Source organism: Odocoileus virginianus, chromosome 30 (genome assembly GCF_023699985.2).
Source record: "Odocoileus virginianus isolate 20LAN1187 ecotype Illinois chromosome 30, Ovbor_1.2, whole genome shotgun sequence".
Taxonomy (NCBI): domain Eukaryota; kingdom Metazoa; phylum Chordata; class Mammalia; order Artiodactyla; family Cervidae; genus Odocoileus; species Odocoileus virginianus.
This window is the reverse complement of record NC_069703.1, coordinates 23034863-23093559: the sequence shown is the minus strand read 5'-3', so window position 1 is coordinate 23093559 and position 58697 is coordinate 23034863. Positions and strand designations below refer to the sequence as shown.

The window sequence follows — 58697 nt, the reverse complement described above, 5'->3', positions numbered from 1 at the left end:
CCAGGTTTCCTACATCCCTCTGAGGCTGTGGAGTGCTTTAAACAGAGCCTGAGCAAGCTGGCAATGACCTCACGGGGCCACTATGCACAGTTGCTATCTATAGCCTTATAGGATCATCCTCCTCTTCCTCCAGCCAGCTGAGTCACAGTCAGCTTGGGGTCCACTCAGACCCCAGGGTCTTCTTGTCACTCCCAACCACAGCCCATTACAGCACCCTGAGCTGTTCTCACTGCTGGGTCAGATGCTTATTCTCCAAATTTTCCAAGGACACAATGAAAGTGAGTCTTGGGTTCCAGAAAATGGCCATTTTAAAAAACTAACTAATTAATTGGGGGAGGGGTGCACCACACGAGGCATGCAGGATTAGTTTCCCGACCAGGCATCAAACCTGAGCCCCTTGAGTGGAAAGGCAGAGCCTTAACCACTGGACCACCAGAGAAGTCCCAGAAGATACCCATTCTTGAACCTTCAGTGTTTTTATAGCCCCAGATAGAAATCTTCTCACACCCATCCAGACAGCCAGCCAATGGCCTAAGTTCCATTCGACTTTGCAGGGATATGGGACAAAGGGAGGAATTTGGGGAGCAGCTCCTGGGCCACTGCTTGGGTTCAAATTGGATCTACCACTCTTGGGTGAGTTGCTTCACCCCTCTGAGCCTCAGTTTCTTCATCTGTAAAATGATTATAATAACATAGGGTTTGGGGAAGACTGAATGAGAAACGGACTATAAAGCACTTAGCACTTAGCCTAGCACACACTGAGTGTTCAGTAAGTGCCAGCCATTACTAATATCTTATCCCGTTTGGACCGATAGGAAATAGATTCCTGGAGGTCCAGGTCTGGCTTGAGTTCTTGCTTTAGGACAGCAGGTAAAGGCCAAGATTCATAGCCAAGACTGCCTAACTCCAAAGCTCTCTATCACAGGCTATGCTGCCTCTGATAATAGCATTGCTACCACTTACTGAGGGCTTCCCATGTGGTTCAGTGGTAAAGAATCCACCTGTCAATGCAGAAGACTCGGGGTTCGATCCCTGGGTCAGGGAGATTTCCTGGAGGAGAAAAGGGAAACCTGCTCCAATATTCTTCCCTGGAAAATTCCATGGACAGAGGAGCCTGGTGGGCTACTGTCCACAGGGTTCCAAAGAGTCAAACAGGACTGAACAACTGAACACACACCACTTATTGAGCGCCTACTGTATACTTCAGAGGAATATGATGGAGTAGAAGGATGTGCACACATCTTCTCCTGTGAGAACTCCAAAATTACAACTGCCTGCTGAACAACCATCAACAGGAGAATGTTGGATTCCCACCAAACAAAGATACCCCACGTCCAAGGGCAAAGGAGAAGCCCCAGGAAGATGGTAGGAGGGGCGAAATTGCTTTTAGAATCAAAACCCATACCCATACTCGGAGGGCTCAAACAAACCTTGTGCACCCCACAGCCCAGAGACCCCACAGAGACTGAGCCAGAACTGTGTTTGAGTGTCTCCTGCAGAGGTTTGGGTCAGCAGTGGCCTGCTGCAGGGACAAGGGCTCTGGGTGCAACAGACCTGGGTATGGCATAAGCTCTCTTGGAAGAGGTCACCATTAACTCCACCATAGAGCCACCAGAACTTACACAGGACTAGGGAAACAGACTATTTAAGGGCACAAACAAGACCTTGTGTGCACCAGGATCCAGGAGAAAGGAGCAGAGACCCCAAAAGAGACTGATCCAGACTTCCCTGTGAGTTCCCAGGAGTCTCCAGCAGAGGCGTGGGTGGGCAGTAGCCTGCTGCAGGGTCGGGGGCTCTCAGTGCAGCAGCACATGCATGGGACCTTTTGAAGGAGGTTGCCATTATCTTCATTACCTCCACCATAGTTTGGCCTCAAGTCAAACAACAGGGAAGGAACACAGCCCTGCCCATCAACAGAAAACTGGATTAAAGATTTACTCAACTGTGGTGTTGGAGAAGACTCTTGAGAGCCCCTTGGACTGTAAGGAGATCCAACCAATCAATCCTAAATGAAATCAGTCCTGAATATTCATTGGAAAGACTGATGCTGAAGCTGAAGTTCCAATATTTTGGCCACTTGATGCAAAGAACTGACTCATTGGAAAAGACCTTGATGCTGGGAAAGACTGAAGGCAGGAGGAGAAGGGGAAGACAGAGGATGAGATGGTTGAATGGCATCACCGACTCGATGGACGTGAGTTTGAGTAAGTTCCAGGACTTGGTGATGGACAGGGAAGCCTGGCATGCTGTAGTCCATGGGGTTGCAAAGAGTCAGACACGACTGAGTGACTGAACTGAACTGAACTGAGCATTGCCCCACTCATCAGAACAAGGCCCAGTTTCCCCCTCAGTCAGTCTCTCCCATCAGGAAGTTTCCATAAGCTTCTTATCCTTACCCACCAGAGGGCCAACAAAATGAAAACCACAATCACAGAAAACTAATCAAACTGATCACATGGACCACAGCCTTGTCTAACTCGATGAAATTATGAGCCATGCCATGTAGGCCCACCCAAGATGGATGGGTCAGGTGGAGAGTTCTGACAAAATGTGGTGCACTGGAGAAGGGACTGGCACACCACTTCAGTATTCTTGCCTTGAGAACCCCATGAATAGTATGAAAAGGCAAAATGATAGGGTACTGAAAGAGGAGCTCCCCAGGTCGGTAGGTGCCCAATATGCTACTGGAGATCAGTGGAGAAATAACTCCAGAAAGAATGAAGAGACAGAAGCAAAGCAAAAACAACACCCAGTTGTGGATGTGACCAGTGATGGAAGTAAAATCAACGCTGTAAAGAGCAATATTGCACAGGAACCTGGAATGTTAGGTCCATGAATCAAGGCAAATTGGAAGTGGTCAAACAGGAGATGGCAAGAGTGAACATCAACATTTTAGAAATCAGTGAACTAAAATGGACTGGAATGTGTGAATTTAACTCAGATGACCATTACATCTATTCCTGTGGGCAAAGATCCCTTAGAAGAAATGGAGTAGCCATCATAGTCAACAAAAGAATCCAAAATGCAGTACTTGGATGCAATGTCAAAAACGACAGAATGATCTCTGTTCATTTTCAAGGCAAACCATTCAACATCACAGTAATCCAAGTCTATGCCCTGACCTGTAATGCTGAAGAAGCTGAAGTTGAATGGTTCTATGAAGACCTACAAGATCTTCTAGAACACACACCCAAAAAAGATGTCCTTTTTATTATAGGGGACTGGAATGCAAAAGTAGGAAGTCAAGAAACACCTGGAGTAACAGGTAAATTTGGCCTTGGAGTACAAAACGAAGCAGGTCAAAGGCTAACAGAGTTTTGCCAAGAGAACACACTGGTCATAGCAAACACCCTCTTCCAACAACATAAGAGAAGACTCTACACACGGACATCACCAGATGGTTAATACTGAAATCAGATTGATTATATTCATTACAGCCGAAGATGGAGAAGCTCTATCTATACAGTCAGCAAAAACAAGACCGGGAGCTGACTGTGGCTCAGATCATGAACTCCTTATTGCCAAATTCAGACTTAAACTGAAGAAAGTAGGGAAAGCCATTAGACCATTATCAAATCCCTTACAATTATACAGTGGAAGTGACAAATAGATTCAAGGGATTAGATCTGATAGACAGAGTGCCAGAAGAACTATGGACAGAGGTTCGTGACATTGTACAGGAGGCAGTGATCAAGACCATTTCCAAGAAAAAGAAATGCAAAAAGGCAAAATGGTTGTCTGAGGAGACCTTACAAATAGCCATAAAAAGAAGAGAAGCTAAAGGCAAAGGAGAAAAGGAAAGATATACTCATGTGAATGCAGAATTCCAAAGAATAGCATGGAGACACAAGAAAGTCTTCCTCAGTGTTCATTGCAAAGAAATAGAGGGAAATAATAGAATGGGAAAGACTAGAGGTCTCTTCAAGAAAATCAGAGATACCAAGGGAACATTTCATGCAAAGATGAGCATAATAAAGGACAGAAATTGTATGGACCTAACAGAAGCAGAAGATATTAAGAAGAGGTGGCAGAATACACAGAACTATACAAAAAAAGATCTTCATGACCCAGATAACCACAATGGTGTGTTCACTCACCTAGAGCCAGACATCCTGGAATGTGAAGTCAAGTGGGCCTTAGGAAGCATCACTGTGAATAAAGCTAGTGGAAGTGATGGAATTCCAGTTGAGCTGTTTCAAATCCTGAAAGATGATGCTGTGAAAATGCTGCACTCAATATGCCAGCGAATTTGGAAAACTCAGCAGTGGTCACAGGACTGGAAAAGGTCAGTTTTCATCCCAATCCCAAAGAAATGCAACGCCAAAGAATGCTTAAACTACCGCACAATTGCACTCATCTCACACACTAGCCAAGTAATGCTCAAAATTCTCCAAGCCAGGCTTCAACAGTATGTGAACCGTGAACTTCCAGATGTCCAAGCTGGTTTTAGAAAAGGCAGAGGAACCAGAGATCAAATTGCCAACATCCATTAGATCATTGAAAATGTATAATTCCAGAAAAACATCTACTTCTGCTTTATTGACTATGCCAAAGTCTTTGACTGTGTGGATCACAATAAACTGTGGAAAATTCTTCAAAAGATGGGAATACCAGACCACCTGACCTGCCTCTTGAGATGTCTGTATGCAGGTCAAGAAGCAACAGTTAGAACTGGACATGGAACAACAGACTGTTTCCAAATTGGGATAGGAGTACGTCAAGGCTGTATATTGTCACCCTGCTTATTTAACTTATATGCAGAGTACATCATGCAAAATTCCAGGCTGAATGAAGCACAAGCTGAAATCAAGATTGCCGGGAGAAATATCAATAACCTCAGATACGCAGATGATACCACCCTTATGGAAGAAAGTGAAAAAGAACTAAAGAGCCTCTTGATGAAAGTGAAAGAGGAGGGTGAAAAAGTTGACTTAAAATTCAACATTCAGAACAGTAAAATCATGGCATCTGGTCCCATCACTTCATGGCAAATCGACGGGGAAATGCTGGAAACAGTGAGAGACTTTATTTTGGGGGGCTCCAAAATCACTGCAGATGGTGATTGCAGCCATGAAATTAAAAGACACTTGCTCCTTGGAAGAAAAGCTATGACCAACCTAGACAGCATATTAAAAAGCAGAGACATTACTTTACCAACAAAAGCCTGTCTAGTCAAAGGTATGGTTTTTCCAGTAGTCGTGTATGGATATCAGAGATAAAGAAAGACGAGCGCTGAAGAATTGATGCTTTTGAACTGTGGTGTTGGAGAAGACTCTTGAGAGTCCCTTGGACTGCAAGGAGATCCAACCAATCAATCTTAAAGGAAATCAGTCCTAAATATTCATTGGAAGGACTGATGCTGAAGCTGAAACTCCAGTACTTTGGCCACCTGGGTGAAGACCTGACTCACTGGAAAAGATCCTGATCCTGGCAAAGATTGAAGGTGGGAGGAGAAGGGGATGACAGAGGATGAGATGGTTGAATGGTGTCACCGACTCAATGGACGTGAGTTTGAGTAAGCTCCAGGAGTTGGTGATGGACAGGGAAGCCTGGAGTGTTGCAGTCCATGGGGTCACAAAGAGTCAGACACAACTGAGCAACTGAACTGAACTGTATACTTGGTATATTCTGGATACCTGCTATGTAAAATCACTATCTCTAATCTTCATGACACTGGGAAGTAATTAAACCTCATTTTGCAGTTACAGACATTATGCTCAGAGAGGTTGGGTTAGTTCCCTAAGGTTGCACAGGAAGTAAAATCAAAGTCTGGATTTGAACTAAGGTTCAAATCTTAGCCCATGGTTCCTAGAAACCCAGCTCATTTCTCTGTGTGGTCACTAAGGCCTTGCCATAAACCGAGTTGGCAGGCTCAGCTCTAGGTCCTTCCCCTTTTAACTTGGCCCTAGCTGGGGATCTCCACTGAAAAGTCCCTTGTCCAGTTGACAAGTGTGCCTCGACATTCTGCCCTGCTCCTCTCCTCAACCTCACTGCCCTCAGATAGGGGGCTGGGCTTCGAAAGAGCAGCAGAGGACTCTGGCCTTCATCACACAGGAGTTGGGGAGGGGGGCACTAAAGATTTCCTATCTGGGAAATATAGGGGCCACTCTGCCCTGTGCCACCCTGCGGCCCATCAGACACTGGGGCTCCCCCTTGGGCTGGAGAGGCTCCCCTGAGTGCACCCTGGCCCCAGACTGCCCCCCACTGGCCTGGAAGGAGGCTTGGGACAACAGCACCCACAATTCTCTAGGAGAGGCCTGGAAGACTGGGACTGGGGGCTGGGTTTGGGTCCTGTGTCCTCAAAGTTCTAAAGAAAGTCTGGGGTCCACTGTCAGCTGCTGGGGATTCCCATTGCCCCAGCTCTCAGGACGCGCATACACTCTGCTTTCCAATTTTAAAGGGCCCGAGAGATACAATTTGTTGAAAACAGAGCACTCCAATTTTTTTTCTCCCCAGCCAGCAGTGGTCAGAAATCTACCTCCCCTGCTGTCCCAAAGAGCCCTCCCCATTGCCCCCTTCCATCTAGCCTCGAAAAGAAGGGCCAGCACACCCTCCTCACCCCCGACCCCAACCCCTCCGCCCTTCTCCAGGCTCCCCAGCCACCCTGGGTACCAGAATAGACCACTGACCACCTGCCCTGGGGGCTAGGAGGGGCCACAGCCGGTGCTGCCACTCAGGCTGGGATAGAGGATGGAAAAGGTGGGGCGAGGACGGCAGGGGGGCGCTCTGGGGGCCCCAGGCCATGGCCAGCTGCTTCTCTGGGGAGTGCAGCGGGCTCCCCACCAACTCTGGACAGGCAACCTGTGCCCCCTGCTTGCCAGCCAGACAAGCTGGAATCGCTAGAAGCCCCCTCAGCTCAGGCTGTCTTCGCTCCCCCCGCCCCCGCCCCGGCTCGGCCCCATCTCTAGTCTCAGCTCGCCTCCCCTCCCCTCCAAGTCACTCCTCTTTCTCTCCCCGCCTCCACGACCTCTAGGTCAGTGTCCACATCCCCCAGGGGTTCAGCCCGCCAGCTCTGTCCCCGGTTCTCCGGTCTCTGCCCCTCCCCTCCCCCAGCTCCATCTAAGCGAGAAGGCCCTGGCTTGGTGATCCCACATTCCAGCCTCACTGGGGTCAAGAGGGCTTCCGGCCCGAAGTGGGATCCCTGCCCCCACCCCGAGCTCCCGGCCGCCTCTCCCGGTCGTCCAGCCGCTGGCCCTTCGCAGCTCCCTTCTCCGACACCTCCCCCAGCCCCAAGCCCAATTTAGCTCCTTTAATCTTCCCTGTAATCCAATCCGACCGTTTCCTGAGCACACGCCGCACTTCCCAAACTGTTAGTCCCTGGAGAGGGGTGGGGTGGGGGCAGGGCGGCTCGGCTCGTCCCTGCACCGGAGCACCCCTGTCCTGGCCCCGTCCCAGGTACTCCTGCTGTACCCCTCTTCTTTTCCCCACGCTTAGGAGGCCCCAGGGAGCTCTGGCTGAGCAAGCCTCACCATCTGGCCTCCGTAGCCCAGGCCTGAGACGGTCCTGACTGCTGACAGCCTGTTTCCCCAGCTAGTCGGAGCTTTCGCATGGTGCTAATTCCCTCGGCCCGAAACACCCTCCCCTCCACAGCGCACTTCCTGGGAAACTCCTACCCTCTCCTCTCTCAAGGGCCAGCTCCAGCCTGGTTTCCCAAATTCATTCCAGAGACTGCCTGGGCCGCTGACCCCAGGTCTGGCTGGAACCAGCCATGTGGCCCTCTCCAGGTCTCCATTTCCTCATCTGTAAATGGGGATCATAATAATGCATCCCTCACAGAGTGGCTATGAGTTACTTGACACAAGGTGGTTAGAACAGTTCCCAGTGAATGGTAAGTGCTGTTTAAGTGTTTGATGAAAATAGCTTTAACTGCCTTGTATTACAATGACTTCATTTCCTCCAAGTTAAGACATCATAAATTGTGAAACACTTCATTTATTTAATAACATCATTTCCAGCAGGGGTGGGGGTGGGGGGAACAATACCATGTAAAATGTACAAAGTATCCATAAGCCATCTTCCAACTTCATGAATGTGTAAATTGTTCAGTGACAATATTTGTGTAGCAGACTCTCTGCTTCTGTTGAGCCTCCTTTTCAGCTTCATGTATATTCATTGTTTATGATGGGTGTCCAGGGGCTTGGGTTCAAGTTCTTATTCCCAAATTGCATTTAGCTAGGGGGTTTTAGGTAAATTCTTTGGCTCCTTTAAGACTCGATTTTTACTAAATAGCTAATTAACAATAATCGTAGTGAATATTAAACGAGATGGTATATGTTTAAGGCATTGAGGCCCTCATTGGATATCGAGCCGGGAGAGCTATCATTATTGTGATCATTTTAAAATGTTTGTTCAATCTGGGCTCTCCGAAGATTCGAGGCGGACAACTGCTATTTTAAGGTCGAAGTGCCCTCCAGTGGCCGTGTGGAAAAACTGCAGGCTTCAGGTGTGCTTGGGGGGTCCTTCCTTTGCTGGCCCAGGAACTAGCTCAAGCCAGCCCTACCTCCAGATCAGGCTTATTCAGCCCTCCCGGATTTCTTCACATTATCTTTCCTTTTACAGAGGCCTTAAGAGACTAGGAGCAGAGCTTTATCCCAGGAAGGTTACGGCCTGGACAGACACTGTCTCTCAAAGCTTGGAGGCCCAAGGCCCTGTGCCTGGTAGGGTGGTGGAGAGCACCTGTTCCTCTCTGACCTGGACACCTGGGATCTGGCCCGTGAGACCCCTCATGCTGCCCACATCCAAAACTCTAAGGGAGAACAAGTGTACCCCTTCCAACTATCTACTTCTGTGCTGTGTCAGATGCGTGTTTTATCTTTCCTTCCTCCCTCACCCTCTCCCCACTCCCTACCTTGTTTTCTTCCTTCCTTCCTCCATCCATCAATATTTATTGAACACTGGCTGTGTAGCAAGCCCCACATCCTAGGTGCTGGGGGTTAAAAAGATCAATCTTAACAGAGACAGAAACACAGCCACCAAGAGTTGTTCACAATGTCCCAGACACCACACGCAGAGTTAATCCTTGCATTTGAGTGTTTATAGCTTCTCTGTGTGGCTGAGTGGGAGGGCAGACACAGGAACATCAGATCCAGGCTGCCTGATTTCCTCTGATGAAATGGGTCCACACTGGAAGTTTTGTCTGGCCAGATTTGAGGGCTGACTTCCTCCTCCCAGGCCACACTGCTTCCCATAGCAAACACTGACCGCATTCCCAGGATCACCAGCATGGGGATACCCAAGCTCCCTTACCTTCCCCCCACCACTGCCCTTTTCCCCAGGGCTGGGAGTCAGCCAATACTCAGCATCTAAACCCAGTTCACAGGCCAGCTCCCCATTGTCCAGGATGGAGAGAAAGGAGCCTTCTGGAGTCACTGCATTGGAGGGTGGCTGGAGGAACCACCATGTTTTTGGAAGATGTCAGGGACGGAAGGAAGAGAGGGGTCCGTGATGTGTGCATTGTTCATGGACCTTTGTTGCCTCCTTGAGCTGCCATCCTCCCTCCTTCATGATCAGACTTCTCAAATGTCTTCCCACACCCATCCTCAGTGTCCTGTTGCTTGCTCCGTGTTGTTGCATTTCCTCAGAATTCTTCTCAAATCTAGTTGCACAGGGCACTGGTCCCTCGCTGGGTCCCCTCAACTCCTAGACCAGTGCCGTCCACAGAAATTTAATGGGAGCCACATGTGTCATTTCAAATGTTCTAGTAACCACATCTTAAGATGGTAAAAGAAACCAATGAGATTAATTTTGATAATAGATTTAACCCAACGTATCCAAAACATTGGGCTTCCCAGATGGTGAGTGGTAAAGAACCTACCTGCCAATGAAGGAAATGTGGGTTGGATCCCTGGGTCAGGAAGATCCCCTGGAGGAGAAAATGGCAACCTACCCCATTATTCTTGCCTGGAAAATTCCATAGACAGAGGAGCCTGGAGGGCTGCAGTCCATGGGGTCACAAAGAGTCGGACACAACTAAGCATGCACATACGTCCAAAACATTATTTCAAACATGTAAGCAGTGTTCAAAAATTGAGATATATATTTTGTCATAATCCAATGTATACATTATTTATATGTATAGCACCTCTCAATTCGAACTGGCCACATTTCAAGGTGCTCAGGTGGCTAGTGGCTACTGTGTTGCAGTTCTAGAACCTTCATCCACGTCTCGGCATACATTCTTTCACTTGGTGTGGTTCATCACCTCATTTCCATGTGTCCTGTCTCCCCAGAGAGATTCGAAGCCTCCTGGGTCAGGATCCTCACTTTTTCATCCCTGTATCTCCCATGGCTCCTTAAAGCTGTGCACCACATTCGCGAAGCCCTGCAAGCATGTTTGTTGATGGGAGTGAGCGCTGGGAATTGATTTTTGTGGTTTCGTTATGGCTGTAAATGGTGTATTATAGATTGCCTCTATAGATGCACCCTGCTGCAATATTAGCAGAAACAAGCAGCCTGGTTGTCAACACAGACGGGGGTCTGGGGCAGATGGGGCTCTCAGACTCAGGCAGGGGAAATCCTGCCAGACCACATACCATTTTTCTGTCTTCAGGACCTGTCGTTGCCACTGTGTGTGCTCCTCCCTACAACCCCATCTCCCTTAGATCTCAGATAGAGCCCTTGTCAGGGAACATTACACAAAGGATGTGTCTCCAGTATCCTCCCAGCGGGCTGGGAGCTCGTCTGGGCAGGAAAGGAGTTTTATTCAGATGGACAAGAGCCTGACCTCCAACAGATGCCACAGAACATGCTTGTCGAGTGAATAAATGAGTGGAAGGCTGAAGCCAGCCAAACCTCTCATTTATATAGTCTTGTACCCAGAAAAATCTTTGAGTGCTTACTATGTGTCAGCAGATACTAAGGACTCAGCCTGAACAAAGTGGATGTGGACTGTGCCCTCCTGGAGCTCACATTCTGCAGGTAGGGGGGGTGGATACAGAAAAACCTATGGAGCCCCCTGGAATACAGGACAGCCTCCCCCAGGTCAAGGGTTATCCTTTAGACCCTGGACCACAGTAGGCTACCCCCTGAAGCCCGGGTGCTATGAGGCCCTTCCTATTTCAGATTGCATTGATGATGTCATAATGGGCCCTGTGGGATGGACTGAGGACCCTGCAGGTCGGAGCAGAGGAGCCAAGGCAGGAGAAGGAGCTGGTGGTGTCCATTCAACCTCCGACAGACCTAGCTTCAGCTCCAGAGGAGGCAGCAGGTGACCATGGCACTCAGCCTCTCTGCCACGTCCATTCCCAGCAACTGGCTCCCAGGCCACCCTGAGGTAACCAGGCCTGTGTTCTAGGGCTCTGTTGGTGGGAGCGCCCCAGCCAGTGCAGAGTGCCAAGCTGTGAGCCATGCACTGCCCCGGGGGATAAAAAGATGACCAGGACTTCGGACAGGGACCCTCAAGTTGCTGACACGCTAGACCTTGAGCAAGTGGCTTACCAGAACATAATCACTGTCCTCTTGGCTAACCTGGGCACAGCAGTGTGCTAAGTGATGATGAAAATCACTCCAGTCCAGTGGTTAGGCTCAGCGCTTTCACTGCTGAGGGTGTGGGTTCAATCCCTGGTTGGGAAACTAAGGTCCCAAAAGCCTCATAGCATGGCCAAAAAAAAAATGGAAATAACTCCATACATCCCGATCTGGTTCCCTGGCTTCTCCCATGTCATCCCTGAGCATGGCACTGCAGTCGAGGGCTGCCCTTGACACTCTTGGCTTGGAGAATCTAGTGTTTCTCAGAATCGTCTAAAGATAGAATTATTTGTAGCATGGTTAAAAATGCATATCACTGGGCCTTCGTGTAAATCTTCCAAAGCAGAATTTTCAAGGGTAGGGCTCATGGATCTGCATTTTAAAAAACACTCTCAGTAATTCTTACCTTAAGCACTGTCCTTAGGTGGAAATAGCTACCAGAGTCCCCGAGTCCCATATCTGACTGACCAGGGTTGGCTAGTTTCTCTGTCCAGAATGGGTGTCGGCTTTTGATATTGTATTACTGATGAAAAGCCATGATTCAGAGGCTACTGGCGGCCAGCCGTCACTTGGAAGGAATCAGCAGCCACTGAGAACAGAATTCTGTATCTTTTCGACTCATCTATAAAATGCTTACCTGAGCAGACACTGTTTAAAGGCCATTAAAATACCAGACACAGAATAAGCCAGTCCCTGGGACTTTATAGACATATTTACTCAAACCCAAGTGCTTGCATAAGAGTAAATAATAGGGAAGCAAAATGAGCAGCACCCCTAGAAATACGAACTGAAAGTAAACAGCCCTGTTCACTAAAATAAACAGGACAAATCCAGCAAGGATTAAATGACCTCTAGTCAGAGAGGCTCAGAGCCAGCAATGCTCACTCCATCTTGGCTCCTAGAAGAAGGGGAGCTAAGGGCCTGTCCCCGCCACCTGGGGGCATCAGCTGGGGCAGTGGGGGGCAGGGTGGGACATTAGGAGGTCAGGGCCAGGTCTCCAAGGGCAGACAGTAGTCTTGGGGGGTGTGAGCGCTTCCCAGAACTCCCTGGCAGCCTGCCACAGGGCCTGAAACCTCCAAGATTAAAGGCCTCTGGTAAAATGTACATTTTCTGGAGGTATAGCACCTCAAGTCACTACTATTTGTGGTTTGTTCATTAATTTTCCAAACATTTGTTTAACACTTACTGTGTTTCAGGCCCTGTGCCAGTCACTAAAGATATCAAGGTGAGTAAGGCATAAACCTGCTCTCAAGTTGCTCACAGTTTAATATGAGAGATAAGACTGAGGAAATAATAACAGCTAACTTTTTCTGGGGATTCCTAGTTGGTCCTAGTGTTAAAGAACCTGCCTGCCAATGCATGAGACATAAGAGATGCGGGTTCGATCCCCAGGTTGGGAAGATTCCCAGAGGAGGGCATGGCGGCCCACTCCAGTATTCTTGCCTGGAGAATCCCATGGACAGAGGAGCCTGGTGGGCTACAGTCCATAGGGTCACAAAGAGTTGGGCACAACTGAAGTGACTTAGCATGCATGCAACTTTTTCTTAATCTTTTTTCTATTGAAATATAATTAATTTACAATGCTGTGTTAGTTTCAGGAGTATAGCAAAATGATTCAGTTATATATATATAGTATATATAATATATGGACTGTATATATTCCATGGACTGAATTCCCTATGGACTATAGCCCACCAGGCTCCTCTGTCCATGGGATTCTCCAGGCAAGAATACTGGAGTGGGCCACCATGCCCTCCTCTGGGAATCTTCCCAACCTGGGGATCGAACCCGCATCTCTTATGTCTCCTGCATTGGCAGGCAGGCATATAAAAGGAATATATATATTCCTTTTCGGATTCTTTTCCATTATAGGTTATTACAAGATATTGAATATAGCTCCCTGTGCTGTACACTAGGTCCTTATTATTACCTACTTTCCATATAGTAGGGTAAGGAAATGGCAACCCACTCCAGTATTCTTGCCTGTAAAATCCCATGGATGGAGGAGCCTGGTAGGCTATAGTTCACGGGGTCGCAAAGAGTTGGACACGACTGAGTGACTTTCACTTTCACTTTCCCCCATTTTACAGATGAGGAAATTGAGGTTCAACATCTGTTGATGTTGGTATGATGGTAAATGTTTAACAGCTTGCTTTCTGGAGGAAAAAACAAAGCCCTGATTTGTAGGATGTGCCAATCACTGTAGTGTGGATACTCCTAGGCCAGTCTCAAGCCATCAGCCTGCTGTCATTGAATGTGGAGTTGGAAGGGGTGGGAGCGTGAGCTGCCTCCAGCACAGCCCTGCAAATGGCCAGTCGACCAGGAGCCAGAACTTGAACCTAGGGGTGTCTGATCCTGAGCCCTCACACATAACCACTGTTATACTGTCAATAACTACACAAGATCACTGATATTTGAGAGGGAAACACCTTAAGACCTTTGTGAAGTTCTGGTTTTACAGTGCCCCATAAATCTCCCAAGGTTAATAAGCAGCACTTCCCTATATCTCTTTGTTTTAATCACCAACAGAAACAGTTGGATTTCTTTGGAGGGTCATGAAAAAAACTTTTTATCTTGAAATAATTATACATTCACAGAAATAGTCAGAGAGGCCCCATGTACCCTTCACCAGATATCCCCCAGTGGTTCCATGTTACACAACTGCAGTACAACACCACAGCTGGGCCAGTGACGTTGGTGAAGTGTGTGTGTATATTTCTATGCCATGTTATCTAGGATTACCAGATATAGCAAATACAAATACAGGACACTCAGTTAAAAATTTGGTTTTGGTGAAAATATGAAAATGCAAGTGTCAGTTGCTTGATTGTGTCCGACTCTTTGTGACCCAATGGACTGTAGCCCACCAGGCTCCTCTGTCCATAGAATTCTCCAGGCAAGAATACTAGAGTGGGTTGCCATGCCCTCCCCCAGGGGATCTGCCCAACCCAGGGATGAACCCAGCTCTCCTGAATTGCAGGCAGATTCTTTACTATCTGAGCCACCAGGGGAGCCCATGCACTCTTTGGGACGCACTTAGATTAAGAAGTTATCCTCTGTTTATCTGGAATTCAAACTTCACTGGGTGTCCTGTGTTTTAACAGGTATCTCTCTAACTTTATCACATGTGTAATCTTGCAGCCACCGTCATAATCAAGGTGTGGAACCATTCCACCACCATCAAGCTGTTCCTTGTGGTGCTCTGTGAGAGTCACGCCCATCCCTTTCTCCACCTTCCCTGGCCCTTGGCAACCACTCCTCTGTTCTCCGAGTCTATAGTTTTGTCATTTTCTTTGCTTAGTATTGCCTGTGAGATCCATCCAAGTTGCTGTGGTTAGCAGTAGTTTGTTCCTTTTTATTGCTGGGGATTATTCTATGAGGACCATTTCTTGTTAGTACTTTTTGACTGCGCTGGGTCTTAGTTGCAGGCTGTGGGTGCTTCATTGGGGTGCAAAGGCTTACTCTAGCTGTGGCCCAAGGACTTCTCCTTGTGGTGGGGTGAGAGGCACCTCTCGCAAATAACAAAAATGTTATTCCCCAACAGTCCAGTGGTTAAGGGGCTTTCCAGGTGGTGCAGTTAGTAAAGAATCCACCAGCCATTGCAGGAGACGCAAGAGACAAGGGTTTGATCCCTGGGTCAGGAAGATTCCCTGGAGAAGGGAATGGCTACCCACTCCAGTGTCTTTGCCTGGGAAATCCCAAGGACAGAGGAGCCTGGCGGATTATAGTTCATGTGGTTGCAAAAGTGTTGGACACAACTGAGTGACTAAACAACAACAATAATTAAAAGACTGAGGAATATTTTCTCACATGGCTATATAATAATTTTGCCAGTCATTTGTAGTTGGACACTTAAGTTATTTCAGTTGTTCACTATTCTGAATGACACCACGCTGAAAAAGCAGTTTACATCTGAATTTGTGTACCTCCATTTCAATCCTGAAGATAAATGTTAAGGATTGAGTTGCTATATAACAGGATAGAGGCCCTGGTGGCTAAGACAGTAAAGAATCTGCCCTAAATGCAGGAGGCCTGGGTTAGATCCCCAGGTCAGGACGATCCCCTGGAGAAGGGCATGGCAAACCACACCAGTATTCTTGCCTGGAGAATTCCACAGACAGAGGAGCCTGGCAGGCTACAGCCCATGGGGTTGAAGAGAGTCAGACACGACTGAGCATGCACACTGTCATCAGTATCCAGTGGTTAAGACTCCACACTTTCACTCCTGGCACCGGGGTTCAATCCCTGGTCAGGGAACTAAGATCCCACAAGCCACATAGTGCAGAGAAAAAAAAAATTAATTCACCTAATAAATATTCATTATTCATCTACTATGTGCCAGGTACAGACATGAGGCATGGGGAACTGGCTGAGTCAGAGTTTTCACCAGGCAAGTAAGCAAACCTAGAGTGAGCCAAGGACTGGAGGCGTGTGCAAGGGAGTGATTACAATGATGGAGCAGATGAGTTGTGCTGAGTTGGAGGGGAGTGAAGAGGAGGGGAGTGAGGAAAAGGGAAGAGGTAGGATCAATAGCTTTTAGCTCCTGTGCAGGTGAGGAATTGACTGAGTTGAGTACATTTTTCTGAAGGTTTTCCTGTCTCATTCCCAATTTATTTTTTGTTTAAAATATCAGTATCAAAAGACAACCATTTCCATATCAGAGGGTAATACAGCTTTGGGGGGGCTTTTTTATTTTTAAAAATATTTATTTATTTATTACACTGTGCCAGGTCTTAGTTGCACCGTGTGGAACCTTCAATCTCTGTTGTGGCATGCAGGATCTTTAGTTGGGACCTGGGAACTCTTAATTGTGACATGTGAGATCTAGTTCCCTGATCAGGGATCGAATCCAGGCCCCTTGCATTGAGAGTGCAGAGTCTTGGCCACTGGATCACCAGGGAAGCCCCAAGTGGGGCTTTTTTAAACTGAAAGGTGTAGGGTTAAACCCCAACCAACAAATGCTTACCTACTCAATCACGGTGCAGAAGACAACAAAAATTTAGCCACAGAAAGTATTCAAAGATTATTTTGCCACCTGTTACTTCTTAGTTTCAGCTTTAGTTTTTTAAAACACTTTTTCTTATTTACTTTTTAAAAGCTTTACTATGTACACACATAGAAAAAAATTCAAAAAGTGCAAAAGGATTTATAGGAATCCTTTTTATAGGATAAAGGAAGTGTCCCTCTACCCTCAACTCTCAGCTATCACTTTTCTCCTTCCCAGAGTCAGTTACCATTTTTTGTGTTTCTTGACATGTATTAAACACATAAGGATATGTAGTCATATATTTATACACATGCATGACAGCATACCATAACTGCTATTCTGCACCACTTTTTTTTTCACTTAATAATTTATCTTGGAAATTGTACCTGTACAGGCACTTCATTCTTTTTAACTAAATAAAATGCTTTTTCAAACCTCCCTCCTGCAACCTTGGTTGAAAATTATAATCTTGCCTGAGCAACTCTCCTCCAGACAGTCTGGGATTTGTAGTTCTTACACAGCTGAGTCTTGCTCAGAAAACAGGACTTGAGCAGAAAACACGTGTTGGAAACTTAAGTGCCCGTCCAACAACAACATGAGAGAACAAATTGTACCGTGTTATGCAAGACCTAGAAGTGAATTATTTACTTAAACAACCAAGATATCTACCAGCTATGAGATACCCAGAGCTGTCTTAGCATCAGGAAATCAAGATCTTCTGATTTAGCTTCTCACTGCATCCATTTTAGCAGATAGGGTGGGACACACACACACACACACACACACACACACACACGCGCGCGCGCGCGCTGAATGCCTTCTCCTCCCTACAGCATTGCTTTGGTCTTTTCTATCCCAAATGCATTATGTGACAAATTACGACTTAGGAACCGTCTCTCATAAACTGCTCAGAAAGGACACACATTTCAAATCAACTCACACTGAAATGTGTAATAGATTGCTGTGTTAACACACAGGCACTTGCACTTTAACAGTTGTTCAACCAAAAAGATAAATAATAAATGGTAGCATTGTAAACACCAGATAAAGGCTGGTGGAGAAGATTTTCTTGAGGAGGCTGAAGGCAAGAATGATTCCCAGAGACATTTTTTGGATAGATGAGGTCCCTTCTTGACTCTTCACTTCACAGCCATTGCCATTTCCTTATCCAGAGATGGCCACTGTCCTTCCAAACACATTGCCATGAATTTACATACATATTTATTTAAAATCTAGAAATTTAGCTCATTGTGTGAGTTTTACCAAAATATTCTTGTCCTATAAACATTATTCTGGAAATTGCTCTTTTCCTCCCTCAACAGTATATTTGGCACCTTTTTTCCTATCATAATACATAAAGATTGACCTTACATTATTTCTTAATGCCACATGGTACTCTGAAACATTGTGTCTCAAACTTTAATGTGAATACAAATCATCAAGAGGTCTTGTTAACATGCAGCTCTGATTCGGTAGATCTGGGGTAAGCCCTGAGATTCTGAATTTCCGAAAAATTCCCAAGTCAACCAATCACACCTTGCAGAACAGAGGTGTAAAATATGGGTGAAGTGGTGTGTTAGAATTGGCTTGGACCAGCTCATGAGAAGTGGTCATCAAATTTCTAGGAATTTTGTGATCATATTATTAAACACAGCAGTCATTAAAAATGAAATTGTATAAAGTTACAACCAAATAAATTATATTAAAACAGAGGTTATAAATACTCAAAAATCATCACTTTCTTAATTATTTTACTACAAATCTATGTTCCTGAGGTTATTTGTGTCTACTTGCATCCATTTGGTAGAAATCTACACAGTGGTTTGCTTTTCCAAATTCCTTCTCAACTCTACTTTCAGTTCATGTTGGCAGTCTAGAATCAGCCATAGGGAGTGTTTATACCACAAAAATTGGGTAGAAAGACATACATGACCCCAGGCTTTCTCCTGCATTTGATATTACCAGTCTTTTTCATTTTTGCTAATCTGACAAATCAAAAATGCTATTTCACTTATTACATGCATTTCCCTGGCTACTTGAGATTGGGTCACACAGATGCTCGTTCCTAGTAATTTAACAGTTTCTCTTGTTCTGGTAAATAGGACCTTTCTATGATTATATTTTCTGGTTGATTATTGTACAGGAAAGCCGATGATTTTTCAAATCAGGCCACCCCTTCTTCCAGTTCTAACAGTTCTAAGTTTATTGTCTTGGTAATTGTGAAAGTGGAAGTTGCTCAGTCCTGTCCGACTTTTGCAACCCCATATAGTCCATGGAATTCTCCAGGCCAGAACACTGGAATGGGTAGCCATTCCCTTCTCCAGGGGATCTTCCCAACCCAGGGATCAAAGCAAGATCCTCCCGTGTTGCAGACGGATTCTTTACCAGCTGAGTCACAAGGGAAGGCCTTGATAATTATATAACCTACAAATAGGGACAGATTGTGCTTTTACATATAAAATTGTTTTCTGGCACTGGCTCTGACTTCAGACCCACATTGATTACCAGTGATAACAGCTAATCAGCTTCTGATTTGAACAGGGATACTTCTATATTTTCCCACTGAAGTCTGCTATAGATTTCTGCTACATATATATAGATTTTCAATAGATAGAGAGATAGATAGAGAGATAGATCCTTTCTCTTCTCGTTTCTTAAGAAGATTTTGGTTTTGTTTTTTGTTTGGTTTTTTGGTGGTTCCTTTTTTTTTTTTTTTTGGCTGTGCTTGAAACTGCACTCTTGGCAGTGAAAGTGTGGAGTCCTAACCACTGGACTGCTAGGGAATTCCCTGGTTTTGTTTTTATTAAGACTGGATGTTCAATTTTTCAAACATTTACTTTCACTTTTTAAGTCTTGCATTTTATTGATGTTTGAATTGCTCACATTAACATGTACTTTTTTAAAAAACATGATACATTTTACTTTTTATTTGAATTGTTTCATTTATTTATTTTTATTCAAGTATAGTTGATTTGCAGTTGTGACCCAGTACTCTTTTTTGTGATCAGAACATTAAAGAGTTTTGAGCTAAGCCTCCCTCCCTGACCCTGTTTGTATCCCTGATTTTGCTCTTGTCACTGTCCTTGAATGTGTTCCTTCACCAGTAGCCAGCCTCTGGCTCCTCAGAGAGCAAGCATGTTCTCTTCATGTCCCACTCAGCAGTGAATCTTTATACATAATGGCATTCCAGGGAATGAAGAGGGAACGCCATGAATTTAACCCATCACCTCGTGTGTATATTCCTGAATGTGCTTAGTCGCTCTGTTGGGTCTGACTCTTTGCAACCCCATGGACTGTAGCCCGCCAGGCTCCTCTGTCCATGGGGATTCTCCAGGCAAGAATACTGGAGTGGGTTGCCATACCCTGCTCCAGGGGATCTTCCCGACCCATGAATTGAACCATGGTCTCCTGCATTGCAGGTGGATTCTTTACCACCTGAGCTACCAGGAAAGCCCATATTCCTGAATACGACATTATAATATCTATTCCTTTGAATTGAGGGCCGCAGGATCTTTCCAACTACTCCTCACTCCCTGGACATTCCTACTCCAGTACATAAACAGCAGATTGCTCCATCAACCTGTAATCCCTGGAATGTTTATAACACCCCTGGTAATTGGGCCCTGTGTTGAACCTAGGGGCCACCAAGAGTCCTGATCAGAATCAATGGCTAAGCAAGCACCTGGATTTTTGTTTTGTTTTTAAATATTAACTATACTTCAATAAAAATTGTAGTACAGTTTACAATGTTGTGTTACTTTCTGCTGTAGAGCAAAGTCAATCAGTTATACATATACATATATACACTCCTTTTTAAGATTCTTTTCCCATATAGATCACTGCAGAGTACTGAATAGAGTTCCCTGTGCTACACAGTAGGTGCCTGTTATCTATTTTATATACAGTAGTGTTTACATGTCAATCCCAGTCTCCAAACTTCCCCTTCCCCTCCTTCCCCCTTGGGAACCATAACATTGCTTTCTACATTTGTGACTCTAGTTCTGTTTTGTAAGTAAGTTGATTTGTAGCATATTTTTAGATTCCACATATAAGTGATATCATATATTTGTCTTTCTCTGTCTTACCTCACTAAATATGACAATCTCTGGGTCCATCCTTTTCATTGCAAATGGTATTATAGTATTGGTTTTTTTTAATGACTGGGTAATATTCCATTGTATATATGTACCACATCTTCTTTATCCATTTTGTTTATCCATCGATGGACATTTAGGTAGCATCCATGTCCCAGCTATTGGAAACAGGGCTGCAGTGAACATTGGGGTGCATGTATCTTTTCTCTCTCTCTCTCTTTTAAATACTGATTTGGCTGTGCTGGGTCTTAGTTGCAGCCTGTGGAATCTTTTTGTTGCTGAGTAGTGGCACAGGCTTAGTTGTTTGCAACATGTGGGATCTTAGTTCCCACCAGGGATCAAAACCACATCCGCTGCATTGGAAGGCTGAGTCTGGTTAAGCACTGAAGCACCAGGGAAGTCCCATGTACCTTTTGAAATATGATTTTCACCAGATATATGCCCAGGAGTGGGATTGCTGGGCATATACCATATGTTAGCTCTACTTTTAGTTTTCTAAGGAACCTCCATACTGTTCTCCCTAGTGGATAGACCAATTTACATTCCCACCAACAGCGTAAGAGGATTCCCTTTTCTCCACACCCTCTGCAGCACTGATTGTAGATTTTAAAATGATGGCCATTATGACCAAATGTGTTCCTGGGTTTTAAAAATTACTACTTACTTACTCTTGACATAGGAATATTGGAATTGCCTCCAATACAACATATGGAGTTTGTCTTTTGACGTCTTTTTTTTTTTTCTTCACAGCTGCTTTCGAGATCTAGTTCCCTGACCAGGGACAGTAAAGATATAAAGTTGAAAGGGCAATGAAGATTAAACTACCTAGCGCATTAAGCTTTATTATAAAGCTAAAACTTATCATGAACATTAACCATGTTGCTTTTATTATCACCAGAGTGCCTGTGGAGAGAGAGAGCACTTTGTACAACACCCAGGTGACCAGGTGAGCTGGCGGAGGCGTTTTCTCTTGGACTCCCTAACTTGGGGGTGAGGGTGAAAGTATCGGGGCAGGCGGTTCCAGGGTGTCCTAGCACCTCCGGGTCGGCAGAGGGCGTCCGCCACCCCCGTGGAAGGGGAGGAGGGCGGGGCGGGGCGAGCCGCAGGGCCGGGGCGGGGCTACAGCGGCGGGAGTAGGGGTGGGCTGTGCGCAGGGGCCGGACACCGGGACGCAGGCCCACGCCTACGGCCATGCAGGTAGGTGGCCTCTGTTCGTCCCGGACGAACTTCGATCTTAGACCCGGCCAGGTGCCCGCTCGGCTCCAAGCTCAGCAGCGCGCTTGCTGACGTGGGGGGCTCCCCTCGACCCTAAACGAAACCGAAAGTCTGATCTCAAGTGACTTTACCTTCCCGGGTTGTTCAGGGGTGAGACCCAGGTGGGGTGTTCCCTAGGGGACAGGGCTTTGGTTCCGGGGTGGGGTCGCGGACGTGGTGTACGGGCCGGCTCAGAGTTTGGGAACTGACCGGGATTTCCAGCTGGTCAGTCACGTGGGGATGGACTTGGTGGGGCCGGACTGAAACTCGGATTAGGGGGCGGGCCGTCTGGGACCAGCTGGGCCGGGATCGCAGCGGGAGGGTTGTGATACTTCCCGGTGGGTTGGAGCCCGGTCTTTTGCGTCTCTTGGTGGGGGGAAAGGGGCGGAAGCCGAGATCTGAGCCCGCGGTCCCTCACTCGGTGGGGATTGGCTGGGGAGGTTCCCGAAGCCGAGATGGGTCAGGCGTCCTAGACCTCGTATGCATATGAGCGTCCCCCGTCCCCTAGGTGGCCATGAGCGGCAGGGCCCGCAAAGAGGCGGTGCAGGCCGCGGCCCGGGAACTGCTCAAGTTCGTCAACCGGAGCCCCTCTCCTTTTCACGGTGAGTGACCAGGGCAGGGGGCGGGTAGGGAGCGGGTGTGCCTCCTCCCGGCTTCCATCAGCCGTGAGAGGGCTCTTTCCCTACAGCGGTGGCAGAGTGCCGCAGCCGCCTCCTCCAGGCCGGCTTCCATGAACTCAAGGAGACCGAGAGCTGGGATATCAAGCCGGAGAGCAAGGTACTGGGGTTGGGGTGGGGGCGGAGAGGTAGGAACCTGGGCTGGGGCTTGAAGTCCTGTGCTCTGGCTTAATCCAGCTCTAAACCCCCACCCCAGTACTTCCTGACCAGGAACTCCTCCACCATCATCGCATTTGCTGTGGGGGGCCAGTATGTTCCCGGCAATGGTTTCAGCCTCATTGGGGCCCACACGGACAGCCCCTGCCTCCGGGTAAGGAAATGGGGCTGCCTGGGAGAGGGGAGGCATCAGGGGGTGTGCAGAGAAGAAGACTTGTCAGCTCCTTCCTCCACACTTGGGGCCCTTCTGTGTCACACTACCCGCCCTCTCAGCGCCAAATCCTGCCGCCTGGCCTTTTCTGAATGCTTGTTCCCCGCTGTCTCTCTCAGGTGAAGCGGCGGTCTCGCCGCAGCCAAGTGGGCTTCCAGCAGGTTGGTGTGGAGACCTATGGTGGTGGCATCTGGAGCACCTGGTTTGACCGTGACCTGACCTTGGCTGGACGTGTCATTGTCAAGGTGGGGCCTGGGGTTGGATCTGGGAGGCCCTGAGCTTTCAGCTGCCTGAAGGCTGACTGTCACCTCCCTTCAGGGAACCTGGAGAGCCCCCCAGGGAAGGGGGGAAGGGGCAGCCCAGGTCAGAGGCCCACCTTGGTTAGTCTGGGCGAAGTGGGGGATTTAACCAGCTGCGGATGCAGGGCCCCCCGGCTTGGGCTGACCCTGTCTGTTTGGCCACAGTGCCCTACTTCAGGCCGGCTGGAGCAGCGGCTGGTGCATGTGGACAGGCCCATTCTTCGCATTCCGCACCTGGCCATCCATCTGCAGAGAAATGTCAATGAGAACTTTGGGCCCAACATGGAGATGCACTTGTGAGATGGGGATGAAGGCGGTGGTGACCTGGAGCTGGGGAGGGTGTGGCATGGATGATGGGGGGGCCCTGCTTGGATCTGGGAGACCACTCCCTAACGGCGGCCACAGTCAGGTTCTACCCCAGGGACCCAGCGGATGTCCAGAGGCCCTAAGAGCTTTGCTTTTTGCAGAGGGAGCTGGGAATTGAGGGACCGGGGCAGTTCCCCATCAGGGGATGCCTGAGCGCACGGTCCTGATGTAGGGTGTCCCACCTGGCTGTGCCCTCCAGCCCTCCCCCCATGCCCCCTTCACGTGTCTCCCCACAGGGTCCCCATTCTTGCCACATCCATCCAGGAGGAGCTGGAGAAGGGGACTCCGGAGCCAGGCCCCCTCAATGCTGCAGTAAGAGCCACCTGCTCGTGGGGAGGGGTGCGCAGGGGGGAAGAGACTGGTTCCTGGAGAAGGGGAGAGAGCGGGGAGTGGACCGGCCTCTCAGCACCCCCCTGCCCTGCAGGATGAGCGGCACCACTCGGTCCTCATGTCCCTTCTCTGTGCCCATCTGGGGCTGAGCCCTGAGGACATCTTGGAGATGGAACTGTGTCTCGCCGACACTCAACCTGCGGTGAGGAACTCATGGGTGGGGACCCTGGGATCCCAGCTGGCCCCAACATATTTTCCCTCATAGCTCAGTTGGTAAAGAATCTGCCTGCAATTCAGGAGACCCCAGTACAATTCCTGGGTCAGGGAAATGTGCTGGAGAAGGGATCAGCAACCCACGTCAGTATTCTTGGGCTTCCCTGTGGCTCAGCTAGTAAAGAATCTGCCTGCAGTGCGGGATACCTGGGTTCGATTCCTGGGTTGGGAAGATCCCCAGGAGAAGGGAATGGCTACCCACTCCAGTATTCTGGCCTAGAGAATACCATGGACTGTATAGTCCATGGGGTTGCAAAGAGTTGGACACGACTGAGCGGCTTTCATTTTCACTTCACTGTTTTCCCAGTACACACCACCCCACTCTGCTTCTAGGGCAGTGGTTCTCAAAAATGGCAGGTTTCCCATGCCAGGTCTGCCTGCTCGGGCTGTCTGGGTTGGGGGTGTAAGCTTTCCACAATTTCAGGAGGAGTTTCCGCTACTGGGGTCCCTGTCCACTTTGACCTGTGCTGGCTCCAAACCTCCGAGGACAGGAGGCCTGGATGTGCCCCACCCCGCCTTCCTGGAGCCTGTCCTTGCATCTCTCCCAGTTGCTGACTGTAGGAGATGGCCATGTCTTTGGATGCTCGCCCATGTTTGAACATGTGCTAAGTTTCTATTTCTCACCTAGTCTCCTCTGTTTAGTTCCTCGGCTTTCTTCTTTTCTTGTTTGGTCTCTGCCTTGTCCTGCTCCATAGGAACTGATCAGGAACCGCAGGCCTGCACCCTCCTGTCCCTCAGCTCCAGCCTGGCCCTTCTCCGTTCTCCGCTCAGCTCAGCATAGCGGGCTGAGTGCTCTAGGCCAGAGGCTGGGAGAGGTTGGGCAAGGAACCAAGGAGGTGTGTTCAAACGCAGCCCCTAGGGAGCAGGGAGAAGAGGCTGAGTCCCGGGGAGGGGATGAAGATCAGGATGACCGTCCTGTCTTTCTAGGTCCTGGGTGGTGCCTACGAGGAGTTCATCTTTGCCCCTCGGCTGGACAACCTGCACAGCTGCTTCTGTGCCCTGCAGGTGAGGAGCCGGGGCACTCCCAGGAGCACGGGGCGGGAGGACTGCCTGGAGTCCTACGGGTCATGAGAAGACCCCTGATGCGGGTGGACTATGGGGAGAGGCCTAAATGCTGCAGCCTCAGCATCACTCCTCTGGGCCCCATCTTTGCACTGGCTGGGCCGGGGCGGGGGATGAGGTCGGCAGAAGGCCGAGAAGTTGTTCAGGGCCTCACAGAGTCTTGTCCTGCTTCTCCTTTAAGTTAAGCTATGCTTTAAAGGAAAGACCCTATCATCCTGTATAGCAGTATCATCCCCCTCCTCTAGCCTTCCCCCTCCAAGCCCTGGCTTAAGCTCACCCAGCTGCCTTTGAGCCTTGGCATCTCATTGGGTGGTTGCATTGATATTCCCCACCTTCTTTCTACCCTGGTCACTTCCCCCTGTTCTTCATCTCTCACCCTGCTCCTCCCTCTGTCATTTCCATACTCCGTTTGCACCCTGTCCTGTTCTCAGGAGACAGGCTTTGGGCTGTAACTGAGGTCAGAGCCAGACCTGGGACTCAGAGCCACTTGCGCCGCCAGCCAGCCAGTCGCATCACCTCAATGGAGTCACAGTCACCTCTTTGGACCTCAGTGTCGATGCCAAGACCAACTAGTTTATGTGACCCGTGCAGTCCTTTTGACTTGCCAGGATTCTCAGCCCTTCCCCTCCGTCTTACACACACTCCTGCCTTTTGTGTGGGAAGGCATGTGAGGGAGGAGAGGGAGCTTTTCCCCCAGCTCATCAAAAAGGCCCCCCATATGTCCTCCCACCCGGCAGCACCCTGAGAGATGCAGACCAGTGACCGCTGGAGCCTGCTTCACTCCGGCTGTGATGGCGGGAGGCGGGCAAGTGAGCCTCCCAGGTGTTGGTGGGCTGAGTTATGGAAGGTGGAGTGGGGAGGATGATGCTTTTGCCCCCTCCCCAAACAGGCCTTGATCGATTCCTGCTCAGCCCCTGCCTCCCTGGCTGCGGATCCCCACGTGCGCATGATCGCCCTCTACGACAATGAAGAGGTGCGTGGGGAGCTCTGGGGAGGGTCTCCTCTGGGGAGTCTTCTGCAGCCAGTGGTGTCCAGCAGCTGCCACAGGCCAGGGCTCCTCTGGAGGCTCCAGGGATGAGCCAGACACTGCCTGCGCTTCCTCAGCGCTCGGTGGCCCCTCCGGCTCAGCTCGCACCTGCTCCTGGTGTATGGCGCCTCCCACGTCTCCGGGTGCCACATGGTGAGCTCTTGGAGGACAGGGACTCTGCCCTTCACACTGGCAGCCCCAGCGCCCGGCGCAGGCTGGGTCCGCGCCCTGCGTGCTTGGGTTAGGGTGCTGGCTGAGACGCCTGCACAACTGCACAGCTTCCTGTAACTGCACAGGTCAGAGTTAGCGACTCCTGTCACATGCACCAAAGAAGATTGACCAGGGAGATGTGGCACCTGGGCTGAACCCCAGATGGTCAGGGGAGAAGGAAGGCCAGCCAGGAATGGAAGTGGACTGGACAGTTCTCTTTCTGCCCTGGAGATGGCCAAGCATTAGACAGTGGCCCCAGCTCACCGTCAGCTTTTCGGTGGTATAGGGTTGGGGAAGTGGCTGATAACAGTCCGCATTCCCACCCACTGATTCAGTGGGGATCCTGAGCCAGTCTGGGCAGTGGGCCCCACTTCCTGGCCTCCAGCTCTAGCCCACCAGACCAGACCCCCAGAGCCAGGCCCCTCTCATCACCAGGTGGGGTCGGAGAGTGCGCAGGGTGCACAGTCACTGCTGACGGAGCTGGTGCTGCGGCGGATCTCGGCTTCATCCCAGCATCTGACGGCCTTTGAGGAAGCCATCCCCAAGTCCTACATGATCAGTGCAGACATGGCCCATGCCGTGCACCCCAACTACCTGTGAGTCTCCTGCGCCGGGCACACAGGCCTCACACAGCCGAAGACAGGAGCGTGACCTGGCTTCAGGCTCAGCCCTGGCCTTGGGGCTCCGCCTCTTCCCTTCCCCTTCCTCCATTCTGCCAGGAGGTTCCGTGGGGACTTCCTTTTGACTGCTCTGTAGCCTGACTTAGTCAAAGTCACATCGCCTAACCCATCCAAATAGGTTCTGTCTACAGACTTACTTCCCCCACTGCTCGTTGCAAGAGGCTGCCTGGAGCCCTGTGTTTAGCTTGACTCTGAGATCCTGCAGGCTGGGTGGGAAAGAATGCTGTATTAGTGATGTCTGCCGTGAGCGAGTGGTGTGTGTCGACAGCTGCTGTTGGCCATCCCTGGCCTTTCTCGGTCTCTTTCAGGGACAAGCATGAGGAGAACCACAGGCCCTTATTCCACAAGGTGAGGCGCTCCTGCTTCTCCTCTGGTATCCGGAGGCCTGGCTGGTTCCAGGCCCCGTCCTCTTCCCTGTGGGCCTGTTAGGCATCTCTGCCTCCCTCTAGACTCCTGGTTTCCCTCTCCCCAGGGCCCTGTGATCAAGGTGAACAGCAAGCAACGCTACGCCTCAAATGCAGTTTCAGAGGCCCTGATCCGAGAGGTGGCCAGCAATGTCGGGGTGCCCCTCCAGGTGAGGGTGGACCCTGCCTGGGAAGGTGGGGTGGGGGGCACAGGCAGGTGGTCCCCCAGTAAGGGGGGCCTGGTAGACAGTCTTTAGAGGAGGAGGGTCCTAGTCGAGTGAGGAGCGGTGGGGTTGGATGTAGACAGAGCCGGGAACAGTTCTGGTCCTGACGGGACGCTAGTCCTGTGACCCTGGACTCGTCTCCTCATTTCCTTTGACTGTCTCCACTCCTGGAAAATGGGGTTAAAGGTGCGGTGTCCTCATGGCACGTAGAGAGTTAGTCCTACCGCCTTCCCTCCCAGCACCTCCAGTTCCCCTCTGTACAGGTGGAACTCCTACATGTACAGGTGTCTCTCTTACATGCCCTGGGGGCTTCCACAAGGGAAGTTCAGGGCCAGGAAACCTGGAACTCATTGTCATTCTTGCCTTGGCCACAGCCCATCTAGTCAGAGGAGGAGGGAGGAAGAAATATGCAATGATTAAGATCTCTGTTAGGATAATATATGTTTCAAGGGCTGGATCCCCCAGGTCTGGTGATAGACATAGCAGGGAGGTCCTGATAAGTCAGGACTAGGACCCTGGCATCCTGAACTCCAGCCTCAGGCTCTCTCTGCCCATATAGCTTCCCCACCTCACATTGTAGAACTGAGTTCCATTCTCAGTAAGGCCTCTCTGAGGAGGTGACATTTGAGCTGAGACCTAAGCATTGAGAATGAGGCTGCTATGAGCAAATAGCATCCCTGCCCGAGGGTGAGCATTAGTCACTCAGCTGTGTCCGAGTCTTTGTGACCCCATGGACTATAGCCCGCCAGGCTCCGCTGTCCATGGAATTCTCCAGGCAAGAATACTGGAGTGGCTTACCATTCCCTTCTTCAAAGGATCTTTCTGACCCAGGGATTGAACCCGAGTCTCCCGCACTGCAGGCACATTATTTACTGTCTGAGCCACCGGCCGAAGCCCCAAGGCAAAAGCCCCCCCCCCCCCCCCCCCCGTGGGCGGGAGTGACCTTGGTCCGTTAGGAGCAGCCGGAGCCACGGTGGCAGAGCCAGGCTGAGTATGAGCGGGAGGAGCCAGCCTTGCTGGGCCTCCTAGGCAGGAAGGGTGTTGGATCTTCTTCTAAGGCAGTAGGAGGACATTGGGGGATTTCCCTTTAACGTCTTACAGCAGAAGCAGGGCATGTGTGCTTTAGAAAATATAAATGGAAATGAGAAAATAAAACACTAATCCCAAGAGATTTGTATGTACTCTTCCAGATTTTTTTCTATGTATATACTTAACACACGTTTTGTTTAAAAAATGAAATCATCTTGGATATGTCTTTTGTTTCCTCTTTTCACTCAGTATTCTCCATCTTTCTATTTCAGAAAATTTTAGTTTCAGTAAATTTATGTCTCATTTCACACACAGATCATTTTCAGTTATCCCCAAAACATTCTTTACAGTGTGTCCCACTTTGGTTTCCAGTTCAGGACCATGTGTTATATCTGGTTGTTTATCTAGCACAGCTACCCCACCTACTTTTGTTGTTGTTGTGGTTCTTTTTAAAATAACATTGACTTACTGAAAAAACCAGGCTCATCATCCTATATGATGTCATCTTCCTTTTTGGATTTTCCTGGGTGCTTCCTCATGGTGTCGTTGAGTTTAAGCCTGTAGCCCGTGTATTTCCTGTAATCTCGAATTCATATCTAAAGGCTTGATGGATTCAGGTTAAACCGTTTTGGCCAGAAGACATCATGACAGGTGTGTCCTTCATGTTGCATCATCCACATACTCTCTGGGTAATTCACCCTTAGTGATAATAAGATTGATCACCAGACAGGGAGGGCTGCCCTCGGTCTCTCCACCTCATGAAGGTATTCCTCCTTTGACTGGACAGTAACCTGTACAGGTGATGAGCTTCCCATCAATCAGACAAGTGCTGAGTTTTAGCACCAATTGATAATCCTTGCCTAAATCCATAAGTCCATTAGTGTTTACTGAAAAAATGCCCCCCCTCCATTTTTTTTATTCCTTTTACATTTATTAGCTATCATTCTTCTGTGAAGTAGAACTTTCTCCCATCCAGTAGGGCCATCTGGTTATTGTGAAGTATGGTTCCTCCTGGAAAGTCAGGACAAATACTTACTGTTCCCTTTAATAACCAGCTTTCAAGGTGAAGTGTTTTAATGGCTGCCTCAAGTGCTAACAAATAAAAGGTTCTCTTTTTGATGATCATTATATATTTAGAATCATAGATTTTCGTTGGTTCAGTGTAGATCTGGTCCACATAGTCGTGTCATTTCACGCTCAAATTGTCATGACTTTGACCAGCGGCAGTCCTTTCTATGTGACTCCTGTGTTCTTTGTCATGACTCTGGGAAGTTGTCTTGCTTTTTGGCCCAAAAGGAAATTGCAGGCTCATCTTGCTCATTTCTCTCCCCAGACTTTGTGGCTTTTGATGGATATTGATGTTAGAGGCTAGTCTAGCATCATAAGTGTTCATTGTTATTGTGGGGGCGGGGGGAGGAATGCTTTGGGGTCATTTCTAAGGACATAGCTAGGAAAAAATGTACATATTTTAAAAATCGTGAGTTAATACTGCGATTCTCATTTTTTAAAAAAGAGCAGTTACTACTTACTTTACTTGGTTTTGTAATTCTCTTTTATGTGGAAAATCTTGATGTCCACCATCGTATTATGATGGTATATTTACCATCATATATTTACTTTTGTTTACCAGAATACAAATCAAGTAGTTTAAAACTGCCCATAGCCATATTTGTAAAACCACTAAGATTATTGACTGATTATTTGTGTGTGGGTGGGGTGGGGGGTGCATTTATGAAGCAAGGGGACATAAAGGGTACATGTATATTTCCAGTCCCCCTGCCCACTGTGTGGGGAATGGATTGTGTGAAAGGCAGTATGAGGTAGCTGGAACTGAGGTGGTGGTAGTGCAGATGGAGAGAATGGGACCAGTTCAGAATATCCTGTCCTTTGGGCCTGCCTTAGTGCCAGACTGGTGATTTTACACCGGCCACACCCACTCTTTGGGGAGGTCAGAGTGGGCGATGTACCAGGCTCCTTTCAGCCCCGCAGTTCCAAGGTGACTTCCTCCTGGGTCTTAAGAAACAGGTGTTACATGTTGCTCATGAACAGCTCTTCCTCCCTGCAGGATCTCATGGTCCGGAATGACTCGCCTTGCGGCACCACCATTGGACCTATCTTGGCTTCTCGGCTAGGTCTGCGGGTGCTGGATTTGGGCAGCCCCCAGCTGGCCATGCACTCCATCCGGGAGACAGCCTGCACCACAGGAGTACTCCAGACTCTCACTCTCTTTAAGGTGACTCTGAACCCCCTCCCCATCACTGTGGGAGCCAGGCTCCCTCCCCATCTGGTACCCGCATCAGTCCTGGGGCATCATCCGGCCCTTGCATGTGGCTGGCTGGCTTAGAGCTACCATGTAGGAAAGGAAGGGTCCCCCTTCTTCTCAAGGCTCAGGGGCCCTCATCAGCCCCCAGAGGATAGTAAAGGGTTGGAGAGGAGATTGGGGATGAGAAGGCTTTGACAGTGGTCAAGTGTGGGTGAAGCAACTACGCCTTCCTCTTGCTGGGCCGTGTTGGTAGCCAGTGAGTGGTGGGGCACCCCCGACCTGGTCTCCACTAACCCCAAATCCCATGTTGCCTTCTCTTTTAGGGCTTCTTTGAGCTGTTCCCTTCTCTGAGCCGTAACCTCCTGGTGGACTGAGACCTCTTGGAGAGACTTCTCTCACACGTGAGAGGGGAAGTTCTCAGCTGAGCTGAAGCTGGATTATTAAAGTGGATTTTTCACTCAAGCTCATTCCATTGTACTTATTTGGAGATTGGAGGGGTGGGGGGTTTGGGCCTGGCTTAAACCTCTGAAAGCAGAACAGGCAGGGAACTTGGGGTACAGGTAGAGGAGGCTGCAGATCCTGGGAGAGCTCATGGAGACTGGATTTCAAGTCTCTCTTTCTTTTTTCTTAAGCTCATGCCTAAGTGGACGGAGGTGGGTGAGTTCACAATGGGAAGGTCACGTCTTCTCCGATCCCCAGTCCTTCCATTCCCAGAATAGTTTGGGAGCCTGGCCTGGCCCTCAGGTCTGAGTGCTCAGCATTAGATGCCCCTAGAGCCTCCCTGGGCAGCTCAGGCTGTTCCCCTTTGTACCCATCCCTTTCCCACCCCTCCCAGGCACTGCCAGGAGAGGGACAGAATCTGGGCTTCAGCTTTGCCCTTCATCAACCACTTCACTTAGCAGCCGCTGCTGTTACTTGCAGAGAAGGCAATGGCACCCCACTCCAGTACTCTTGCCTGGAAAATCCCATGGACGGAGGAGCCTGGTAGGCTACTACAAGTTGGACACCACTGAGCGACTTCACTTTCACTTTTCACTTTCATGCACTGGAGAAGGCAATGGCAACCCACTCCAATATTCTTGCCTGGAGAATCCCAGGGACGGGGGAGCCTGGTGGGCTGTCGTCTATGGGGGCGCACAGAGTCGGACACGACTGAAGTGAATTAGCAGCAGCAGCAGCAGCAGGTGTTACTTGTTTGTTAACATATGACCGAGAAACTATTATCACTGAAAAAAACCAAAATAGGAAAAGTCCACAAGTCTGCTTGTAAACTCTTCTATCAAAATAATTGTGCTAACTGGTGTCTTTCCAACTTTTTGGTTACTGATGCAAAAATAAATATATATAATAATATATATAATATAATATAATTATATTTGTAATATATAAATATAAATAATTTATACATTTATAAATATGTAAATAATTTTATATATTTATAAATAAATATATAACTAATTTATAAATAATTATATAAATATTACCATTAGGTTTTAAAAAACAGTACGATACATAAAACAATAATGATGCCTGTAGGATATAAAATACATATGATTAAATTGTATAACCACAATAGCATGAAACTCAGGAGAGAGAAACATGTTAAAGTGTGCTAACTTAAGTGTGTTTAAACTTAATGTTAAATGTCTTGTTATGTTCAGGAGGAGAGTGAAGGAATCAATTCAATACTAGAAGTCAAGGATACGTATTGTAGTTTTTAGGAAAGATACTAAAAGAGTTTGTGTCTGTAGCTTCTGTTAGGGGTTGGATTGTCCCCTGAAAGATGCTGAAATCCTAAGCCCCCAGGATCTGTCGATGCAATGTTATTTGGGAAAAGGGTCCTGCCGATGATCAAGTTAAGATGAGGTCATCATAGGGTGTCCCTTATCCAACAGGACTATGTCCTTATAAAAGGGAAATTTGGACACAGAGATGTATAGAGTGAAAGAGATGCGGAGACAGCAAGAGTGCCATGTGAAAATGGAGGATCAGAGTGTTGCATGTACAAGCCAAGGCATGTGAGCGATGACCAGCAAACCACAGGAAACTAGGAAGAGGCAAGGAAGGATTCCCCTACAGGTTTCAGAGGGAGCGTGGCCCTGCCAGCACCCGGATTTCAGACTGCCAAGCCTCCAGACTAAGAGAACCAATTTCCATTGTGTTAAGCCAACCAGTTCATGGTACTTTGTTACAGCAGCCTGAGGAAACAAATGCAACTTCAAACTAATTGAGTGAGGAAAATGGGATAATAAAAAATAATCGGTCTATTCTGCAACTTCGCTTCAAATGGTTCAGCAAAACCATATTATGTATATGTGTGTGTGTGTGTGCTATCAAATAGTAAAATAGGTTGGCTCTAAGTTTAAAAGCATTGACTCTAAGTGGAGAGACTGGGGGTGTTCATTGTACTATTTTTTTTTTTTTTCAAATTTTGTATGTTTGAACATTTTAATACTAAAAATGTGGGGAAATTTTTTAAAAATTTAAAAGGAGAAATGAAAAAAGCAGTAGAAAGCATTTAAGATGGTAGACTGAAACCCAGTATCTCTACTTAAAACATTAATAAATTGACTAATTGTATCATATCTCAAAGTTCTTATTTAAAAAAACAAGTAGACTATTTTAGTCAAAATACAAAGATTGTCAGACTCAAAAGATTATAGCTGTTTATAAGAGACACAGCTAAAACAAAAGAATACAGAAGGTTGACAAAACCCTATGGATTTGTTGCTTTTTTAATTCCACAAATTTCATATATGAAACCATACTCTTTTTGTCCAAATTCTCAGATTTCTTTTTTAACTTGTCTGGCTTTTGATTAACAATTTCAGCTTTTGATTAACAAGATTTTGATTAGCATAATATTTTTGAGATTTATCTATGTAGTTGCATGTGGAAGTAGTCCTTTTTTTGCTGAATATTTTACACATACCATATTTTGCTGAATAATAAAATAATACACCATATTCAGCAAAATATACCATATACCATGGTTTCTTTCTTCATTTTCCTATTGATGGTATTTGAGTTGCTTCCAGTTGCTTTCTTTGATGAAGAAAGCTCTTGTGAGCATTCTTATGCAAGTATATTTGGGGACAAATACTCATTACTCTTGGATGTATACCTAGGAATAGAATTACAGGTTATAGGGTAGGTGTATGCTTGTTTTATAAGAAACTTCTAAACTATTTTACAAAGTGGCTATGCCATTTTACACACCCACCAGGAAAGTTCCAGTTGCTCTACACCCTCACCAACACTTGATATTGTCGGTCTCTTTAATTGTAGCCATTCTGTTAAGTGCATAGTGGTAACTGATTGGATTTTGCACTTTCCTGGTAAGTAATAGTGAGCATGTTTTCACTGGCCATTTGGATAACCTCATGTGAAGTTGCTCTGTCATTATAGGTTGGTTTGCATTTTTTGGAATTTTTCATAAAAGGAATCATGCAGTACATGCCTTTTGTGTCTGGTGTATCATCAACTGATAGTTTCTCCTTAGAACAATTAATGTAGGCAATTATGCTGATGGATTTTCCTAATGTCAAGCCATACTTATATTCCCAGAACAAGTCCCACTTGGTCATGTCATGTTCTTTTTTAAGGGGTCATTAATTGTATTTGACAACATTTTATTTCACTTTATTTGGGATTTTGACATGTATATTCATAAATAAGATTGATTTGCAGGGTTTGTTGGTGTGTTAGGTTTAGCTATTAATGTTACTCTTGCTTCATAAATTTCTTTTTTTTTATTTTCCTGGTTTTATTTTATTTATGCCCTAATTTTTGTAAATTTTATGTTTTTAGAAATTAGTCAAGTTATCTGTTTTGCATTTATTTGCCCAGGTTAAAGCAGTCTCATTACTATTTCCCCCCACCCTCTAGTTAATCATTTCCCCTTTAATATCTTTCTCCTCTCTCCCCACTCTCCTTTTTTCTCCCTTCTTTCTCTTTCTTCTTTTTCTTGTGTTTGTTCGTTCTCCTTTTTTTCTCTTAAGTTAGCCAGTAGTTTCCCAATAGAGTGGATTTTTTCCTAAGTACCAGCAGTTGTTTATATTTGTTAGTGCTAAGTGTTGGTGGTAGGCGCTACCTGCTATTGTATCGCAGTTACCAAGCCTCTCCCTGGCTGAGGCAGGCAGTGGTGGGCTGTGCTTTGCAGGCAGTATTGATGAGAGGGGTCACTCCCTAGTGTGGATGTGATAATGGGATTTCAGGACAGCAGAGACCAGGTGGCAGCACTTTACCACCCAAGTCTAGTATTTTCTGCCTCTTAATTAGGTTGTCAGCCAGAGTGATGACTGTTTTGTTTTTTGTGTTTTTTTTTTTTTTCCCTTTGGCTGCTTGGCCTGTGAACTCATTTCCCTGACCAGAGATTGAACCTGTGTCCTCTGCATTGGAAGGTGGATCCTTAACCACTGGGCCACCAGGGAATTCCCCAGTAATGAGTAATTTTATTTCCTTCTTTCTGTTTAACTGTATGATTTTTGAGGGATGCATAGAGACATTTGGACTCAGGCAGCTGCTGATACCCTATGGGGACTGCAACTGTTACTTGTGGTAATAAAATGTTGAATTTAATAGAAGACATTTGGAACCCTAGATCATTTTTTTTTTTTTTAATGAAATAAAAAGCTGAAGGTTTTTGTAGAAGACACTGTGGGTAACCCACCTCTGGGTCTCACTTTTCCCATTTCAATGCATTTGGCCCCATTTCCAACCACCAATATCTGTACTTCCTTACCTGCAGGCTTTCCTTTGCTGCTTAACTAGTTTTCCACTCACTTGGCAGTTGAAAATGCCAGGGAACTAATACAGTTTACCCCAGAGCAGTTTAACCAGTGACTGGTGAGATTTTGTGTGTGGATACCCAGCTCCACATGTCTTGGGTAAAGTAACTCTGATGTGTGTGGTTTATACTGGCTCCCACAGTCTCTCCAGCAAAATTAAGCTCCAGGATGAAGCTTGATAACAAACCCCTTCATCAGCCACCCTCCTTTCCTTGTCTCCCACCCCTCCCAATGTTCTCCTTCACCTCCCAAGTATACTTCTTGCCCTCAGATTCTTGCCTAGGGTCTGCTTCTGGGGAAACCCAAACTAAATTAGAATTCCTTTGAGATTGAGAATAAGGCAATCTCCTACTCTGGGCTTCCCAGGTGCAGGTGGGGCTAGTAGTAAAGAATCTGCCTGCCAATGCAGGAGACATAAGAGATGTGGATTAGATCTCTGCGTCTGGAAGATCCCCTGGAGGAGGAAATGGCAATCCGCTCCAGTAGTCTTGCCTGGAGAATCCCATGGACAGAGGAGCCTGGTGGGCTATGATTCATAGGGTCACAAAGAGTCAGACACGACTAAGATGACTTAGCAGCAGCAGCCTACGATTCTATTTCTATTCCACACTGTACTGTATGCAGGCCCCTAGGGAGGTGATAAAGTGAGGAAAGTAATAAAAGATAGACGGGCTGGAAAAGGAGGAGTAAACTTCCTTTCGATATGATTTGTTACATAGAAAAATCCAAAAGCGCTATTATTTGAATTATTAAGAGTTTATCAAGATAGCTGGCTGTGCATTCAATATACAAAATCAATTCTATTTCTATATACCAGTCATGAATGTTTAGAAAATGAAATTTTCAAAGGATTCCTCCTACAAAGCATACAAATCAAGAACCTAAGAATAAACACAAAAATATGTGAGATCTCTACAGAGAAAATTAAATGAAACTAGGTCCAAACAATTTGGAAGATATGTGTTATTTGTGGATGTGCAACTCAATACTGTAAAAATATCAGTTATCCTCCAAATTGATATACAGATTCAAGGCAACCCTAATAAAACTGTCATGGGTTTTCCTCCTCCTCCTTGCTTTTCTTGTTCTTTTGTGTGAGTTGACAAGCTGATTCTATAATATATATAATATACTATATGGAAACAGCTAGGGCTTTCTCAACAGCTCAGTGGGTAAAGAATCTGCCTGCAATGCAGGAGATGCAGGTTCAATACCTGGGTCAGGAAGATCCCCTGGAGAAGGAAATGGCAACCCAATCCAGTATTCTTGCCTGAAAAATCCCATGATCAGAGGAGCCTGGAGGGCTCCAGTCCAAAGAGTCACAACGAGTTGGACACAGCTGAGCTACTAAGCACAATGTGGAAACAGCTAAGACATCTGTGAAGAAGGTGGCTGCCTTACCAGTTATTGAAGCTTGTTGCAAAGCTGTAGTAATTAAGACAGTGTATTGTTGGTTCAACAATAGACTGACCAATAAAACTAAGAGAGACAACTGAATATCTGATATTTGATTTGTGATAAAAGTGACAATTCAGATGGGTATTTTCAATAAATTGTGCTGTGAAAATTGGATGTCCATGTGCAAAAATTAAATTGGAACCCTCTCTCCCACAATACACAAAATCAATTGCAAGTAGGTGTTACATCTAAATACAGACGGCAAACTAATAGAACTTTCAGAAAACATTCAGTTCAGTTCAGTTCAGTCGCTCAGTCATGTCTGACTCTTTGGAACCCCATGGACTGCAGCATGCCAGGCTTCCTGGTCCATCACCAACTCCTGGAGCTTGCTCAAACTCATGGCCATCGATTCAGTGATGCCATCCAACCATTTCATCTCTGTCCTCTCCTCCTGCCTTCAATATTTCCCAGCATCAGGGTCTTTTCCAATCAGTCAATTCATTGCATCAGGTGGCCAACGTATTAGAGTTTCAGCCTCAACATCAGTCCTTCCAGTGAATATTCAGGACTGATTTCCTTTAGGATGGACTGGTTGGATCTCCTTGCAGTCCAAGGGACTCTCAAGAATCTTTTCCAACACCACAGTTCAAAAGCATCAATTCTTCGGTGCTCAGCTTTCTTTATAGTCCAACTCTCACATGCATACATGACTACTGGAAAAACCATAGCCTTGACTAGATGGACCTTTGTTGGCAAAGTAATGTCTCTGCTTTTTAATATGCTGTCTAGGTTGGTCATAGCTTTTCTTCCAAGGAGCAAGTATCTTTTAATTTCATGACTGCAGTCACCATCTGCAGTGGTTTTGGAGCTCAAGAAAACAGTCTCTCACTGTTTGCATTGTTTCCCATCTATTTGCCATGAAGTGATGTTACGGATGCCATGATCTTAGTTTCTTGAATATTGAGTTTTAAACTAGCTTTTTCACTGTCCTCTTTCAGGAGAATATGTTTACCACCTTGGCTAGGGGAAGGTTTAGACAGGATACAAAGAACACTAAGCAAAAAGAAAACATTGGCAAATCTTGCCTCGTTAAAATGAAGACATCATTAAGAGAATTAGATGACAAGTCGCAAAGTGAGACAGACATTTGAAAGATATATAATTGACATAGAGCTCATATTCAGAGTATATGAAGACCTACAAGTAGGTAGGAAACATCAGACATCCAAAAGAAAAATGAGCAAACTACTTGAATAGGCATTTCATAAAAGAAGAGGAAATCCATTAAACGGGCATTAAGTACATGAAAACATGCTCTACTTCATAAGTCATCAGAGAAATATTAGATTAAATAATGTGAAATAAACAGTGGTTGATCATTTTGATCTACAAAGTGGCAATGTCATTTGGTTTAACCTAACACAAACTGAAACCAAGCTTAGACACCACTACACTCATTATAATACACTGAAATTTTTTAACCTAACAATTCCAAGTGTTGGTGAGGCTGTGGAGCAATAGAAACTCTTGTCCAAGGTTAGTTGGAGTGTAACTTGCCAACAGCTTAGGACACCAGCATTGCCCTCTCTGACCCAGCTATTCTACTCTAGGCGTACACCCTCAGTAAATGTATTCGCATGGGCACCAGGAGACATGTGCAAGGATGTTCATAGGAGCACTATTCATGAGAATCCCCAACTGGGAATAACCCAAGGGCCCGTAAACAGTACAGCAGATTATAGGAGAGATTTTAGTTTTGTAGGAGTTGAAACATATAAAATTTGAGTACCCTCTTTAAGTAGCAGAACACAAAATTACAAATAAAATTTTAGTATGAAAGAGTTTAATTAGAACAAGGATGAGCATTTAAGGAAGAGTTAACACCAATTCTCACAAACTCTCTCAAAAAGTGAAAGAGAAGACAACACCAGTGTAATCCTGATACCAAAGTCAGACAAAGACACCACATGAAAAGGGAAGAAAGTCATCCCTTATGAATGAGATGCAAAAATTCTCAACAAAACAGCAAACTGAAGTCAGCAACAAGTAAAAGTACTGTACACATAACAAAGTGAGATTTATCCCAGGAATGCAAGCTTGGTTCAACTTAAGAAAAACCACCTGAAACACACTATGTTAGTAGAATTAAGGACAAAAACCACATGATCATCTCAACAGATGCAGAAAAAGAATTTAATAAAATCCAACATTCTTTCATGATAAAAATAATCAGCACCCAGAAACAGAAGGGAACATCCTCAACCTGATAAAGGGTGTCTTGAGAAATCCACACATAACCTTATATTCAATGATGAAAGGCTGAAATCTTCCTTCCTAAGATCAGGCACAAGACAGGGGTGTCTTTTCTCCCCACTTTTAGTCAACATTGTATTGGAGCTTCTATCCTGGGCAACTAGGCAAGAAAAAGATGTAAATGGAATGAGAAAATGTAATGTATTACTTTTGCAAATCACACATAAAGATCTGATCATGTGAACACACAGCTGGGGCTTCTTCCAGAGCCTTGGAAACGGTCCGTGAAGGTGAAGACTTCCAAAGCTGAAGCTCTGTTAGCCTCACAGTACATCCTACTCTGGATTGCAATGTAATGATACCACATAGTGGAAGGCAATGAAAATGAATACAATGTATATTTATTATACTCAATATAGTTATAGTCAACAACATGGGTGATTCTTTATAACATAATGTTGAAAAAAAAGTCAGCACAAGATGATACATATTGTATTCAGTGAATTGAATAGTGTCTCCTCCCAAATTCATGACTACCTGGAACCTTAGAATATGCCCTATTTTGGAAATAGGGTCTTGCAGATGTAATTAGTTGAGAATCTTGAGGTGAAATTATCCTAGGTTTAGGGTGGGCCTTAAATCCAATGGTAACCCACTCCAGTATTCTTGCCTGGAAAATCCCATGGACAGAGAAGCCTGGTAGGCTAAAGGCCATGGGGTCGCAAAGAGTCAGACACGACTGAGCGACTTCACTTTCACTTAAATCCAGTTGGACTTCCCTGTGTCTCAGCTGGTATAGAATCCGCCTGCAATGCGGGAGACCTGGGTTTGATCCCTGGGTTGGGAAGATTCCCTGGATAAGGGAAAGGCTACCCACTCCAGTATTCTGGCCTGGAGAATTCCATGGACCAGACCATGGGGGTCACAAAGAGTCGGACATGACAGAATGACTTTCACTTAAATCCAATGCTTAGTGTCTTTATAAGAAAAAAGAGAGGTTTGAATACAGGAAGACACAGAGAAGAAGTCCATGTGAAGATAGAGGCAGAAATTGGAGTTATGCTTCCACAAGCCAAGGAATGCCAGGGGGGTCCCCAGAAGGTATAAAAGGAAAAAAAGTTACTCCAGAGAGCCTTTGGAGGAAGCTCAGTCCTTCCAACACCTTGATTTCCTGCTTCTGGCCTCTAGAACTGTGAGAGAATAAATTTCTGTTGTTTTAAGCCATCAAGATTGTGGTAATTTGTTTCAGTCACCACAGGAAGCTAATACACCTTAAAATTGTGTTTGTAAACACTACTCTTTAGAAATGGAGAAGGAAATGGCAACCCACTCCAGTATTCTTGCCTAGAGAATTCTGTGGACAGAAGAGCCTGGTGGGCCTGCTGTTGATGGGATCGCACAGAGTCAGACACGACTGAAGCAATTTAGCATGCATGCATGCATTGGAAAGGAATTGGCAACCCACTCCAGTGTTCTTGCCTGGAGAATCCCAGGGACGGGGGAGCCTGTGGGGTCGCACAGAGTCAGACATGACTGAAGTGACTTAACAGCAGCAGCAGCACTCTTTAGAAATGTGTACTTATTTATGTAACATTACAGCAAAGATAAGGAAGGATGTTATGCCCATAAAGTCAAGAGAGTGGTTAACTTTGGGATGAAGGAAAGAAGAAAGAGTTGTCATCTGGAAGGGACAAGATGTTTCTGGGGTTATGGACAATGTTCTATTGCCTGGAGACTTTGACATGGTTATTCACACTCTAATAATCTGTTGAGCCTCAAGTTTATATTTTACCCATTTTTCTTTATATGTACTTTCACAATCCTAAAGTAAAATACTTACTTAAAAAGGGGGAAAAAAGCATAAAGTCCTCTAAACACAAAAGTTAGCATCAGAAACATTCTAAATTGAAAGAGGAGAGGAGTTGCTTCTAAGAAGTGAAGTGAAGTGAGTTGTTCAGTCGTGTCCGACTCTTTGCGACCCCATGGATTCCATGGAATTCTCCAGGCCAGAATACTGGAATAGGAAGCCTTTTCCTTCTCCAGGGGATCTTCCCAACCTAGGGATCTCGAACCCAGGTCTCCTGCATTGCGGGCGGATTCTTTATCAGCTGAGCCACCAGAATACTGAAGTGGATAGCCTATCCCTTCTCCAGGGGAACTTCCCGACCCAGGGATCGAACTGGGGTCTCCTGCATTGCAGGCGGATTCTTTACCAACTGAGCAATCAGGGAAGCCTGGATTATTAGAGGTAATGAAACGCCCTCTTTTTGCCTAATAAACCTGCGAAACTCAAGATCAGCCCTGGACAGAGAGGAGTCGAGCTGGGCAATTAGGGTCAGGAAAACCTCCTTCCCCGGCCCTTCTCTCTGGCTTCCCCCAGGGGGCGCTGCTCTCCACTGAACTCAGCTTCCAGGGAGGAGTGCCAGCCCTTCCTTTGCTTCCCTAGGGCACCGCTCAGGGAAGACTGAAATGTTCAAACAAAAATGAACCAGAAATAAAGCCTTGGCAGAGGGATCCAAAGGCAGAGAGGACAGAGAGTCTGCACACTCTGGAAGTGCGCGAGAGCCTGTTCTCCAGGCTCTGGATGCCTTCGGTCCATGTACTGTCTCAGCAGTAAAAGGCACTCCTTCCCTAGTGCCCCCACTCCTGGCTCCTGCTTTCCTCCACACGGGTGACATTCCTCAGTTTGCATGTGTCTGCCAGCACACCTTTATACACACAAGTGCAACATGTACATGCTCATGCACACCTTCATATACCTACACATGTACATACCTCACACATACATGAACGTAACAGATGCGCAAGTATACACATACGCGGACACACATATACACCTACAAATGCACATACACAACCATATGCACACATAGGCACAATGAATACTCATCGGCACACACATACACAAATAAATACACACACACATGTTGTCGTTCAGTCCCTAAGTCTTGTCCGACTCTTTGCAACTCCATGAACCGCCATGCCAAGCTCCTCTGTCCTTCACTATCTCCTGGAGCTTGCTCAAACTCATGTTCATTAAGTCGGTGATGCCATCCAACCATCTCATCCTCTGTCGCCTCCTTATCCTCTTGCCCTCAATCTTTCCCAGCATCAGGGTCTTTTAAAATGCGTCAGCTCTTTTTATCAGGTGGCCTAAGTATTGGAGCTTCAGCATTAGCATCAGTCCTTCCAATGAATATTCAGGGTTTATTTCTTTTCAGATTGACAGGTTTGATCTCCTTGCTGTCCAAGGGACTCTCAAGAGTCTTCTCCAGCACCACAGTTTGAAAACATCAGTTCTTCAGTGCTCAGTCTTCTTTATGATCCAACTCTCACATATGTACATAACTACTGGAAAAACCATAGCTTTGACTAGATGGACCTTTGTCAGCAATGTAATGTCTCTGCCTTTTAATATGTTGTCTAGGTTGGTCACAGCTTTTCTTCCAAGGAGCAAGTAAGCGTCTTTTAAATTCGCGACTGCAGTCACTGTCCACAGTGATTTAGGAGTCAAAGAAAATAAAATCTGTCACTGTTTCCACTTTTCCCCCATCTATTTGCCATAAAGCATGTCTAAATATACTCATCCATCCACATACACAGAAAACTTATATACGTATATATACAAACCCACATACACACACAAACACACACAATGCCATACACAATCCTGCATGCACACATTGTACTTGGTACCCAGTGCAATGGATGGATGGAGTGGTAGGATTCTTCCAAGGATCCTACTTCCTATTATTTGGGCCACTGTGCCCTCTTCTTCCACGATGTATTGGGGTTGGTCTGTGTGGCCAATAGAATGTGACAGAATGATAGTTTGTGACTTCTGAGGCTAGGTTATAAAAACATAGTGGCTTCTGCCTGTTCCCTCTTTCTCGAGTCACTCCTAGAGGAAGGCAACTGCTGTGTTGTAAAGACACTCAAGCAGTCATACGGAGAGGCTGACACGGCTAGGAACTGAGGCCTCCGGCCAACAGCCAGCACCAAGTTGCCAGCAGGTGAGTGAGCCCCACTGAGAGGGGATCAGGCCCAGTCAGGCTTTCAGGTGAATATAGCCCTGGCTGACATCTTGACTATACTTTCACAAGAGACTCTGAGCCAGAAATACCCAGCTAATCTCTCAGATCTCAGTTCACAGAAACTGTGTGAGATAGGTGTTTATTGTCACAACTACTAAACTTTGAGGTGATTTTGTTACACAGTAATAGAGCAATAAATAGTGAATGCAAATAAATACACTGCACATGCGCATACATTGGCATATGGTTGCTGTTCTTGTTCAGATGCCCAGCTGTGTCCAACTCTTTGCAACTCCATGGACTGCAGCATGCCAGACTTCCCTGTCCCTGACCGCCTCCTGAAGTTTGCCCAAGTTCATGTTCATTGCATCAGTGATGCCGTCCAGCCATCTCATACTCAGACGCCCTCTTCTCCTTCTGCCTTCAATCTTTCCCAGCATTAGTGACTTTTCCAATGAATCACCTGTTCACATCAGATGACCAAAATCCTGGAGCTTCAGCTTCAGTTCTTCCAGTGAATATTCAGAGTTGATCTCCCTTAAGATTGACTGGTTTGATCTCTTTGCTGTCCAAGGGACTCTCAGGAGTCCTCCAGCATCACAATTCGAAGGCATCAATTCTTTGGTGTTCTGCCTTCTTTATGATCCAGCTCTCACAACCATACATGACCACTGGGAAGACCATAGCCTTAACTATATGGACCTTTGTCAGCAGAGTAATGTCTGCTTTTCAACTGTCTAGGTTTGTCAAAGCTTTCCTGCCAAGAAGCAATCGTCTTCCGATTTCAGGGGTGCAGTCACCGTGTGCAGTGATTTTGTAGCCCGAGAAGAAGAAATCTGTCACTGCTTCCACTTTTCTCCTTCTATTTGCCATGCAGCAATGGGGGTGGATGCCATGATCTTAGTTTTTTTAATATTTAGTCTTAAGCCGGCTCTTTCACTCTTCTTCAGCCTCCCCAAGAGGCTCTTTAGTTCCTCTTTGCTTTCTGCCGTTGGAGTGGTATCATATGCATATCTGAGGTTGTTGATGTTTCTCCTGCCTATCTTGACTCCAGCTTGGAACTCATCTAGGCCAACATTTCTCATAATGTGCTCAGCATGTAGGTTAAACAAACAGGATGACAGTGGACAGCCCTGACGTACTCCTTTCTTGATCTTGAACCAATCAGTTGTTCCATACAAAGTTCTAACTATTGCTTCTTGACCCGTATACAGGTTTCTCAGGAGACAGGTGAGATGGTCTTTCTTAGAGAGATGGGAATACCAGACCATGTTGGTACATACACATATAGATATACACAAATATCTTCTCCCACATACACACAGGTCTCCATATACATAAACACAGATAAACACACATGTGTATGGTGCATATTTATACATACACACACACACACATGCTCTGAGAAGCCTTCTGCACTGGGTCTTCATTGCTTTCCGGGGCTATTCTGTGTTGTAGTGCTCAGGTTTCTCATCTCAGTGGCTTCTCTTGTTGCGGAGCATGGGCTCTAGACATGCAGGCTTCAGTAGTTGTGACTCGCAGGCTCTAGAGCGCAGGCTCAGTAGTTGTGATGCATGGGCTTAATTGCTCCGTGGTATGTGGGATCTTCCTTGATCAGGGATCGAACCAGTGTCCCCTGCACTGGCAGGCAGATTCTAAACCACTGGACCGCTAGGGAAGTCTCTGAGAAGCCCCCTTAAAGAGTCTTCGGGCTATTCATCATCCAGATACCCTCCTAATTCTGATCCAGCTCTGAGAAGCTGCCTCTTTTTCAGGAGATCTCCATCAGACATGTCCTTGAAGGAAGACCCTGTTCCCTGACAAAGGGCATGGCCTGGGTCTTGCAGACCTCAACACAACGGTAGTATCTCCAGCTGGGATATCCAAGAGGATATCAGTGGCCCATGCGTCACTCACCGCCTCTCAGCCAAACTAACTCACAGGCAGGAAGCTCCTAGGAGCCTCTAAAGCTGAGGCCTGCTTCAGTCCAGCTTTGGAGCAGCTCATTTAGGGGCTCCTTGCCCCATCAGAGTGAAAGTGAAAGTGTTCGTCACTCAGTTGTGTCTGGCTCTTTGTGAGTCCCACAGACTGTAGCCCACCAGGCTCCTCTGTTCATGGAATTCTCCAGGAAAGAGTACTGAGTGGATAGCCATTCCCTTCTCCAGGGGATCTTTCCCACCCAGGGATTGAACCTGAGTCTCCTGTGTTGCAGGCAGATATTTTACCGTCTGAGTGACCAGGGAAGGAGGCAGCCTCTGTTCTCCTGCATGAGCTGAGGTTTCTCACAGCTTCTCCCTGATGAGCTGTGAAGCTGAACTCCTGAGTTCTGCTCCTGATTCTCCACCACACCAGGCCTGACCTTCTTGGTTTCCAGTTTGTTCACCCATTAATGGGGCTTGGGCTGAGGTCTGAGAATCCCAGGGAGGGTGAAGCTGAAGTGAAGCAGAAATCGACTCACCATGTATTCTTACAACAAGAGGCTGTTTTCACAGGGTCGTTCATGTTCATAGTCACCACCATGAGGTACCCAATGAACAGATGAGAACATTGAGGCAGAGAAGTTTCATAGGGGTCTCTGGACCCAAAATCTCTTTCATTTATTCAACAGATATTATTGAACATTCATTCACTCAGGTAGGTAGACACTGAGGATGTACCAATGAAACAAACATGTCCTCTGCCCTCTTGGGACTTACACTCCAGTGGAGACAAAGCAAAAAACAAGGAAACAAAGGAATTAGTCATTATAATTAGTGATTGGTGTCTAAGGAAATGAAATAATAATGGATTATAGGGAGAAGAAACATTCAAGGGCTTCTCTGAGAAGGTGGGCTCTACAGGGAAACAGAGAGGATGGAGGATGCGGAGGTCACTTTTGAGAAGAGCTCAGGCGTTCAAAGAATGGAGAGGAGGCTGCTGAGGCTGGAACACAGAGAAGGAGAGGAGAGAGCTGTCTGGACAGGAAGGCAAGGCTAGATACTGCCGGCCTCACCGGGCTTAGTGTTTCCTGGAAAGTGTAATGGAGAGCCATGGAGGAATATTAAACCCGGGAGTGAGGAGCTTCAAGTTGGATTTTAGAAAGCTCCCCTGGGGCTTATTAAGAGCTTTTAAGGAGGCAAGAGTATACTCACTGAGAACTACAGTATATCAGACACGATTCTAGGCTCCTGCAACACAGCGCAAGTTGTCAGGTACTCCAAGCAACCAGCTAAGATGCAAGTTCAGTAACAGGTTTTAAAATTTTAATTTAATTAATTAATTTGCTTGTTTATTTCTTTGCTCTGGCTCTTAGCTGCAGCACCTGGGATCTTCCTTCTTCACTGCCCCTGCGGGATCCTTAGTTGCTGCATAGGAACTCTTTGTTTCCTGCAGGTGGGATCTGGTTCCCAACTTGCAGCCACTTCCAGACCAGCCCCCGCCGAGCCTGGCCCAGGGTTTCAGTACTGGCGAGAGCAGGGACTGTGCCCCAGGTTGCCTCCTTTACCTGTAAGCCCTGGGACCTTCACCTCAAAGGCCCAACTCCCCTCCCCAAGCCCCTTCTGTTGCCACCTTAGGGCTCCCTCTCTTTCATTTTTAATTTTTTCTTTGTTTTGTAATTACCTTCAATCTATGTCAGTGGGTACTGGTTTTCCATTTACAGTGGCAAAGTTTCTTTTTAAAATCATTTTACTTAGATAAAAAACATGAATCAACTTAAAAGAGAAAGCCAAGAAGATAAGTTTGGGAAAAGCTGTTTTAAGCTATAATGCTTCCATTTTGTTAAACTAAATTTAAGGGTGACTTGTAAATAATAACTTTATGGAGATATAATCTACCCACTTAAATAGTTTTACCATATTCGTGGAGTTGTGCAACCATCACTACAATCAATTTTGTAACATTTTCATCATCCCTTTCTTGAAGAAACCTGTAACTTTTAGCAGTTACTATCCATTCACTTCTCTCAGCCCCCATCCTCCGGCCCTAGGCAACTACCAACTGACTCTCTGTCTCTTTGGATTTGCTTATGCTGGACATTTCATGTAAATGGAATCCCACAATATGCAACCTTTTGTGATTGGCTTTTTTTTTTTAACTTAGCATAAGGTTTTCAAGGTTCAACCATGTTGTAGCATGTGTCAGAACTTCATTTCTTTTTATTAATGAATAATTTTCCATTATGTGGATATACCACATTTTATTTGTCCACTCGTCAGTTGATGGACACTTAGGTTTCCATTTTGGGGCTATTATGAATAATGCTGCTGTGAACATTCATGCAGAGGTTTCTGTGTGGACATAATGCTCTCATTTCTCTTGTGGGTGTACTTAGGAGGGGAATTGCTAGATTAAACAGTAACTGTGTTTAATCTTTTGATGAAGAACCAGACTGTTTTCCACAGCAGCTGCACACCTTTACATTCCCACCAGCAGTGTATAAAGCTTCCAATTTCTCCATATCCTCACTGGCACTTGTTATTATCTGTCTTTTTGCTTCTTGCCACCTGTTTGGGTGTGAAGGGGTATGTCATCATGGGTGTGATTTACAGTTCCCTGATGGCTAATGATTTTAGCATCTTTTCATGTGCATATTAGCCATTTGAATATTTTCTTTAGAGAGATATCTGTTCTGATTCTTTCTCTGTTTTAAAATTGGGTTGTCTTTTTATGGCGGTCTTCACCTTTCTGTATCAGTGTTAGGATATCCTTGTGAACTGGAGAAGGAGAGAGAGTCAGGATAAAAAGGAAAAGAAAAAGGCTTCTCCTCCACTCCACTTCATCTACTTGGACTGAAGAGGGTCTGTGTAGTAGAAAGCTCATACCACACATTGTGTAGTTGGATGTACTGTGGCTTTGAGGAAAAGAACCTTGACTCGCCAGTCCTACCTGTATGAAACCAAGTTCTATGTTTTTACTCTTCCAAGGATTCCAGAACTCTTTCCAGCTCTCCTCCCAGGAAGCAGCTTAATTTCTCCTCCTATCCCTACCCTGTTTTGTTTTGTTTTGGTTTTGGTCTATCTATTCAGGTTTTGTAGCCATCTGGGGCTCTGCTCACCTGTCCATCCACAGGTCTACAGTTTGTCCAAAGGCTGCTCTTACCTGCAAGTCCGTGCCAAGGGTGAGTGAGACCCAGAGGCTGAAGAGACAAAGGATGGATGTGAAGGGAGAGCACGGATGGGGGCGGGGGAGGCAATCTGGGGGTAACAGTAGAGAATGTGCTTCTCCTGTGCAACCCGGACCTTTGGACGGCTTTTGACCAAGGTCTCTGCTGATGCCGTTCTTGTGCCCTTAGAGGGACAGAGCCAGGTGGAAGTGCAGCTGGCCAGACCCCAACAAGAGGTTACCAATCTGACCATCTAATACTGACAAGGTGTGCCCTGGCAGCTGGCGCCTCAAGGAGAGACGGAAAGAGCTAGAGGAGGGAGGCTGGACCTGTTAGCTATAGAGGCAGCGAGGGAACTTCCAACCTAAGATGAAAAGCTCCTTTCCCAGGCTTCTCATCACAGCCACCCCTGGAGCCTCACCTGCCCAGACCCCGGGCGAGACAGGGGTGGTGTTCTCCCAGCCTTCACGGGGCAGCTGCTCTTTCTCGGACTCCTTACAGAAGCACGGTAGAGGCAACTAGAAGTCCCTGGAAGAGGCCTGCATCCATCTCCTTGGGACTAGCCCAGTCTGCAGTGCTGTCCAAGTGCTCCAGAGCCAGAAACCATGGGGTCCCCAGCCAGAACCTCTCCCCCACACCACGCACATATCCTAGACTCAGAATTGGAGATTGGGCAGCTCTGAGTGTATAGCAAATAGAAGACATGAAAGATGAGCGTGGCAAGTGGGGGACAACCCTTCCTGAAAGCAGTTTCATGTTTCAGGGTTCAGAAGGGAGCTCTGTTTTGAGTCCGAATTACTACTGCTGATAACCACTGTGTCTAGTGTGTAAGTAATGTTTAGTGTTTTCAAAGCACTCTTTACATCCTCAGCCTCATTTGCTTCTCACAGCATCACTATTAATTTGCCATGTGATCACTTATTACACGTCAAGCACTGTGCTAAGAAACTTAAACGCACTACTTCCTGTCACTCTCTCAACAACCCTATGAGGTTAGTCATTTCATGGATGAGAAAACTGAAGCTGGGAAAGTTTAAGTTTTCCAGGATCACAGAGCTATTGAATACTAAGAATAGGGACTCAAACACTGAGGTGGACAGAAGGCAAACTCCTGTACCCCAGCCATTCTCCAGGGCGCTAAGTTTCCGATGCACTTTGGGGAAGGCAGAAATTCTTATCACACTCTGGCTTTGGGGCTGGGCCCATCAGACTATCTATCCTAAGTGTCAACTCATTCCATCCTTCCACCATGATGTCACTCAATATGTGAAGACTCAGAAGATGGAGCGCATGCCCAGCTCCCTGCCCCAGAGTCCTGCTCAATGGATGAGCTGGCAGCCTTTCCCACCAAAACCATCAGGCTAAGGTGTGGGAAGGGATGCGCTCTGTCCGCGCTGGTACATGTCTGGTGGGCAGAGCACTGGGAAGGGGATGAGGGTTAGGGCTGCAGGTAGGAGCCGTCAGAAATCCAGTGAATAGAATGAAGAGAAGGCTTGTCTGATTTCAGTCAGAGGCAACTCTGTGAGCCGTTAGTGATCTTGGCAAAGGGAGGGGTTGGGGAAGCCTGGCACCCATTTGCTGCTGTTCTTTATGGTGAGATTCACTCAGGGATTTTGAAATTCTTCATCTGAGCCTCCTGTCTTTTTCTCTGAGCTCTTTGACCATTTTATCTTCACCCTTGACTCCGGGTTTGCCTCCCCTCAGACCCCAGGGACCAGGGTGAACTGGGAGCAACATGAACTCGGAAGTGGTTTTGGATGGAGGTCCTGAACCAAGAGATGACCGGCCCCACCCAAGGCCTCACTGCAGATGAGGGCCTAACCTTACCAGGAAGGTTGAGCCCATCAAGAGCCCATTTAAAGAGGGAGGCAGGGGGCAGGAGGGGGTGAATGTTGGTAGATAAGGAGAGACAGGACTCCTCTGAGCCTGATGGAGAGCCTTCTGAAAGAGAGGGCCTGGAGGATGGGAAAGAATAGCACTTTCAGTACAGACAGAGCCAACCCAGTCCTGGTTCTGCCGCTGCCAGCTGTGACCTGGGACCCATTATCGAAGCTCTTCTAGTCCCTTCTTCCACAGCTGTGAAATGGGGATGGTAGTAACAGCAACCCTCCCAGAGGTGGCTGTGAGGATTAAAGACAATGTGTGACAAATGTGTAGATGGTGAAGGACAGGGAAGCCTGGCGTGCTGCAGTCCACACGGTCCCAAAGAGCCGGAAATGACTGAGCGACTGAACCACGATGAAAAATGCCTGCCAGGGTAGCCGGATTCTAAGGGAGATTCTGCCCCTCCCCACTAGAGGGCGCCCCGGGTTCTTCATCTCTCACACACCTTCACACAGATTTCAATAGTGGAATGCTGGGGCTCGGTAAGATCAAGCATAGGAACAGAGCCTGAAGCGCGTGCAGAAATCTACTTCAGAGCTTTCCTAAATTAAAAATATATATATACATACAGGTTCTGCTTTTCTAAGAAAATCTTGAGTATAACATGACCCTAATCCTCCCCTCCTCCCTCCATCCATAAACATTGTGTGACTATACCAGAAGTTTTTGTCCTTAAATGGGAGCGAAGTACCCAGAGCCACTCGCATTTGGCTTCCGCCTTGCTTTCCTCTGTGGTGTGGAGGAAGTTCACCGAGCAAGGCTTTCAGACATCTCCCTGGGACCCTTGAGTTCTCTGGAGCCCAGATACCTGCCCATCCAGCAGGTATCTATCCATCTTCATAGCTGAGAAGCCGAGCGGGCAAGCGTGGGGCAGGACCCGCCCAAGTCCCAGCCTTCCCCTGCGCTGCCGCACCCTTCCTCGAAAAGACGCCTCCGTAGAGGTTGGGCTGCTTCACACCTCAGATATCTTCACACTAAGGACAGCCTGAGAAGGTGACTCTTTAAAGTTTGACTTAAATGACACAAGGAAACAGCCCTCGTGTGTACTGAAAGAATAGCACTTTCAGCAGAGAGTGGAGATTTGGAGGAAGAGCCCCTAAGCCAGGGAGAGCTGCAAGTAAAGTTGCCTTTAGGTCTGTGATGATGGTAGGGCTCTCAGGGCGACAGCTTGACATGAGGCCCAGGACTGCTCAGTCAGCTTTTGGGCTTTATTCACAATGCAGTGGGAAATCATCAGGGGATTTCAAAGGAAAGGCATAGGAAAATACAAGCATTTTCTAAAGATACATTGACGCTGGTGGAAAATAGATTATGAAACAGAGAAGAGTAGGGACAAGTAGACCTGTTTGGGGCTAGTGAATTATCCAGGTGGAATCTATTGGTACCTTGGAAGCATTGCTGGGCGTCTCCGAGCTGGGCTCCATCTGGAGGCGGCAGGCAGGCACCTCAGAGGGGCTCCAGCCCCCTCACCCTTTTCAAAGACACTGACCTCCATTCCTGTCATCACGGCAGCTGGGCCTCTTTAGCTTGGATTGGCTGGTGCACCTCATCAGTGGCACTGTGACTGACCCCGTGGTGGATACTGGTCACCGTGGTTCCACCAAGTTGGTATACAAGGAGCTGCCAATCTCCTCTGGGCTCAGGGGATGGACCAGCCCTGTGTCTAATGGAAAATCCCCAGAAGGAAGTGGGATTAGATATGGGGACAAGGGAAGGGGCTGCAGTCTGGCAGTTCCTGAGTCACCAGTCCTAGACCTTATTCAGACCAAGACGACTGTTGAGACTTTTTCTGAATTTGGTTGGGGGTGAGGGGGGTGAGGGAGGAAGTGGCAACACCTGCCTCATGGCATTCATTGAAAATCCCTAGTTTCTTCCCATTTTAGGATGTCTTTGAGCTGTTCCCTACTCTGAGTCACAACTTTGCAGCTGATTAAAGCCTCAGGGGAAGACTCCCACCCCCACACCTTCCCTGATGCTTTCAAGAAGCAGTTTCAGGCTGACCCAAATTTGGATTATTCATGCCGATTTTCAAGCAAACTCTCTACAGGCTTGTCTGGAGGCAGGAAGTGGGGTTTAGAATTGATCAGAGTCTCCGAGGTGAGAGAAGTGGGATCCAAACACAGGGAATGGGGTGTGGAGAACACTGAAGGTCTGTGGCTTCCTCCTCCCACAGACCATTTCTGAGGCGGGTAAAAGGCAAGGTAGAAGAGTAGCTGGAACAGCCGCCCTCCCCACCCACAGCCCTCCTTCTGTGGAGGGAAAGTCTTCCCTCTAGATCCTGAGAAATCACACAGGGAATAACACGGCCAAGGCTTTGCACATTCAGCAGGTTGATACCTATGGCCAGTTTGCCCCCGGGAGTGGGGAGATCAGCCCAACCAAACTCTAGCTGTCCCATGCCTCGGACTTTATCATTTCTCAAAGCACCTTCATACTCATTCATTCGATCCTCACAAATGGTAGCACACTGGAAAGTATCAAGCCCACTGTTTTACTCTGTTCAGGCTTCTATGCCAAAGCACCATAAACTTGGTGGCTTACAAACAATGGAAATTTATTTCCCACAGTTCTAGAGGCTGTGGAGACTAAGCTTAAGGCACTGGCAGATCAGGTGACTGGTGAGGGCCTGCTTCCTGGTTTATAGACAGCTCCATCTTGCTATAACCTCACATAGTAGAAGGGCAGGGGGTCTCTCTAAGGTCCCTTTTATAAGGGCACTAATTCCATTCATGAGATCTCAACCCTTAGGACCTAATCACCTCCCAAAGGCCCCACTTCCAAATACTATCACCTTTGGGGTTAGGATTTCAGACCACAGAACTCACCCACTTACAGAGCCCAGCGAAATTAAGAGACACTCCTCTCGTTGTTGTTGCTGTTGTTCAGTTGCTTGGTCATGTCCAGCTCTTTGTGACCCCATGGACTGCAGCACTCCAGGCTTCCTTGTCCTTCACTATCTCCCAGAGTTTGCTCAAACTCATATCCATTGAGTCGATGATGCCATCCAACCATCTCATCCTCTGTTGCCTCCTTCTCCTCTTGACCTCAATCTTTCCCAGCATCAGGGTCTTTTCCACTGAGTCAGCTTTGCATCAGGTGACCAAAGTATTGGAGCTTCAGCTTCAGCATCAGTCCTTCCAGTGAATATTCACGGTTGATTTCCTTTAGGATTGATTGGTTTGATCTCCCTGCAGTCCAGGTGACTCTGTAATACAGGTTTAAACATACTGCCAACCATGTCCTCCCCTCTTATCCTCGCATCTAAGGACATAGCTAAACATAACCCTCAGCCTGTTTCTCTATATCTAGTTCTTATTAACTAGGTTGACCCCAATCACCCACCTTGCTTTTTCCCATCATATATTCACTGTGCCTGGCCATTGCAATGCATGGTTCCTGCCTCAAGGCAGTTGAAGGCTAGTCAGGGAAGAGTCATAGATTCATACAGTAGTTATGTAGCTGACCCCGTAGAAGCCCTATTTCCTGTCCCCTGGCCTATCTCTGTGCTCACATGTAGCTGCAGGTGGAGGGTGTCTGCATGTGCTGACAGCCTCCCACCTCAAGTCATGGGCTTCTCATCTAGTGGATTTTCTGGAATGCCTGGGGAAGTTGCCTACCTATGCTCAAGACAGGCTTGAAATATTTGGGGATTAACACCCTCTGGGGCTGCCCTCAACCAATTAAGGACTTAATTTAGTGGATAAATGCTCTAGTATATCCTTCCCTTGGTGGGAGTCGATCTGAAATAAGTTCTACACAGACCCTCAGGGGTCCCCAGCAAGGTTCACTCCAGTTGCTCACTGTGATGATTAATTTTCTGTGTCAATTCACCTGGGCTAAGGGATGCCCAGACAGCTAGGAAAATGTTATTTCTAAGTGTGCCTGTGAAAGTGCCTCTGGAAGAGATTGAATTTGAAATCAGTAGATTGAGTAAAGAATGGCAATGCTGCTGCTGCTAAGTCGCTTCGGTCGTGTCCGACTCTGTGCGACACCATAGATGGCAGCCCACCAGGCTCCTCTGTCCATGGGACTTTACAGGCAAGAGTACTGGAGTGGGGTGCCATTGCCTTCTCTGGAATGCCAATGCAAGGGATTCAAGTTCAATTCCTGGTCAGGGAACTAAGATCCCACATGCCCTGAGACAACTAAGCCTGTGCCTGGCAACTAGAGAGTCCTAGTGTTGCAACTACTGAGCCTGCATGCTCTAGAGCCCATGCCCTGCAACAAGAGAAGCCTGAGCACTGCAATGAAGACCTGTACAGTCAAAAAAAGAGAGAAAAAGTCAAGAAGACCACCCATGCAGGTAGGCATCATCCAATTCATAGAGGATCTTAATAGAATAAAAAGATGGAGGAAGGGCAAATTTTCTCTCTCTGCTTGAGCTAAGATGTCCATTTTCTCCTGTCCCTGTATGTCATAGTAAAGAATACTAGTTCTTACACAAAGGGCAGAAGAAAATCACCAGAGGTTTTAAGGAAATGAATAGAATGATGATGTAAAAATTTTAAAAGACTATCCTGGCACTGTTGGAGAATGTACTGAGAGAGGGCAAGAGTAGAACAGATAGATCTGCTAGGAAGTATTGTCTCAGCTCAAGGGATGCTCTGGAGGCTTGGACTGGGCTACTGCACAAGGCTGAGCACCTCCAGCTGGCCGTGAACTCTACCCAGAGGAGCTTGAGCCTCAGGGGGAATCCAGACCCGCACACTCACCTAGGGAGCAGCTTCTGACTCCTTTCACCATGGCAACTGTGCTTCTTTCGCCCAGATCGGTTGCTAGGGTAACACATCAGCACTGAGTGACTGAGCCCCATGATAAGAACTGGTTACCATGGTGTAAAGTCTGCAAACAAGAATCTGCTGTTTTCCAGGTGAGGGTCCTTGACTGGCTGTTAAAAAAGGGGGGGGGGCAGAAATCAAGGGGCTGGAAAGAAGATCAAACACAGACGCCAAGGTGAGGCCACTTTGTGGGGCAGGTGCTGACTCACTGTGCCTCAGGGCTTGTGCAAATCAGGACAGTTATTAGAACCTGTCCTTTATTGGGGGAGGAGGAATTTACATTTCAGAGGGGGTGATATAGCACATATACACAGAAACTGAGAATCCCACGTTTCCTACCATTGTAGGGTTTCTTTGAACTATTTCCTTCTCCAAACAAAACTTTGCAGCTAACTGAAGCATTTCTGTCCTCCCCCCCAGCCACCTTGCTATCTACAGGGGCAGTTCTAGGACAGCCTGTTTTTGAAATTTTAAGTCATATGAAGCATGTTCTCAGGACACATTGAAGTTAAAAAATAAATAAATAGCCAAAAAGCCCTTTAAAATTCCCTATAGCAACATCCTTCTAAATAATCCATAGGTCCAAGGAGTCACAAGAAAAATTAGAAGACATTAATCATTGATAGTCAAATCATGAAAAACGAATGCTTAAAGGGAAATGTATAGATCTACATGCCTTTATTGCAAAGAAGAAAACATTTAAATCAATGATCTAAGCTACCAACTGAAGAAGTTAGGAAATAATAAATGAAACTCAAAAAAAAATAGAAGGAAATAATAATAAAGAATGGATATCAATAAAATGGGCACACCATAGAGAAGAAGCAATAAGGCCAAAAGTCAATTCTTTAAAATGATCAATAATATTTATCTCTAGCTACACTGATGAGTAAAAAGACAGAAAAATACAAAGTATCAAAATCAGGAATTTAAAAAGTGAAATTACTTCAAATATCTACAGCTATTTAAAGGATAATAAAGAAATATGAATATCTTTATGCTAACAAATGTGACAGCTTAAATATTGTGAATAAATTTTTTGAAAAATTCAAGTTTCCAAAAGAGATGTGAAAAGAAGTAGAATATCTGAATAGCTAAAGAAATTAAAATTGTATTAAAACTCACAAAGAAATTCCAACTCCATACACTCAGAAAAAGAATACCAATCATACAGAAACTCTGCTGGAGAGGGTGTGGAGAAGCCTCCAACACTGTTGGTGGGGATGTAAATTGGAACAGCCATTATGGAGGACAGCATGGAGATTCCTTAAAATATTAAAAATAGAGCTACCATGTGTGCACATGTGCTAAGTAGCTTCACTCATGTCCGACTCTGCAACCTTATGGACTATAGCCTGCCAGGCTCTTCTGTCCCTGGGATTCTCCAGGCAAGAATACTGGAGTAGGTTGCTCTGTTCTCCTCCAGGGGGTCTTCCTGACCCAGGGATTGAAATTGCATCTCAAGTCTACTGCATTAGCAGGCAGTTTTTGTTTTTGTTTTTTTTTTAACCACTAGTGCCACCTGGGAAGACTCGAGCTACCATATGACCCTGCAGTTCCATTCCTGGGCATATATCTGGAAGAAAACATGATCCAAAATGATACATGCATCCCAATGTTCATTGCAGCACTGTTTACAATAACCAAGACATGGAAGCAACCTAAATGTCCATTGACAGAGGAACGGATAGAGAAGAGGTGGTACATATATACAATGGACTATTAGTTATAAAAAAGAATGAAATAATGCCATTTGCAGCAACATGGATAGACCTAGAGGTTGTCATACTGAGTGAAGTAAGTCAGACAGAGGAGAAATATGGTATGACCTCTCTCATGTGTGGAATCTAAAAAAAAAAAAAAAAAAAGATACAAATGTACTTACTTAAAAAACAGAAAAAGACTCACAGACTTGGAAAACAAACATGGTTGCCAGGGGGAAGGGTTGGGGCGGAGGGATAATTAGGGAGTTTGGGGTGGACATATACACACCGCTATATTTAAAATGAATAACGAGCAAGGATCTACTGTATAATACATGGAACTCTGCTTAATGTTATGTGGCACCTGAACAGGAGGGGAGTTTGGGGGAGAATGGATATATGTATATGTATCGCTGAGTCCTTTCTCTGTTCACCTGAAACCGTCACAACATTGTTAATCGGCTATACCTAAATACAAAATTTAAAGAATAAAATAATTTGTATCCAGATCATGTCATCTGTCAATAAAGATAGTTTTAATTTTTTCTTTAAAAAAATAATATAAAAACTCTGTCAGAGCATAACAAAAGAGAGAATGCTTTCTGATTGATTTTATGTGGTCTGCCAAACACTTAGAAGAAAATCTTTGTGAGTTTAGGGTAAGCAAACATTTTCAAGAACAAAAAAAAGATTTAGCCATAAAAGATAAACTTAATAAATTGGATTTCCTCAAAATTAAACATTTTGCTCTTCAAAAAAAAGCACTATTAAAAAATTAAAATGAAATGCTCAGAGTTGGAGAAAATATTCACAAACCATTAATCTGTTAAAGGAGTTGTATCTGGAAGTATTGGGGCTTCCCAGTTGGCTCTGTGATAAAGAATCTGCCTGCTAGTGCAGGATGATGCAGGAGACATGGGTTCGATCCCTGGGTTGGGAAGGTGTCCCTGGAGAAAGAAATGGCAACACACTCCAAATTCCATGGACAGAGGAGCCTGGAGGGCTACACAGTCCATGGGGTTGCAGAGTCAGATGCAACTGAGCACACACGCATCTGAAAGTATTAGAGAATTTTGTTAATTAGGGAATAGTAAATATTTTTAGACATTGTGTTGATTTCCAAATGCTGGTGTAACAAATCACAGCAAATCAAACTTAGTGCCCCAAAACAATTTTGTTATCTTATAGGTCTGGAAGTCAGAAGTCTAAAATTAAAATGTCTGGACTTCCTGGTGGTCCAGTTGTTAAGATTCTGCCTGCCAATGCAGGGGACATCAGTTCGATCCTTGGTCTGGGAAGATTCCACATGCCACGGGGCAATGAAGCCCATGTGCCACAGCTACTGAAGTCCACATGCCTAGAGCCAATGCTCCACAACAAGAGAAGCTACCACTATGAGAAAACTGAGCACTGCAACGAGGAAGTAACCCCCGCTCTCTGCAGCTAGCAAAGTCCACGAGAAGTAATCAAGACCCAGCAGAGCCAAAAATAAATGAATAAATATTTTTAAAGATAAAATAAGTGTCAGCGGGTCTCTGCTCCTTCTGAAGGTTTAAAGGGAGAAAACACAATCTTACCTTTTCAGCTTCTAGAGGCTGTTTGCATTCCTTGGGTTGTGGCCCCTTCCTTGAATCACTCCAACCTCTAGCTTCCAGTGTTATATCCTCCACTACTGACTCTAACCCTCCTGCTTCTCTCTGTGAAGACCTTTGCGATGATGTTGCACACACTCAGAAAATCCAGGATATTCTCCCCATTT

The 58697-nt window shown here is 46.4% G+C and overlaps 1 protein-coding gene and 1 long non-coding RNA gene across 4 annotated transcripts; one reads left to right on the top strand and one right to left on the bottom strand.

The window, feature by feature from the left end:
* Window positions 1-10013: 10013 nt before the first annotated feature.
* On the bottom strand, window positions 10014-11029 carry LOC139032140 (uncharacterized). Its single transcript, XR_011484665.1, has 2 exons — window positions 10839-11029; window positions 10014-10321 (listed from the first exon to the last, which is right to left on the bottom strand). It is a non-coding gene; the product is annotated as an uncharacterized lncRNA (long non-coding RNA).
* An 88-nt stretch (window positions 11030-11117) lies between these two features.
* Window positions 11118-31474, top strand: DNPEP (aspartyl aminopeptidase). Of its 3 annotated transcripts, XM_020904833.2 has the most exons (16): window positions 11118-11272; window positions 21446-21493; window positions 22310-22403; window positions 22490-22578; window positions 22675-22788; window positions 22965-23090; window positions 23310-23440; window positions 23747-23822; window positions 23935-24042; window positions 25041-25118; window positions 26065-26148; window positions 26848-27008; window positions 27401-27440; window positions 27565-27666; window positions 30815-30982; window positions 31336-31474. In XM_020904833.2, the coding sequence occupies exons 1-16, from the start codon at window positions 11213-11215 to the stop codon at window positions 31384-31386; spliced, it is 1530 nt and encodes a 509-aa protein (XP_020760492.2). In that variant the 5' UTR covers window positions 11118-11212; the 3' UTR covers window positions 31387-31474. The 3 variants fall into 3 exon arrangements, with proteins under 3 accessions (XP_020760492.2, XP_020760493.2, XP_070314784.1); XM_020904834.2 differs by lacking the exons at window positions 11118-11272; window positions 21446-21493 and adding an exon at window positions 21663-21744; XM_070458683.1 differs by lacking the exons at window positions 11118-11272; window positions 21446-21493 and adding an exon at window positions 21777-21912.
* Window positions 31475-58697: the final 27223 nt, after the last annotated feature.

Coding starts and splice junctions, on each gene's coding strand:
- DNPEP (XM_020904833.2), top strand. CDS start 11,213: ATGGCACTCAGCCTCTCTGCCACGTCCATTCCCAGCAACTGGCTCCCA. Junction 26,149..26,847: donor CCCTCTACGACAATGAAGAG/GTGCGTGGGGAG, acceptor TCTCATCACCAG/GTGGGGTCGGAGAGTGCGCA. Junction 27,009..27,400: donor GCCGTGCACCCCAACTACCT/GTGAGTCTCCTG, acceptor GGTCTCTTTCAG/GGACAAGCATGAGGAGAACC.